We start from the raw sequence: 72,089 nt of genomic DNA, 5'->3' as shown, positions 1-72,089 counted from the left end.
TAAGAAATAGCTCGACAGATTGTTTTATTGTCGTGGTTTTGTTTCATGTTTCTTAGTCATTCAGTTTACTTACATTCGGAAAACTGAATGAGAAAAATTGGTCATAAAATTCTCCAGTTCTGCATAGCGTATGTATGTAAACATAATTTACAGCAGTTTAAAGACATCTTTGAGTAGTGAGAATTTAATCGGTGTAGGATGTGCAGCTCATATTTTACAAAATGCAGTTCAGCGTATAGCTGATAGTATTTCTTTTGATTTGAAGTGTACCACTGTTAAAATTCATAATTATTTTTCTATTTGCACTATTAGAACGAAACAGTTACACTCTTTCTGTGAATATGTTGAGGTAAGTTATAAACATATCCTATATCGTGTGAGAACTGGGTGGTTGTCTCTTTTCCCAGTCATGGAAAGAGTAGTGGTGATTTTATCGTGCTCTGAAATCTTACTTTCTGTCTGAATGCTAGCCAGCAAAGGTTTTGTGTCAGTTTTTTGAGAATAGGCTTAGTGAATCTTGCTTATGGAATTTGCATTCATTGATGTCTATGTTCAATTGAAATATTCTGTAGTTAGAAATCGAGGACAGTTCTGAGATTGAAATTTTACATTGTGTATGTAAGGTTCTTGAGGACCGATTAAATGTAAAATTCATCCGCTTAAAGGTTAAACAGAAACTGAAATTTACAACAGACGATGTCTGCGATAAAGAAGTTTTGTGGAGGACGCTATGTTTCTGCGTCAATCGTGCCTTGAATATTTAAAACAGTGGCTCTGTGTGTTTGACGACTTTTCCTGTTCCAGAGGGATGCTTCTTAAAAAATATGTTAACTATAGTGATGCTGAAGAAAACCTTTTGTATCTGCAAGATACATGTGAAATTTTCGAAACTGAAGATGTAAAATGTTTTGACCAATTTTGTTCTTTTAGGCAATTTCAGAAACAGTACAGTAATGCTCTTGAATTTAGTGAGTTATATTGTAGTAAAAAATGGGCCAAGTATATTTGGGAAAGTAAGTCTGTTGTTGCTATTGAGAATTGTTAAAACTTACCGAATACTTTTTCAGTATTTCGGGTAAAATGGAAAAGCAGAAAGAGTATTTTCGCTCATTACAACACAGTGGACTGATGATAAAAATAGGTTGAACGTGGAATCTGTTGACGGTATGTTGGTGGTCCAGTATAATTAAAAAGGTGTTTCCTGTGTATCTTTTTGCAACTATCTGCTACGCAAGCCTACACTTCAACATAAAATTCGATCTTCAGAAGAGTACCAGTAAAAGTTAAGGAATTTATGTTAAGTCTATTAATTAAGTGGTAGTAGTAGCTTTATTCATCCGTAGATCTCTTTTTACAAGGGTTTAAGACATGTATTTGTAATTTATTAAAACTGGAAGGAGGATTCCGTGTGCCCTCCTTGTTATAGCATTGTCTCTGTTTTTGAAGCTGTTTGTCCTCTTTTTTATACGTCTGCATCTGGTCACCATAATATTCCACACACTGAAGCTCCATGGAATACGTTTTGGGAGTCCCTTTCGTGAAGTCCTATTATAAAACTAGAAATGAGCAATAGGCCTGAGGAAGCGGTTGCTCAGTAGTCGCCTAGCGTTCATTAATATTGTTTACACAACAGCTATTCACCTGTTTTCGTAGTGCAATAACCCGTAATGCGAGTCGGTAGGTGGCGGCTTTTGTGCCGGGCAGGGGGAAAGCGCACGCACAGTTTGTAAACGTCAGACCACCTGCGGCTGTGGCTGCCGCAGTGGAATTACTGGCTGGCCCCACAAAGCCGGCCGCACGGCCTACAAAGCGATTTCTGGGCGCCCGCGACCGGAGATAAGATTCCTGGGCGCTGTTAACAGTCGCCTTTACCGCCGAGTCTTCACCCTCACAGGTAGCGGCAAAATAAAAATAAAAAAGGGAGCTGGCGTGGGCGCGTTTGTTGGCACCGCGCAGGCCTGCCTGAGGTGTCGTCCCGGGCTGCGCACGAACAAAAAACGACGTGGCCGCCTGTTCAGGAGGCGTCGGCGGCGACAGAGACATCAGCACCAGATAACAATCTCCTCCCTACCTGCTCTCCACAGCACCGAGGGCTAGCTCTGTCCGACAAACGGAGACCGATGGCTGCCTATTGGAATGGAGGTTCGTTTAGGGGCGTTTACGAGGGACCGGCGAATGCTGCACGTAACTCTTCGGCAGGTAGGTGGGTCTGAGCGGAGTACACGTGCTGCGTGCTACTGGAGCTCCAACTCTATATGGTGTTAAAGGAAACTGTGCGGATCCAGTCTCCTTTTCATGTCTCCAACAGCTACGATGTAGATACGCCGACCGCAACGACGAATGAACATTTGTACCTAGACAGGGAGATCCGTGTTCGATTCCCGGCCTAGGTACAAATTCTCATTCATCGCTTCAGTGTGAGTATAGACGTCATAGGCGTTTGAGAGATGACAGTGTCCCTGGAACCATATACCGTAGTTTGGTTTGATTAAAGATTTCATGCGGGATCGCAAGTTTCGCTCGGTGCTGCACTACAGTTGGAGAGCTCTGTAATGCTCTCCGAGTTTAGTGGGAATACAAAGTGGGCTGAGGCACGAGTGGGAATTTGGACTGAGGAGGAAGGCGTGCAAGGATGGTCCGTTCAGCTGTGCACAGACGCTGTGCCAGGATGTCGCAGTGGTAGCGCATCTGCCTACTTAGCAAGACACTAGGTTCGAGTCCCAGCCTTGGCACAAATTTTCAGTTGTGGCTTCATTCTACATACATAAGTCTATACACGATGTCAATAAAAAAATACCCTGTATTTTGAGAGGTACGACTATGGTTATAACCAGAAAAAAACTTCCAGTGAACATGAGCTGTAAAATGCACGACTTAAGAGCTATGAGCAGTTGCTCTCCTTCGATACTGTGAAACACGTCTCTTCTATTGCAAGCTTCTTGGTTTTTAGAGAGGTGGTAAGATGGGCGAAAACAGGACAAAAATATCCGTAAAAATGGGCTCTAAAATACGTACCTTAAGAGCTGTGGTCTTCGCTACTGTGAAACACCTCTACTGAATAAGCGCCCATAACTCCTAAGGTACACATTTTAGAGCCGGTATCTACAGCGTTTTTTTTTTTTTCCTCGTTTTGCTCCCTGTTACGACCTCTCAAAATATTCGAAGGGAAGAGTTTGCAGTGGGTGAGTTGTGCTTTCCAGTAGCGAAGATGAATGAGTGCTCATAGCTCTCAGACTTTGGATTTCGCACCACACACTGCACAGTTTTTTTTATATTTTGGTCCATGCTAGCACCTCTCAGGATATATAAATACTGTTTTAAACATCCTAGATACCTATGTACCTAGCAAAATAAAGAAAACACCATTGGTATACAATCAACAGCACCAAGTTTGCTTGGTTTTTAAGCTGATCGGACGAAATGTTAAGATAGCCCTTAAAAGACCACACTAGTAACGTTGGAGTGCTATAGACGATGAAGAAATGGTACCGGACGGTCACGTGACACGCCACCGCTCACGTGAAACATGGCAGCGATGTGACAGCAGTTGGTTGTATGGAATCGGTCCAGTAAGATGGATACGTGACACAATGGCCGAAAGGAGCTATTTTTATTTATTTTATTTTTTTTTTTTTTATTTTTATTTTTTTGGACGTGCACCGAAAATAAAGCTGCTCGATTGGTCGGTGTATAAAGGCAGACCCTCCATTGTGCCTACAAGGAATGGTCTACCAGTCGTTGCCACGTAGCAACGCCTAAGAACAGTCCTACCAAGAGCACGCTAACTGACAGGGACCGAGACGACGGTCATGCCTTGTCAACGACAACCCGTTACAATTTGGAAAGGAACTGATGCCATTAGTGAATGCAGATCCATCTCAGACACTTCCCTAGCAAATATTGCAAAGACAGCTGCATTTAATGGACTTTTGAAATCATGTACCTTGTGAAAAATCATCACTCGCGGAGTCACATAGAGCTGCACTTCTTCAGTGGTCCAGATCAAAAGAGAAACTGGACAGTCAAAATGGCTCTGAGCACTATCGGACTTAACATATAAGGTCATCAGTCCCCTAGAACTTAGAACTACTTAAACCTAACTGACCTAAGCACATCACACACATCCATGCCCGAGGCAAGATTGGAACCTGCGACCGTAGCAGCAGCGCGGTTCCGGACTGAAGCGCCCAGAACCGCTCTACTGGGCAATCGCTGATTGGGGGCGCGTGTACTGTCTTCCGACGAGTCGCTATGAGGTCTCTTTTTCCAAATTATGCAGGGCGTCGCGTGAATCAACTGTTCAATGAGGTACAGTGTGTACATCGGTGTACTTCATGACGCAGGTTATTCTACGACGTGTCGCGACCACTTTTCGTTCAGTTTAGCGTGAACTTTAACCAGGATGTTTGTTTCAACATTGTCGTTGACCAAGTGTTGCCCTATCTTCTGGATCTTCTTGATGAGTCCACAGTGTACGAGATTTAATTTTGCCAGTAAGTGGTTTCACCAGGATACGGTATACCTGAAGGCTCTTGTGGACTGTGCTCTACGCCGACGTCAGGTCACTATAAGAGTTTGTTTTAAAAGGTACTAGCATGGTCTGCCTCAGACGTGACTAGTTTCTGGTCTGGTGTGAATATAAATCAACTTACTGCTAAATTCAATATGTTTTGCTCTTATCTCGTTATCCATCAGTCGAAAATGCAGACATTTTGAATGATTTTATTTCCAGCACATAGCAGTATTAAAATAAGGAAATTAGTACGAACTAATTTCCAGGCATCTTCATATTAGCAACAATGTCCTGACGAGGAGCAACAGTCTTTACCAAAAACTAACAACAGAAGAAAATTTCATTACGTTTGTTGTTGTTCTGGTCTTCAGTCCTGAGACTGGGTTGATGCAGCTCTCCATGCTACTCTATCCTGTGCAAGCTTCTTCATCTCCCAGTACCTACTGCAACCTACGTCCTTCTGAATCTGTTTGCTGTATTCATCTCTTAGTCTCCCTCTACGATTTTTACCCTCCACGTTGCCCTCAGAATATGTCCTACCAACCGATCCTTTCTTCTAGTCAAGTTGTGCCACAAACTTCTCCCCAATCCTATTCAGTACTTCCTCATTAGTTATGTGATCTACCCATCTAATCTTCAGCATTCTTCTGTAGCACCACATTTCGAAACCTTCTATTCTCTTCTAGTCCAAACTATTTATCGTCCATGTTTCACTTCCATACACTCCATAAAAATACTTTCTGAAACACTTCCTGACACTTAAATCTATACTCGATGTTAACAAATTTCTCTTCCTCAGAAATGCTTTCCTTGCCATTGGCAGTCTACATTTTATATCCTCTCTACTTCGACCAACATTAGTTATTTTGCTCCCCAAATAGCAAAACTCCTTTGTACTTTAAGTGCCTCATTTTCTAATCTAATTCCCTCAGCGTCACACGACGTAATTCGACCACATTCCATTATCCTAACCTATCCATTTCCCTTTTTAAATTTTCTAACCTACCTTTCCGATTAAGGGATCTGACATTCCACGCTCCGATCCGTAGAACGCGTTTTCTTTCTGCTGATAACGACATCCTCTTGAGTAGTCCCCGCCCGGAGATCCGAATTGGGGACTACTTTACCTCCGGAATATTTTACCCAAGAGGACGCCATCATCATTTAACCATACAGTAAAGCTGCATGCCCTCGGGAAAATTTACGGCTGTAGATTCCCCTTGCTTTCAGCCGTTCACAGCACCAGCACGGCAAGGCTGTTTTAGTTAGTGTTACAAGGCCAGATCAGTCAATCGTCCAGACTGTTGCCCCTGCAACTACTGAAAAGGCTGCTGCCCCTCTTCAGGAACTACACGTTAGTCTGGCCTCTCAACAGATACCCCTCCGTTGTGGTTGCACCTATGGTTCGGCTATATCGCTGAGGCACGCAAAAGCAAGATTCAGTTACAGAAGGCGTTATACACCTACGCAATTCCAATGAATTAACACATTTTTTCACATTCTATGACCTATCATCAAATCATCAGTTTCGCCAGAAGAAACATAATTTTAAAATTCTCTCTCTCTCTCTCTCTCTCTCTGCCTCTCTTTCTCGATCTCTCTCTGAGAAACGCACAAACGGACGTATTACTTTACTTACGTACTATACACACTTATACCAAACATTTAAAGACTGTAACAACAACAGCAATAAAAAGAATGTGGTTGACTATGACATGAATCCGATGGTGTCAGGCATGGTATGAACGTCTGATGAATTGTCGTCTAGTGGTCCACGAACGAGAAAACATTAATAACACTGCCTAACTCATTACGGTCTTTCAGCTCAGCTAAAGTTTATAGAGCGCGCATGAAGGACGACTGTCAGTGTCGATTTCTGTGTGGGGCAGAGAATACTTAATACACTATGTCTTACTTGTACGGATATATTTACGCAATATCATCATTTTTTGCAGTAAAGACATAAATACTGACCCTACGACATATCTTAGAAGAATGATTAAGGAAAGGCAAACCCACGTTTCTAGCATTTGTAGACTTAGAGAAAGCTTTTGACAATGTTGACTGGAAAACTCTCTTTCAAATTCTAAAGGTGGCAGGGGTAAAATACATGGAGCGAAAGCCTATTTACAATTTGTGCAAAAACCAGATGGCAGTTATAAGAATCGAGGGGCATGAAAGGGAAGCAGTGGTTGGGAAGGGAGTGAGACAGGGTTGTAGCCTCTCCCCGATGTTATTCAATCTGTATATTGAGCAAGCAGTAAAGGAAACAAAAGGAAAATTCGGAGTAGGTATTAAAATCCATGGAGAGGAAATAAAAACTTTGAAGTTCACCGATGAGATAGTTCTGTCAGAGACAGCAAAGGACTTGGAAGAGCAGTTGAACGGAATGAACAGTGTCTTGAAAGGAGGATATAAGATGAACATCAAAAAAAGCAAAACGAGGATAATGGAATGTAGTCGTATTAAGTCGGGTGATGCTGAGGGATTTAGATTAGGAAGTGAGACACTTAAAGTAGTAAAGGAGTTTTGCTATTTGGGTAGCAAAATAACTGATGATGGTCGAAGTAGAGAGGATATAAAATGTAGACTGGAAATGGCAAGGAAAGCGTTTCTGAAGAAGAAAAATTTGTTAACATCTAGTATAGATTTAAATGCCAGGAAGTCGTTTCTGAAAGTATTTGTATGGAGTGTAGTCATGTATAGAAGTGAAACGTGGACGATAAATAGTTTAGACAAGAAGAGAATAGAAGCTTTCGAAATGTGGTGCTACAGAAGAATGCTGAAGATTAGATGGGTAGATCACATAACTAATGAGGAGGTATTGAACAGAATTGGGGAGAAGAGGAGCATGTGGCACAACTTGACTAGAAGAAGGGATCGGTTGGTAGGACATGTTCTGAGACATCGAGGGATCACAAATTTAGTACTGGAGGGCAGCGTGGAGGGTAAAAATCGTAGAGGGAGACCAAGGGATGAATACACTAAGCAGATTCAGAAGGATGTAGGCTGCAGTAGGTACTGGGAGATGAAGAAGCTTGCACAGGATAGAGTAGCATGGAGAGCTGCATCAAACCAGTCTCAGGACTGAAGACCACAGCAACAACAACAACGTAAACGTGAATCAAAATTAATATTCTTTCATGCAAACGCGATATGTAGGCTTCAAATGTTTAAATGTGTGTGAAATCTTATGGGACTTAAGTGCTAAGGTCATCGGTCCGTAATCTTACACACTACGTAAACTAAATTATCCTAAGGACAAACACACACACACCCATGCCCGAAGGAGGACTTGAACCATCCGCCGGGACCAGCCGCACAGTACATGACTGCAGTGCCTTAGACCGTGTAGGCATCAGCAGAGGAACCAGGGATAATTATTTTCTGTCGAAAAGTAATTTTTATTGAGAATCCAAGAACTGAAAACAGCAAAGGAATAATTTACAGCTGTTTTTGTCCTTGTTGTAGTCCTGAGTATTTACTGCAGCTGAATTGTGAGCTAATACGATGCAGTTAATGGTTTAACCAACGGTGATATAGGAATAAGTGTCTCCAGAAAGAACCTGCATAGGAAACCTTCGGAGCTATTTAATGGGTACTTGTAATGAACGACACTAAAACAGTATTTCAAGTGAAAAGATTTATCAGTGAAAAATTATTACTACGAGTCTGTAATATACAAACGACAAAATATAGTACAATGCTCCTAGATTCAAAACAAAGAGCACTTGTACAGCTATCTATTAAGTAATTTTGTTCCTGTCCCTTTTAATCTGCAGACATCTCGTTAGATTTGCCAACACATCGACTACGAGTATTGCTTTTCCACTTAACAAGTAAACATAATAGAACTGCTATTGCCTTAACGGTAGGAGATTTCTCATAAGCAGATTTCTCGTGACGGTGACGTGTCGTGGAAGCTACTATCCAATCTCTTTTCGTGTTGTTATTAACACATCCAACGAATTTAGAGATACACTACTGGCCATTAAAATTGCTACACCACGAAGACGACGTGCCACAGACGCGAAATTTAACCGACTGGAAGAAGATGCTGTGATATGCAAATGATTAGCTTTTCAGAGCATCAACACAGGGTTGGCGCCGGTGGCGACACCTACAACGTGCTGACATGAGGAAAGTATCCAACAGATTTCTCATACACAAACAGCAATTGACTGACGTTGCCTGGTGAAACGTTGTTGTGATGCCTCGTGTAAGTAGGAGAAATGCGTATCGTATCGCGACATTGGTGCTCGCGTTGGTCGAGAACCAATGACTGTTAGCAGAATATGGAATCGGTGGATTCAGGAGGGTAATACGGAACGCCGTGCTGGATCCCAACGGCCTCGTATCACTAGCAGTCGAGATCACAGGCATCTTATCCGCATGGCTGTAACGGATCGTGCAGCCACATTTCGATCCCTGAGTCAACAGATGGGGACGTTTGCAAGGCAACAACCATCTGCACGAACAGTTCGACAACGTTTGCAACAGCTTGGACTATCAGCTCGTAGACCGTGTCTGCGGTTACCCTTGACGCTGCATCACAGACAGGAGCACCTGCGATGGTGTACTCAACGACGAACCTGGGTGCACCAATGGCAAAACGTCATTTTTTCGGATGAATCCAGGTTCTGTTTACGGCATCATGATGGTTGCATCCGTGTTTGGCGACATGGCGGTGAACGCACATTGGATGCGTGTATTCTTCATCGCCATACTGGCGTATCACCCGGCATGATGGTATGGGGTGCCATTGGTTACACGTCTCTGTCACCTCTTGTTCGCATTGACGGCACTTTGAACAGTGGACGTTACATTTTGGATATGTTACGACCCGTGGCTCTACCCTTCATTCGGTCCCTGAGAAACCCTACATTTCAACAGGATAATGCACGACCGCATGTTGTAGGTCCTGTACGGGCCTTTCTGCATACAGAAAATGTTCCACTGCTGCCCTGGCCAGCACATTCTCCAGATCTCTCACCAATTGAAAACGTCTGGTGAATGGTGGCCGAGCAACTGGCTCGTCACAATACGCCAGTCACTACTCTTGAGGAACTGTGGTATCGTGTTGAAGCTGCTTGGGCAGCTGTTGTACCTGTACACGCCATCCAAGCTCTGATTGACTCAATGCCCAGGTGTATCAAGGCCGTTATTACGGCCAGAGGTGGTTGTTCTGGGTACTGATTTCTCAGGATGTATGCGTGAAAATATAATCACATGTCAGTTCTAGTATAATATATTTGTCCAATGAATACCCGTTTATCATCTGCATTTCTTCTTGGTGTAGCAATTTTAATGGTCAGTAGTGTATACACACACACACACACACACACACACACACACACACACACACACACACACACACACACACACACACATACATGCATCATTATTAACAAACTCCTCTATGGAATAGAAGGAGTTACTAAGTTGTTACGACTTCAATTTGTTTCTAAAGTTAATTTTATTAATTATTAACTTCCTTACATCGCTGAGTAAGCAGTGAGAAATTTTTATGGCTGAATTCCTCCCTCCCTTCTGCGCCACATCTCAAATACTTTTATTGTCCTGTTTTCTGATACTCTCGCCCCTCATGAAGCACTTCCATACAATGCTGTACTCCAGACGTCCGTTCAAGGAATTTCTTTCTCTCGTTAAGGACTACATTGTATACTAACAGGTCTCTTGGAGATAAACACCCTCGTTGCCTGTCCTGTTCAGAATGTTTCCAAGGTAGCAGCGTTCCTTCATTTCGTCTTTGCTTCACCTATTACCATGGCCCAGGTGATATTTTATTTTTCGCTAATCTTATTTCTGCTACTCCTTAATACTTTCGTCTTGTTTGGTTTACTGTCAATCCAAGTTCTGTGCTCAGTAAAATGTTCATCTCATTCAACAACCCCTGCATTTCTCCCTTACTTTACGGTGGACAGCAATGTTATCAACGAATCTTACCATTGGTGTCTTTTCAATCTTTAATAACTCCCAAAAAGCAGTGTCTGAGAAAACAACAATATTTCATGGAGGTAACTTTCCGTTTCGGAGAGATCACAAGTTTTGCTTTTAAAGCCCTGTTTAATTCATCAGAAGCACTTATCGACTTTTTTTTATTCTTCCTTTTAATTGTTTTACTCTTCACCCAATCATCGTCTTAACACAATAAGTTATTTACTGACTCTATAGCAATATCTTCAATTTGTAGTATTTTTGTTTCGACGTTTTCATTACGTCTCATTTTAGTGTCATTAAAATTTTTTTTGAGAACGATCATTTAAAAAATGGTTCAAATGGCTCTGAGCGCTATGCGACTTAACTTCTGAGGTCATCAGTCACCTAGATCTTAGAACTAATTAAACCTAACTAACCCAAGGACATCACACACATCCATGCCCGAGGCAGGATTCGAACCTGCGACCGTAGCGGTCACGCGGTTACACACTGAAGCGCCTAGAACCACACGGCCACACCGGCCGGCGATCTTATAAACTTGCTTCCTTAAGTGTTTCCTTTTGTGGCGCTGGAGGCAAACAGAACAATGTCATCAGCAAAATTTAGGTCGTTCAAGTACGTTCCGTTAAACATGTTCCTTCTACTTAAAAAATAAGTTGACATAAAACTTATCTCATTATGACACCACTACATGTTATACAAAACTGTTACTTTTGTAACCAAACTTTCAGCCACGGTTACCAGTGGATGCAGAAAAAGGCCACTGTAAGCGTGGTCAAAATGTTGGTTTGACCAGCATTAGTTTTTTACCATATGATGCGGTACCATTCCCAGAAATCTTTATGTCCACCAACTCGGACGGTGGAATCCAACGGTATTATACAAATTTGCATGTTATTTAGTGTACTAAGAGAGAGTAAATCCAAGCCTTTTTCTCATAGGACCGGAGGTACGGATTTTGCCTAAATTGTGCCAAAACTTTCTGAGAGATTGTGAATACCATGTAGAACGGTAATTCATACTTAATGCTCCATCCTATGATTCAACTTATGACATGCAAATACACTCCTGGAAATGGAAAAAAGAACACATTGACACCGGTGTGCCAGACCCACCATACTTGCTCCGGACACTGCGAGAGGGCTGTACAAGCAATGACCACACGCACGGCACAGCGGACACACCAGGAACCGCGGTGTTGGCCGTCGAATGGCGCTAGCTGCGCAGCATTTGTGTACCGCCGCCGTCAGTGTCAGCCAGTTTGCCGTGGCATACGGAGCTCCATCGCAGTCTTTAACACTGGTAGCATGCCGCGACAGCGTGGACGTGAACCGTACGTGCAGTTGACGGACTTTGAGCGAGGGCGTATAGTGGGCATGCGGGAGGCCGGGTGGACGTACCACCGAATTGCTCAACACGTGGGGCGTGAGGTCTCCACAGTACATCGATGTTGTCGCCAGTGGTCGGCGGAAGGTGCACCTGCCCATCGACCTGGGACCGGACCGCAGCGACGCACGGATGCACGCCAAGACCGTAGGATCCTACGCAGTGCCGTAGGGGACCGCACCGCCACTTCCCAGCAAATTAGGGACACTGTTGCTCCTGGGGTATCGGCGAGGACCATTCGCAACCGTCTCCATGAAGCTGGGCTACGGTCCCGCACACCGTTAGGCCGTCTTCCGCTCACGCCCAAACATCGTGCAGCCCGCCTCCAGTGGTGCCGCGACAGGCGTGAATGGAGGGACGAATGGAGGCGTGTCGTCTTCAGCGATGAGAGTCGCTTCTGCCTTGGTGCCAATGATGGTCGTATGCGTGTTTGGCGCCGTGCAGGTGAGCGCCACAATCAGGACTGCATACGACCGAGGCACACAGGGCCAACACCCGGCATCATGGTGTGGGGAGCGATCTCCTACACTGGCCGTACACCACTGGTGATCGTCGAGGGGACACTGAATAGTGCACGGTACATCCAAACCGTCATCGAACCCATCGTTCTACCATTCCTAGACCGGCAAGGGAACTTGCTGTTCCAACAGGACAATGCACGTCCGCATGTATCCCGTGCCACCCAACGTGCTCTAGAAGGTGTAAGTCAACTACCCTGGCCAACAAGATCTCCGGATCTGTCCCCCATTGAGCATGTTTGGGACTGGATGAAGCGTCGTCTCACGCGGTCTGCACGTCCAGGACGAACGCTGGTCCAACTGAGGCGCTAGGTGGAAATGGCACGGCAAGCCATTCCACAGGACTACATCCAGCATCTCTACGATCGTCTCCATGGGAGAATAGCAGCCTGCATTGCTGCGAAAGGTGGATATACACTGTACTAGTGCCGACATTGTGCATGCTCTGTTGCCTGTGTCTATGTGCCTGTGGTTCTGTCAGTGTGATCATGTGATGTATCTGACCCCAGGAATGTGTCAATAAAGTTTCCCCTTCCTGGGACAATGAATTCACGGTGTTCTTATTTCAATTTCCAGGAGTGTAGCTATTCCTTTGTGCTTTAAATGCTGCCAGAGCTATTTTGTTCCTTTGTTTGATTAAAATCCAATGTTTTTGCAATGCAGTTGACATATTATACTGTTAAAAAATCGAATGACTTATAAGGGAACTACTTTTATTTATTTGTCTATTTATTTATTTTTTGGAACATTGGTGAACACTTCCCGATATTTACGAATAGCTATTGCAAGAAGTTGAGAAGATTTTCCCGATAAATTGTACATGTCTTGCCGATCAGACAGAAAAGGGAACTGAATGAGCCAGAATTTTTCGTTGTTGATGAGAACAATAACGAGGAAGAGAGGAGAAAATAGTGGAAGCAAAATCCCAAAAGTTAAAAACTTCATAAAGCTAGGTAGCTCAAAAGAAGCACTACACTGTTGGGCTTTGCAGACGATCTTCTTATAATAGATGGAACTTTAGAAAATGTCGAAGGAAAGTCTAGAACTTCTGAAGGAGGTAGCTGAAAAGCCAGGCCTACAGATTTCGCCAGAGAAGACAGACACGATATATAACGAATGAAAGAAACTCACCAACAGTTTTAAAAATCAGGTATAGCTACTTTAAGGAAACATACAACCTGCAGTATCTGGGCAAAAATATAAACATAATATGTGAAGGAAATCAGAACTGAAAAATGAAAAGAGGATACATGAAAGCGAGTTATCTGTTCAATAAAAAATGTTTTCCTAACGACATTAACATAAGGCATTATGATACAGCTGTAAAACTAGAGGCCGACCGGAGTGGCCGTTCGGTTCTAGGCGCTACAGTCTGGAGCTGGGCGACCGCTACGGTCGCAGGTTCGAATCGTGCCTCGGGCATGGATGTGTGTGATGTCCTTATGTTAGTTGGGTTTAACTAGTTCTAAGTTCTAGGCGATTAATGACCTCAGAAGTTAAGTCGCGTAGTGCTCAGAGCCATTTTTTTTTTTTTTTTTTTTTTTTTTTTGTAAAACTAGACGTTCTCTATGGGTCAGAAGCACTATTTTTATATGGGCGCAGAATCCCTTTATAAGATCTGCAAAAGAGAGGAAGAAGAACCTTGCGAAAAATATTAGGTCTAGTAATCAACAAATACAGCAATTTGGTTTTGAGACCAAATAAGGAAATGGACAGACAGACAGAGAGACTATGATAAACGACAAAAGAATTTCGTGGGACATAATTACAAATTAACCATATTCGGATTTTTTTCCTTTAGTTGTACTGTGAAACCTTGCTTCTTGCCGAATTTGATGATTATAGGTCAACGACAAGTACCCTAGAGATTTTGATGAGTGAGTTTGCGAAGATCAAAATATGTGTTATAAATGGCTGTATCTCTTGACGGTATTTACTTAGAAGCTTCACTTTTTAGACCGCCAAGGGACTTGACCTTAGTATGCGAAATAAGTTCCAATTTTATATGTCTGCCCCTTCCTGAGAAAAAGGATTCTGAACAGTCGGACAGAGAGAAAGACAGACAGATGGGCGGAAAACAGGGTGATCCTGTACGTCCGATGTGACAGAAGAAAAAGCAGGAGTCGATGTAGAAGATATAGGAGATCTAGTGTCAGAATCGGAATTAATAAGAGCTTTGGAGGACTTAAGATCGAGTAAGGCAGTAGGGATGGATAAAATTCCGTCAGAAGTTCTAAAAATTACTGGGGGAAGTGGCAACAAAACGAGTATTGACGTTGTGGTGTAGAATGTATGAGTCTAGGGACATACCATCTGACTTTCGGAAAAATATCATCCACACAATTCCAAAGACTGCAAGAATTATCGCACAGTCAGTTTAACAGCTCTTGCATTCAAGATGCTGACAATAATATTCAGAAGAGTGGAAAGGAAAATCGAAGTGTGCTAGTGACGATCAGTTTGGCTTTAGGAAAGGAAAAAGGCACTAGAGAGGCAGTTCTGACGTTGCGGTTGATAATGGAGGCAAGACTAAAGAAAAATCAAGACACGTTCATAGGATTTGTCGACCTGGAAAAAGCGTTCTACAATGTAAAATGGTGCAAGATGTTCGAAATTCTGAGAAAAATAGCTATAGGGAGAGGCGGGTAATATAAGTTACAGTATGCACAAAAACCAAGAGGGAATAATAAAGAGTGAACGACCAAGAACGAAGTGTTGGACTATAAAGGGTATACAGATGCAGCCTTTCGCCTCTATTGTGCGATCTGTACATCGGAGAAGCTGTGATGGAAATAAAAGAAAGGTTTAGTAGTGGGATTAAAATTCATGGTGGTAGGATATCAACGACATGATTCGCTGATGACATTGCTATCCTAAGTGAAGAACAATTACGTGATCTGCTAAATGGAATGAACAGTCTAATTGAGTACAGAATATGGATTGAGAGTAAATCGAAGAGAGACGAAACTAATGAGAAGTACCAGAAATGAGAACAGTGAGAAGCTAAACATCAGAATTTATGGTCACGAAGTTGATGAAGTTAAGGAATTCTACTTCCTAGGCAGCAAAATAAGCAATGACAGACGGAGCAAGGACATTAAAAGCAGACTAGCACTGGCGAATAGGACATTCCTGGCCAAGAAAAGTCTACTAGTATCAAACATAGGCCTTAATTTGAGGAAGAAATTTCTGAGAATTTATCTTTGGAGCACAGCATTTTGTGTTAGTAAAACACGAACTGTGGCAAAACCGAAACAGAAGAGAATCTAAGCATTTGAGATGTGGTGCTACAGATGAATGTTGAAAATTGGGTGGACGCTTAAGGTAAGGAATGAAGCGGTTCTGTGCAGAATCGTCGAGGAATGGAATACGTGGGAAAACCGACAAGGAGATGGAAAAGGATCATAGGATATCTGTTGAGGGAATGACTTCCATGGTACTAGAGAGATGCAGCGGGTTCGAGCTGTAGAGAAAGACAGAGACTGGAATACGTCCAACAAATAAATGAAGACGTAGGTTGCATGTGCTACTCTGAGGTGAGGAGGCTGGCACAGGAGACGAATTCGGGCGGGCCGCATCAAACCAGTAAGCAGAATGATGACTCAAAAAAAAAAAAGGGGGAACTGTTTTTACTGATTGAAATCCAGAACCCCATAAAAGCCTTAGAAGATGATTGCAGGCTGAACAGATGACCTTAATCAACAGAGAAGTAATCAGACTACAAGTCAAGACGTTCAGAGCTTTACATAGCTGTAAAACAAATACAAAAGTAACTCAGTGGTCAGGTGAGTGGAAAAGTGCTCATTCTGGGAAAATGGAACAGCTTTGGAAAAGGATCAAGGGAAAGGGAAATAAATAGTTATCCTGACGTGGTCCTTAGTTGGTCTGTGGTCTGAAAAAAAAAAGACCTTCGTAGGATGCTTAAGAACCGAAGTGACGGTGGCTAAGCTAAGCGCAGAACTACGGCGCAGGTGGGCCGAGAAATGAATATTCAGGCGGAATGTCCCCACCTCGCTAGTCACCCACGGGACCCTCGAATTACGGCCGGAGTTGTTTCTGGAATGTTAGACGCGTTCTGCAGGGTCATGAGTGGAATCAAATAAAGAAACAGCCCCGGGAAAATGCGACGTCCCAGCAGAACAGCAGCAGTAATTGCGTAGCGCGATGTTAAATTTACGCTAACCTCACACCTGTTTATGGAACATCTGAGACTGCCGTATCGCGGACGAAAAAACTAGAAGCGGGGAAAGGAGCCGCTGTAACTGCGAGCTATAATCGGATTAAAGGGCGACGGCAGAATGGAAGCGCGATGCAGAAAGCAGGCTGCCAGAGGGAAAAAGCAACACAATTCTGCGGGGGAGGCGGTAGGCGGTGGGAGTGTACAGTCTGTAGCGCAAGGCAGGCCTCCGGGAAACGGAATCACCTCAGTTACAGAACAACGAAATAAATGTTTTTATTACCTCTAGAAACCCACTTAACGAAACTGGCCCGGTCCCAACGAATTTTAAGACCTCGTCAACACATTTTAGTGCAACTTCATCTGTCTCATCCTCTCCTTCATTATCATCACCATAAAATTCTTTTCCTCTTAATCATCATTATCTTTCCTTCTTCTGCTTTTTCTCTTTCTTCTTCATCTTATTTTATACGATGATTACTGTGCATCGACTGTAACCATATGTAGCTCGATGTTCCATTTCTTTAAGAGACATTTCAATTGATTTTTAGTAGAACCTATGTGCTAAGTCTTTTCTTCCAGTAGTGCTAGCTGATTATTTCGTTCATTGTTGATGTTACATTGCCCAGCCAATGATATACACAGCAAAGAAAAACTTACTTGCCTTACGAACAATTACGAGGTATAACAGTCCAACAACAGCAAATTGTACACTGTATTCCAATTGAACCTTGAAAGCCTTGTTACATCATCTAGAGATAGCGTGTGAGATTTCTGTATGATCCGAAACACATTTCATCATTTCGCTTATCGTTCGACAAGCGGTTGCTTGCCGATCTTCTGCATACGAAAGAAACATACACTACCGGTCATTAAAATTGCTACACCAAGAAGAAATGCAAATGATAAACGGGTATTCATTGGACAAATATACTAGAACTGACATGTGATTACATTTTCACGCAGTTTGGGTGCATAGATCGTGAGAAATCAGTACCCAGAACAATCATCTCTGGCCGTAATACGAGTAGCGCCCCTGATATGCCTGGGAATTGAGTCAAACACAGCTTGGATGGCGTGTACACGTACAGCTGCCTATGCAGCTTCAACACGATACCACAGTTCATCAAGAGTAGTGAATGGCGTATTGTGACGAGCCAGTTGCTCGGCCACCATTCACCAGACGTTTTCAATTGGTGAGGGATCTGGAGAATGTGCTTGCCAGGGCAGCAGTCGAACATTTTCTGTATCCAGAAAGGCCCGTACAGGACCTACAACATGCGGTCGTGCATTATCCTGCTGAAATGTAGGTTTTCGCAGGGATCGAATGAAGGGTAGAGCCACGGGTCGTAATACAACTGATATGTAACGTCCACTGTTCAAAGTTCCGTCAATGCGAACAAGAGGTGACCAAGACGTGTAACCAATGGCACCCCATACCATCACGCCGGGTGATACGCCAGTATGGCGATGACGAATACACGCTTCCAATGTGCGTTCAACACGATGTCGCCAAAGACGGTTGCGATTATCATGATGCTGTAAACAGAACCTGGATTCATCCGAAAAAAATGACGTTTTGCCATTCGTGCACCCAGGTGCGTCGTTGAGTACACCATCGCAAGCAGCGTCAAGGGTAACCGCAGCCATGGTCTCCGAGCTGATAGTCCATGCTGCTGCAAACGTCGTCGAACTTCTCGTGCAGAAAGTTTTTATCTTGCAATCGTACCCATCTGTTAACTCGGTGATCGGAACGTGGCTGCACGATCCGTTACAGCCGTGTGGATAAGACGCCTGTCATCTCCACTGCTAGTGATACGATGCCGTTGGGATCCAGCAGGCGTTCCGTATTACCCTCCTGAATCCATCGATTCCATATTATGCTAACAGTCATTGGATCTCGACAAACGCGAGCACCAATGTCGCGATACTACACTACTGGCCATTAAAATTGCTACACCACGAAGATGACGTGCTACAGACGCGAAATTTAACTGACAGGAAGAAGATGCTGTGATCTGCAAATGATTAGCTTTTCAGAGCATTCACACAAGGTTCGCGCCGACGGCGACACCTACAACGTGCTGACATGAGGAAAATTTCCAACCGATTTCTCATACAGAAACAGCAGTTGACCGGCGTTGCCTGGTGAAACGTTGTTGTGATGCCTTGTGTAAGGAGGAGAAATGCGTACCATCACGTTTCCGACTTTGATAAAGGTCGGATTGTAGCCTATCGCGATTGCGGTGTATCGTATCGCGACATTGCTGCTCGCGTTGGTCGAGATCCAATGCCTGTTAACAGAATATGGAATCGGTGTGTTCAGGTGGGTACCCTGAGTCAACAGATGGGGACGTTTGCAAGACAACAACCATCTGCACCAACAGCTCGACGACGTTTGCAGCAGCACGGACTATCAGGTCGGAGACCATGGCTGCGGTTACCCTTGACGATGCATCACAGACAGGAGCGCCTGCGATGGTGTACTCAACGACGAACCTGGTTGCACGAATGGCAAAACGTCATTTTTTCCGATGAATCCTAGCTCTGTTAACAGCATCATGATGGTCGCAACCGTGTTTGGCGACATCGCGGTGAACGCACATTGGAAGCGTGTAGTGGTAATCGACATACTGGCTATCACCCGGCGTGCTAGTATGGGGTGCCATTGGTTACACGTCTCGGTCCCCTCTTGTTCGCATTGACGGCACTTTCAACAGTGGATATTACATTTCAGATGTGTTACGACCCGTGGGTCTACCCTTTATTCGATCCCTGTGAAACCCTACATTTCAGCAGGATAATGCACGACCGCATTTTGCAGGTCCTGTACGGGTCTTTCTGGGTACAGAAAATGTTCGACTGCTGCCCTGGCCAGCACATTCTCCAGATCTCTCACCAATTGAAAACGTCTGGTCAATGATGGCCGAGCAACTGGCTCGTCACAATACGCCAGTCACTACTCTTGATGAACTGTGGTATTGTGTTGAAGCTGCATGGGCAGCTGTACCTGGACACGCCATCCAAGCTCTGTTTGACTGAATGCCGAGGAGTACAAAGGCCGTTATTCGGACAGAGGTGGTTGTTGTGGGTACTGATTTCTCAGGATCTATGCACCCAAATTGTGTGAAAATGTAATTGTATGTCAGTTCTAGTATAATATGTTTGTGCAATGAATATCTGTTTATCATCTGCGTTTCTTCTTGGTGTAGCAATTTTAATGGCCAGTAGTGTATAAACCGCAATCGCGATAGGCTACAATCCGACCTTTATCAAAGTATGAAACGTGATGGTATGCATTTCTCCTCCTTACACGAGGCATCACAACCGGCGCCAACCTTGGGTCAATGCTCTGAAAAGCAAATCAGTTGCATAACACAGCATCTTCTTCCTGTCGGTTAAATTTCGTGTCTGTAGCACGTCATCTTCGTGGTGTAGCAACATTAAGGTCCAATAATGTATTAGCCAAGTCTCTGCTTCTGAGATCTACTGTCGTGGCAAAGGTCGCAGTATACCTGAAGTTTGCCAAATACTTTGCTCGGGGTGCGTGACGTCAGGGAACTTCGATCCGAGGAACAAAAACAGTCGAATAGATGATGTTTGCAAAACACTTGCTGGAGAGGTACCTGCATGTTTGGACGCGAAACACAGCGAGCATTCAGCTCACACAATTACATCAGACGCAATCATACTTCGAAATGTATCTTTACCCATTTAAAGAGGGGCATAGTGAATTCACTTGAATGCGATATGATTTACATTTATTTTCAAAATCGCACCGCTTCATGTCACACTTCCTTTTGTGTTCCTTCAATAATGCACGCTCCGGTGTACAGACGGGAGTTACCATGAGCCTTTCTGTGTGGAAGACGTATTTAGCACTATTCAGGTATTAGTTGCTTGCGGGTACAGTTCACGTGAGCATTGACTTAATCTAAATACAGAATCACACATTTCAGTGGTTACGTGTAGCTTTTATTATATCTACACAACAAAGTAAGTTATACTAATGGGAATGCCAATATTTTCTTTTATGCGACCTTGGTAAGCTTTCACGTGAAGATCGTTGGATTTCGTATACCGTCCACAACAGGGGGGCGCTTTCAAGCTGTCGTCTACACTTCGCACTGTGGCACTCGTCTTCGATTGAGTTGGACCTAAGCTGCCCCACGGGAAGCTGACGCAGTCGTTGGTACACTAAACCTGCGTTTGGGACGATCGGGGTTGAAAGCACAGTCCAAGTATCCAGATTACGTCTCTCCATAACTTCCTTACATCGGTTTAGGCGAATTTCGGTTCCTCTCAAAAGAATACTGCCGAATTCCTTCGCTGCCTTTGCTCCGTCCGCGTTAGTGCAGCCTTCTGTAACAACCATCCTGAAATTAGCTTCGACTGAATTCACTAAATTGTACCTTCTACATGAAATTGTAGATACGCAATGTAATCAACTTTCTATTAACACAAATTCCAACAATTTAGCGATTTTTAAAGGATCTGATCTTCATAAACGGCTATCCACTAAGTTCTGATACCTTGATGGCAAATTTTGTTTCCATCCTCCTCAAAGTATTGGTAATATTGTACTTGTTGAGCTATATCTGGCTGAATTGATGTGACATGCATCTGACACCCTATGTCATCCTAAAAGCTGTTTATAGAGTTCTGTTCGGACTTTTAAGCAGCCAGTACAGCAAATAGGCTCGATTTACCTCGGATCCAGTGGCTGTTGATTTGTGGACAAGTGATTTACTATGCAGACACAAAAGTCGATTTTACCATCGTCGAAAAGAGCACTTCCGAGGTAAATTAGAACGATAACTGCTCAACAGCGGGTTTTCTAGAAAATCACTACCAAATCATTAGCGTTAACGAACACTCTACTGCAACAACACAAAACAGTTACTTCCAGTACAGGTATTAGATTGAATCTGTCCTGGCTGAGCCCAAGTCCAATACACAGTATATAGAAGTAAACTCTGTCCGGAACTGAGCTGATTACGAGTGTTGCTGAACACGTGTGACTACGGCACTGTCTGAAGACTAAAGACTCTTCATGAAGACTGTAGACAGCGGATTTATAACAAGAAAAGGCGAGATAGGCACTAACTTGCTGGAGCACCGTTTAAATAGTCACGTAACCGATACTGGGAACCCACACCACTGACAGTGGCTGCTGAGCGATACCATGCGTCTGCTCGTTCGCTTGTCAGGCAGAATGTTATTAACCCCTGACTGACTGGTACATGTGACGGAGACAAGTAAAGCTGTGCAGCTGCCGCCTTTTGTCTCTGTGGAAGCCTTTCGAAGTATTCGCTGCTCTGGCTCCCCCTAGCTGTGAGCCAACCTCGTGCACCACCCATGACAGAAGGGTAGACTACATGTCAGGGGTTGTGGAGTGGTATACACCATGCCTCCCCTCCCCTCTTCCCCCTTAAGGGAGTGGGGCTGCTACTGCGGTTGATAGACAAGGTCCATGTTTGCCTCCACGCCGTCCCTACAGGCTCTGAGTCCATCAGTTCTGGTGGTGGAAGGGCGTCGGTGTTTATAGGCTGCTACAGTTTTGAGGCTTCCTCTCCCTAGCTAAATGTGTTGTCTTCACCTGAAACTCTAACAGGGCTATAATTCCTGGAAGGGTAAAAATTTTCAAATCATTATCGAAGTTGAACCACGTGTTTGCTTCGTGTAGTCCCTTCTGGAGTCAGTATGCGTACAACGCATTGCCCAGCTGATAGACCACAGTCCCAGGACACAATTTCTTCTTCCCTCTTGCTTCCAAACCCACATTCAATGGCGCTTCCCCAGCGGTTTGCAGTGAGGGACAGAAGCCTCATCTTCCATCCGTCCATTACAGCTTCTCCATGAGATATACGTCCTTATGGGGAGATCTTCTGCAAGGAGGAAGAAACATCAGCAAGGCATGCTCTAAAGTGTAGTCAGCATTGAATTCAGCACCGAATGTCGTAATGACTGCGGATGAAATGGCAAGTTGTGAAAGTACTGGATGCCATTAGGCGTCCAGAAGACTGAAATTCTCGAGCAATTAACTGGACCCCAGTATCAGTACGAATAGCTGTTGGGAGACCAACTACTACGAAGATCTGTTTCAGTGCATAGATCGTTTATGGTGCCCCCATGCCGACCATCCTGATCACAGAAGGATAGATGAAAATAATCCAGCTAGCGCCCATAAATGGTCCATCATTGTCTAGGTGTAGTCGAGTACAGAGTTACATTGCCTCGAGCAAAGGCAAATAAGATTTGAGCGGTGTGGCGTGGTGCAGTTGTTTAGGTTCTGCACTCATACCCGTGTCATGGACTTGTTTGGCTGAATCCTCAACTGTGAACCCAGGATGCTGAAAAAGATGAAATCCCATCACGTTGGCAGCTGTGTGAGAATGTGTCACACCTGTATCATGGATTTGTTTGGCTGAATCCTGAACTGTGAACCCAGGGTGCTGAAAAAGATGAAATCCCATCACGTTGGCAGCTGTGTGGGATTAAGTCACCAGCAGCTGTGCATGTACACGTTTGGTTTTATACCGGCGAGGCACTAGACAACGACCTTTGATTTGGATCTTCTGATCACCACAGCTCGTTAGAGTGCCTTAAAATTTGGTCAATTTGGCGAATAATGTCGTAAGTAGCAATATTTATGATAGTTTCAAAAGACCCTGCATCAACCTTAATTTGGACATTTCATCCAGCGAGCCCAACAGCTCGCAAAACCGCTTTACCGTGAGAGATAGTACTGTGAATACTGTTTCCGAAGTCATCCACCACACTTTCAGTGTCACACGTACAGGTAGAATACTCTACAATGGGACGTCGTATCTGCAGACAAAACTCTGCCTTGAGCCCACTTTTCGACAGCATGAACACTTGATGTTCTTGTAGTAACACGACCGTCTATCATGAGTAACGAAGCCTTGCTTCAAGACAGCGGATTTACAACAATTTCCCCCTTTGGTGGGGTGGAGCTCCCCCCTCCCCAGTAATTTGGCGGGTTTTACCATTCTGTCTATCCTTGCGATCGAAAGATTTATCGCCATTGTGAAAGTACGTCTTAAAAATCTCGATTGCTCCGTTGCTTGCTCTGTTCGCTTTGTTTGTTCAAAAGCGTAATAACACAAAACATTCTTCCAGTGTGGGGTTATTTAAGTGAATACGGTCGTTCCGTAATCTTGCATTTGGTAGCTGAACAATAAGTATGTCACAGACTGCTGAACCGACGTAGGAAATATTACACTCCTGATGTTGACTATTTAGTGTACAATCTCTCATCAGACCTTTGACATGGGTTCCTGTTCCTTGAATTAGTGTCTGTGTCTCTTATATGTCCTATAGAGCCTATGACGTGAAGCCGCCACTAGAATCTTACTTTCAAAATATTCAGTTCCAGAGTTCGTGTTTTCGTGTTATAACGGCATACAGGCTCACTACGACCACTGACTATTGTCATGTCCAAAACTCTTAGTAAGCAAAGTGTAAACTAATAAGTTGTGTCGTGTATCTCAAAGATACGAAATATCCAGTCAGTGCAATCCCTCGACGACTCTTGGTTCTGAGGAGGTTTAAAATTCCTTGTCGACTGCCACTGTCGTATGTCGTCTTCTGTCGTGACTGTCCTAGTCGCTTCAAACTATCTCGTAAACTGTGCGTGTCGCGTAGGTTCGAAATTCCTATTTGCCTGCACCACTTTTCAATGGCCTGCACTCTTCTGGTTCTTGCTCGTCCTACAGACTGCACCACTGTTCAATAGCAGGGTGGCTGTAATACCGCTTCCAAATAGTTAGTACACCGTTAATGAACACTCTTATTGTAACAACACAAAATCATAAGTTCCAGTTCAGGAACAACGCTGGTCTGTCCCGGTCGAGACTGACGAGGAACCCCTCGAATGCAAGGGCACACAAGGCCAATAATGTTTACGGCATTCGACGCCACACATATTTCCTGCCACGCAACCACAATATTGGCTGCTAATGGCAACAGGGGTGGGACTGGAGGTATCCAATGAAAAGCATAGCGTGAAGTGACGGAGCGCAGTTGAACTGCTTAGTCGACGAGTAACTCACAGTGCTAGTGGTGTTGATACAAAGCAGAGCAATGGGAACGATAAACAAAGCCAACATAATATTATACCTACAGCAACAATTGTCGAGGTTGACATTTCGTCAGAAAGGAACCCAAAGAATTTCGCAGAGTGAGAGAAAGAAGTGGCAGATGAAACGTTAGCGTCTCTGCGAAATGAGTCAGTGCAATGTGTAGTGTCGCTCGATTGTGTGGACGATATACGTGAGCAGTACAATGGTGACGATACGTGCTTCACAGGTGAAAGTGATACTGAAACAGGTGTAGAGCCGATTCGTTCAACGACTTTGTCGGACACGGCGCCACGAGTCCCGTCTTCAGTAAAACACAGTAAAGAACAATCGTTGTCCAAGGAGTGAGCACTAAACACAATTACGTAAATGGAAGATCATACATGGAAGGTGATCTGCAGCACAGCAAAAAAAAAAGGACAATTATGAACAGATTTCGAATAAGTCCTCAGCAGTACGGCCGTGTAGTGCGTAAGAAAAACTATGGATATTCAAGGGAGGACAAGGCGTAGTTGCTACAAAAACGGGTGTTTGAGCATCTTCATGTATGTTCGATACAATTTACAGGATCTGCATGATAGTGACCTGCGTTATGTACATCAAATTGTGCATGACATAGATCACAAGGATTTCAAGGAAAACAGTGGATTGCTGGGTAAGTTCAAACAGTGCTACGGAATTTTAAGACGTAAGATAACGAACTTTCAGACAAAGCGTTAACTTGACGACGCACAGCAAACTACGTAATCGACCAGAAAATTTGTAGGTGAGCCGGCCGGTGTGGCTGAGCGATTCTAGGCGCTACAGTCTGGAGCCGCGCGACCGCTACGGTCGCAAGTTGAATCCTGCCTCGGGCATGGTTGTGTGTGATGTCCTTAGGTTAGTTAGGTTTAAGTAGTTCTAAGTTCTAGGGGACTGATTACCTCAGAAGTTAAGTCCCACAGTGCTCAGAGTTACTCGATTTTTTTTTTTTTTTTAGGTGAGATAAACAAACTTATTCCTTCGTTCAGTAAAAAATCTGTTTTCAACTCCGATCAATCGGAATTTTAAGAGGAAATGTGTATGAAAAGAACCCTGGATATCAGAGATACCAAGAGAATCATATTAAGATCAACTAATAAAAATGCCTTAATGCATTCGTATACAATTATGTTGACTGTTAATCCGGATAGTAAATTGGCTTGGAACTTATTTACTGTGCTATGAGAAGTTAGAGCTGATCTGCCCCGTACGATTCTCCCTCGTGTGCGAGATTTTGCAAGGACAGTAGAGAAGCAAGCAATAGGGAGAAAATTGTGGAAAGTGAACTAAAACTATGGTATGAGAACTCCTTTTGGCCAATACCTGGTTAAAATAAGTCGCTTATGCTTGATTGCTCGACTGATAAAAATCATAATCATTTAGAGCAGACTATCCCTCCTTAAAAAAATATGTGACACTGCACTTCATACCACCTGGAACCAATGGGTAAATTCAGCGTCTGGATACTTTTTCTTTTTTCCGTCCGTACACAACATATTACCTCCCTATAGACAGCTGCACCTTAAAGGATAGCAATTTTCACGACAAACTTCACGAGAGCCTGTTTCGCATTCGGTTGAATGCCATCACATTCTATCAACTCTCAACACCCCTTTACACCAATATGATTCTGTATGTATTTGTTAAGAGTGGATACCTAGCTGAACGTTGTACACGGATTATAACTCTCAAGGAGTTCGCCTCAGATCTTAATGGTGCTAACCTCTGCGATCTCTATGGCTCGCCATTTTTCATTCGATGTTCATGATGCAAGTTTTCGCCATTTCTTGAATGTCGAAGATGCCCATTTTGTGAAGTTTAATTCATACATCCCACAGAAGGTTGATCTCTACACCTTCCGGATATTCATCTTCAGTCACCCTCTTTACGCACATGGAGGGTCATTAGCAGCTAATATTTTTCCTGTCACACTTGTTAACACAATACTTGAAAATGAGCCTTGCTAATGATTGAACATGCGACCTTGCTTTCGAGCGGTTCCTTGTATGTCCGCTGTACAATACAGTCACTTTCCAGAGACAAACACATAGTCCAGAACGGAAACTGTTAATAACGCCACTGTGTAGTCGTGGCTGCTGCAACCGCTATACCCATGGACTGAAACTCCTGGTGGAATTTGATCAATGCTAAAGAAGACGAGACTGCCAATAACTCTCTGGGGTGCAAGTTAAATGGTTGCGCAGATTGTCATTGGGGGTCCCCGCGATTGGCTGCGACACAAACTGATAACATGCAGCCACACATTGGCATCTCAGATGGAGTGACACTATCCCTTTGCCTGATTGGTGCACGTAATGGAAGTGCACAAAGTAGTGGGGCCGCTGTTAGTAGCCGGTATGGAAGACTAATTAAGTACTCGCTGCTGTGACTTCGCCTTGATGTAGGCCAAACCCACACACCATCCATGACAGCAGGGTAGACTACCCACCAGAGGTTGTGACATGTGCACAATACGAATATCCTAGAAAATCATGTCATCTTGTGTCCATTACCGCTGAAGCACATGTGCAACATCCTGTAACGTGACAAGATTCTTTAAAAAGTTGTTTGATTTCTCCAGAGATGTCCGGCATCCTTTGCAGCACAAAAGCTACGCTCATTCGTTCGTGCATGCATAGTCATGAAAAACTGTTATTCGTCTTATCTGAGCTTCAGTGAAAGCAGATTTTCTTATTATTGAAGATGAGGACTATCAGTTTGTAATAACTTCGACTTCCACAACCATCTCTTCACTAAGAGAATAATTTCTTTATGTTATCGTCTCTTTATACTTTTTCAATTTCCGGTTTTTACGTTAAGGGAAAACATGAGAGTCGATAGATAGCATCATCTGCTACCTGTAAGTATACTACTGGCCCTCAATATTGCAGCAGCAGGACGGTTAGAAAACTTAACTATTGCATAAATACAGTGTACTAGGATATGGGCTAGTAGGAATTTGTCACATACAGCTGCCATCTTTTACAACAACAATATACCTAACCCAGAGGGGCATCAAGTCCAACTGAACTTGCATGACAGACATGGGTACGTCATGCCACAGTGCTTCAAATCTGCGCCAGAGTTCATGAACCAGAGCTGATGGTCAGTCGAGGCATTCCGTTCTCTCGGCAACCTTAACCAGACGGTTTCTGTGGGTGAGAAACTTGGATGATGCGCTGGCCGGAGCAAAGGTGGAACACACTCTATATCGAGGTAGATCGGCACAGAAAAGGCAACATGCATCATCTTGTTGAATGATAACGCTTAACATATCAGTAATGTAACGGATGCTGTTTAAAATATTGGCTATGAAAACTAGAGATGCCCGTGTTGTGTACACTGTGGTAACTTACACCATCGCGACAGGTGATGGGGCCGTATAATGACAAATACGATGGACGTTCAACAAGTAATACAACACATTTTTTTTTTTCGGAAAGTAGGTTGGTTTTATTCAGGGTTCCAATCCAACATATAATTTCCCGCTCTTTTCACTACACAGCACTATTTTTCAAAGTAATATCCGTTCAATGCGACGGCAATAGGCCACCTTACTGCGCCTGTATGACAGCGTGGTACCACTCTACTGGTCGACGATGGAGCCAACGTCTTTCTGCATCAACAACCTCCCCGTCATCCACGTACTCCTTCCGTGGACTGTATCCTTCATTGGAAGTCGGAAGGTGCAAGATCTGGACTGTACGGTAGCTGAGGAAGAATATTCCATTGATGTTTTGTGAGATTCCATCGGGTGCATAGGCTTATGGGAGGTCTTGCTTTCTCTTGGACGGAAAGATTAATAGCATTTTTGTGGCAACGTCGTGCTTCGGCTTCCTGGTAGTAGCACAATACACTTCACAATTGATCGTTGCTCCATGAGGTGGGACGTCAAACACAATAACCCCCTCAGCGTCCCAGAACACCGTCACCATGATTGTACGAGCTGAGGATGTGCCTTTCAACTTTTTTTGGGGGGGGGGGGGGGGGGTGAGGTGGTGTGTTTCCACTCCATGGATTGCCGTTCTGCTTCTGGTTCGAAGTGATAACCTCTTGTTTCATTGCCTGTGATGATGTTCGACAGTCAGCATTTTGATGGCTACATATAATGCCGCCACTTACAGGAAGTTCTTGAAACTACAGGGGCTATGCAGGAATATTAACGATGTCCCACAACAAATTCCGAACTTTTTCAAGCGAGATAGGTAGAGAAAAAAATTTATTGCATTACTTTTTGAACTCCCCTCGTAGAATCTCGCAACCTTCGTTCTCCTCGGAGCCACCACACATGGGTATGTCCATTGCGATACTGTAACCAGAACCGGGATTTGTATGGAAAGACAATGTTTGCCACTCCTGTGTCCACTTTCAGTGTATCTCTGTCTGCTGTTGCATCAAGGGAAACCTATAAATGGTCAACCGCCCATTACGTATTGATAACAATATATCTTTGCCTCTCGCAGGTCGCAGTAGGTACTATTAATAGTCGAGCTCCCAGTGCGCCAGAGAGTAGTCAGCGTTCAGACTCCGAGCTAGTATGTTGTTAGCTGCTAAGCGAGCAGGGCGGATTTCGGCAGGACGGCCGACCGCTTTTACGCTTGTTTAACGGCTGTGTGTGTCACCCAAAGCTGTTGGCCTGACCTCAAGCAAATACGTAAAAGGCGTTAATTTAGTTATTTGTTTGACGTGTTTAAGTGTTCATTTGCGCACCGTGATTACGCGATAACCGCGCCGGACAGCCACGATTGTAATGAGGACTGTGTATTCAGTGCCACATGAAGAATATTGGCGCGTGGCTCCATTAACAGGCGACCTGTGATGAGTTAATCGTTATTACTTTGTCAGACGAAGGGAGTACTGCATTATTCATGCTGATTAGATAAAAGGTATAGACCATTAACAACAAATTATGTACCGATTATTGCTTCCTGACATCCTAATTAGCCTTGCTGGATTTGATACGAAACAACTCCCGTGTAAATACTAACCGATGTGCCTTTATCAGCCGGCCGGTGGGGCCGAGCGGTTCTATGCGCTTCAGTCTGGAACAGCGCGACCACTACTGTCGCAGGATCGAATCTTGCTTTCGTCATGGACGTGTGTCATGTCGTTACTTAGGTTTAAGTAGTTCTAAAGTTCTAGGGGACTGATGACCTCAGATGTTAAGTCCCATAGTGCTCAGAGCGATTTCAACCATTTGAACCAGCAAGTCAATAACGGTGGGTTTAATAGGGACCGCTACAGATCTCTGTATTAGTGACTGTGATTACTGTCCAGTATGCTCTGGACGTCATCTCATTGTCCATGTGAATACCTGTCTTGGTACAAATTACCCAATTTCATGACTCAAGGTATATGGCGGTTCTGTATGGTCCTACAGGGTCAAGTGCACAATACGTCTGTGTCAGTGGGTGTTCATTGTGAGGGACCTTTGACATCGTGCATGTCATTGAGTATGGCACTCTTGAACCGATCGATTCCATTCTACCACGTGAGTTGTGGTATCCTGACCAACACGGGCAGCGACATTTGCAGAACGGTAAACTGCAGTCGTGACAGATCGAGATTCTGCTGCTGTCGAATTTCGACAATTCTGATAGATGTTTCTCCTTCACAAGTGCGGGTTCGTGGCACTTGACAGAAGATGGCATGATGAACTTGTCACAAACAGATAACATCCAAATTCCATTTCCCTCTGAGAAACCCGCCGCATAATGTTTCCTTAGGCGAAAGGCCTTACCGCAGTGGTTAGACGAGTTCCTGTCAGATCACCAAAGTTAACCACTGTCTGACTTTGTTAGCACATGGTTGTGAGACTATGTGGGTCTGCTAAGTCCTGTTGGCAAATGGAGTATGCTCAGTTATCAGGTAGCCAACTGAGCAGTTACTTGAATAAGAAGTAGCGGCTTCAGTCGCGAAGGCTGATAACAGCCAGGAGAGCAGTGTGCTGACCACGTGCCCCTCCATATGTGCATCCAGGCTGAGGATGGCTTGGAGATAGATCGGAACCGTTGGGCTTTCCGAGGACTGCTAGGCCGGAGTCCGAGTTTGAGAGTTTCCCTATATACCGAAAGCAGATTCCGTTAACCCTACGTTACATTATAATACTAATCATTTGCAAGCCCAACAGGTAATACACTTGGCCTCTTTGTTGGAACACTGCTTCAGTGTGGTTGTCATCCAAAAATACATTCGCACTCCAGTGTACGTTATCACAGCAGAAACGTGGCACACCTACAATTCCTCGCCGCAGCACTCACTATGATACTTACCGAAGTGAGTTTCAGAGTCTCCAAGTGCATCGCAGCACACGTCGAGGTACCCATCGACGTTAATAGGTCCACATTCGTTCACTGAGTCTTCTTAATTTTGTCTGCGACGCACGATCCCAAATAAAGAACATAAATAGTTTTGATTCCCCGAGTCCTACCTTGGTTTTCGAAAGGTTCACCTTAGCTGTAAGCAGTTGCCTGTATTGATAAACCATTCTCAAATATACCCAGTTGGAAACATTTCCTTCTCACTCTCAGTTCACTAGAATTCTGCTGAAAAGAACCGAATTCTACGCTGAGGAAGAACTAAAACAGTTCGCTCAAGCCACTGAGTTAGAGAAAAAACAAAAAGAAGCTAATCCCCAAAGGTCACTGCAGCACGTGCGCACTAAGTGACTGACGTCACTGTGTTACACTAACAGATACACTTAGGAGTATATGCACTAGGCTTTCTTATTTTTGTCTGGGAATAATAGGTCCCACCCTAAGTTTACGGAAGGTTTTCCTCTGTTCTAAGGCAAAGGTCAGGACCGGCCCAAACAATCCCAACTGGCTACCCTTCCATGCCCCCCCTCCCCACCACCACCCTTCCACCACTCCCAGCTTGCTGAGATTTGTCTGAAAAGAGTAGAGCTTAACAATGATTTGCATCTCAAGTAGGAAATTAAATGAAAAAAATTAGAAAAGTCTCGTAACAGGGAAGATCGTGGATCGCTTACTCACTATCATGATGTCTTCTTTTGTTTAGCTACTTGTCGGTCTTTTGGTACAGTAAGTTAATTAGTTCCCTATCATAGGTGCTTTGAAACCATGACATGAAAAATTTTTGCTGTGCACCTGATACAGTAAAACGATATTTTTGTCTTACGTTCTGCTTATTGCTGTCGTCTGGGACGGATGAGTGCACACTTATCGTGAGTTTGGCTTATACTTGTGTGGTTCGATATCTCGACTGCGGCTGCACTCCTGTGTAGCAGAGGACGACAAATACTTTTGTATTCACGCACCACTGGAGGTAGCCGGCTTGGTCTCTCGTGAAGAAGCAAATACACTTCTGGAAATTGAAATAAGAACACCGTGAATTCATTGTCCCAGGAAGGGGAAACTTTATTGACACATTCCTGGGGTCAGATACATCACATGATCACACTGACAGAACCACAGGCACATAGACACAGGCAACAGAGCATGCACAATGTCGGCACTAGTACAGTGTATATCCACCTTTCGCAGCGATGCAGGCTGCTATTCTCCCATGGCGACGATCGTAGAGATGCTGGATGTAGTCCTGTGGAACGGCTTGCCATGCCATTTCCACCTGGCGCCTCAGTTGGACCAGCGTTCCTGCTGGACGTGCAGACCGCGTGAGACGACGCTTCATCCAGTCCCAAACATGCTCAATGGGGGACAGATCCGGAGATCTTGCTGGCCAGGGTAGTTGACTTACACCTTCTAGAGCACGTTGGGTGGCACGGGATACATGCGGACGTGCATTGTCCTGTTGGAACAGCAAGTTCCCTTGCCGGTCTAGGAATGGTAGAACGATGGGTTCGATGACGGTTTGGATGTACCGTGCACTATTCAGTGTCCCCTCGACGATCACCAGTGGTGTACGGCCAGTGTAGGAGATCGCTCCCCACACCATGATGCCGGGTGTTGGCCCTGTGTGCCTCGGTCGTATGCAGTCCTGATTGTGGCGCTCACCTGCACGGCGCCAAACACGCATACGACCATCATTGGCACCAAGGCAGAAGCGACTCTCATCGCTGAAGACGACACGTCTCCATTCGTCCCTCCATTCACGCCTGTCGCGACACCACTGGAGGCGGGCTGCACGATGTTGGGGCGTGAGCGGAAGACGGCCTAACGGTGTGCGGGACCGTAGCCCAGCTTCATGGAGACGGTTGCGAATGGTCCTCGCCGATACCCCAGGAGCAACAGTGTCCCTAATTTGCTGGGAAGTGGCGGTGCGGTCCCCTACGGCACTGCGTAGGATCCTACGGTCTTGGCGTGCATCCGTGCGTCGCTGCGGTCCGGTCCCAGGTCGACGGGCACGTGCACCTTCCGCCGACCACTGGCGACAACATCGATGTACTGTGGAGACCTCACGCCCCACGTGTTGAGCAATTCGGCGGTACGTCCACCCGGCCTCCCGCATGCCCACTATACGCCCTCGCTCAAAGTCCGTCAACTGCACATACGGTTCACGTCCACGCTGTCGCGGCATGCTACCAGTGTTAAAGACTGCGATGGAGCTCCGTATGCCACGGCAAACTGGCTGACACTGACGGCGGCGGTGCACAAATGCTACGCAGGTAGCGCCATTCGACGGCCAACACCGCGGTTCCTCGTGTGTCCGCTGTGCCGTGCGTGTGATCATTGCTTGTACAGCCCTCTCGCAGTGTCCGGAGCAAGTATGGTGGGTCTGACATACCGGTGTCAATGTGTTCTTTTTTCCATTTCCAGGAGTGTATATTGTGAATAGCAATGGTCCTACGACACTCCCCTGTGGCACAAAATTAACCCGAGGAATGAGCTGCGTGACCCTATTTGCCTCCTTCAAGTAAGGCGAACCGGGTCATAAATCCGACGAGTAGGATCAGTACAAAAATGTATGCATTACAAGGTGCATTCAAGTTCTAAGGCCTCCGATTTTTTTTCTCCGGACTGGAAAGAGATAGAAACATGCGCATTGTTTTAAAATGAGGCCGCGTAAATTGTCAATATGTCCCAGAGATGGCAGCGCCGTACGGCAGATGGAATTTTACCGCCAGCGGCGAGAATGAGAACTGTTTTAAATACTTAAAATGGCGACGTTTTCCTTACTTGAACAGCGTGCAATCATTCGTTTTCTGAATTTGCGTGATGTGAAACCAATTGAAATTCATCGACAGTTGAAGGAGATATGTGGTGATGGAGTTCTGGATGTGTCGAAAGTGCGTTCGTGGGTGCGACACTTTAATGAAGGCAGAACATCGTGTGACAACAAACTGAAACAATCTCGGGCTCGCAAAAGCCGGTCTGATGACATGATCGAGAAAGTGGAGAGAATTGTTTTGGGGGATCACTGAATGACTGTTGAACAGATCGCCTCCAGAGTTGGCATTTCTGTGGGTTCTGTGCACACAATCCTGCATGACGACCTGAAAATGCGAAAAGTGTCATCCAGGTGGGTGCCACGAATGCTGATGGACGACCACATGGCTGCCCGTGTGGCATGTTGCCAAGCAATGTTGACGCGTAACGACAGCATGAATGGGACTTTCTTTTCGTCGGTTGTGACAATGGACGATACGTGGATGCCATTTTTCAATCCAGAAACAAAGCGCCAGTCAGCTCAATGGAAGCACACAGATTCACTGCCACCAAAAAAATTTCGGGTAACCGCCAGCGCTGAATAAATGATAGTGTCCATGTTCTGGGACAGCGAGGGCGTAATCCTTACCCATTGCGTTCCAAAGGGCACTACGGTAACAGGTACATCCTACGAAAATGTTTTGAAGAACAAATTCCTTCCTACACTGCAACAAAAACGTCCGGGAAGGGTTGCGCGTGTGCTGTTTCACCAAGACAACGCACCCGCACATCGAACTAACGTTACGCAGCAGTTTCTTCGTGATAACAACTTTGAAGTGATTCCTCATGCTCCCTACTCACCTGACCTGGCTCCTAGTGACTTTTGGCTTTTTCCAACAATGAAAGACACTCTCCGTGGCCGCACATTCACCAGCCGTGCTGCTATTGCCTCAGCGATTTTCCAGTGGTCAAAACAGACTCCTAAAGAAGCCTTCGCCGCTGCCATGGAATCATGGCGTCAGCGTTGTGAAAAATGTGTACGTCTGCAGGGCGATTATGTCGAGAAGTAACGCCAGTTTTATCGATTTCGGGTGAATAGTTAATTAGAAAAAAATCGGAGGCCTTAGAACTTGAATGCACCTCCTACATTAAAATAGCAACACATTCTCCACAATAAAACTCTACTTCTCCATTGCACCAACCCAGTTCCCATTGTGGCATTCCCTTGCCGTTGCCTTGACACTGAATCCAGTCACGAAGTTTCACTTATATTGGACGGCTGTATTTAATCTTGCAGAGTTCACAAGACGTGTCATTGTCGTCATCCGTTTCTTCCTGAGGATTCTGATGAACCTCACCCTGACGATTCACGATGTAGGTGTTGTCTGTTCTTAAACTGGTGTTTCTTCAAACTGTCATGCTTGGATGACATTTCCCCTTTCTTTTCCAATCCTTTTCTTTCTTTTTTTGTAGCATTTGTATTCTCTGGGGATGTAACAAGTAATGCCATCTGTTTTCTGGCAGAAGATTTTGTTGTAGTCTTTTTTGTTTTGGAGAAGGCAACACGTCGAGGAAGACAGAAGACTTTGGCGTGTCATTGTTTGGCCTGTCATGAACTGGACTAGCGGCAGGAGACACAGAATGAAGTTCTCAACGATATACTAGCCGGTAAGAACTCGTTTCATCCACTGCGTTTTCATTCAAAGGAAGAACGCCAGTAGAACGAAATCCATTTTGTGCAATCGCTGGTGCTGTCGTTCTCATCCGTGCAGCCTTGAAAATGTTTCCAAATGTGAGCTTGTTCATCTCCCTTTTTCCTCTTGTATTATGAATCAAGGTCATATTTTCACTGTCGTAGTATGGTTTTAGAGTCCCAAAACGTTATCTGCCTAATGGCTGCAGGCGGTGAGTTGTGTGGCTTGGTAGGCACGTCATACTTACGATATTTTCTTCGCAAAACTGGAGAGCTTCTAAAGTTTCGTAAGGTGCATGATCACCCACAAGTACAGTGCAGTGCCCAGGAACCAGGTGTGACTGAAAATGTTTCGGACATTCGAGGAATGCTTCTTGATTAATCCACGAGGAATCTGTAATTGTAATCAGGGACTCATTTGGAAAACCGTCACGAAATTCAGGTAAAAATCTTTTACCTTTAAATATGGCCACAGGAGGAACAAAGTTCGCCACTAGCGCAAGCTTAGATGATGACAAGCTTTGCTCTATCTACGGAAGTCTGCGCATAGACAGCTTTGCTTCTTTTCTCACCAAAAACTTTTCTTGTGGGCTTATTATTGATTTGGCAACCTGATTCATCTGCATTTTCCCAGAAAATCAAGATTCTCCATACCTTTTCTCAGCAAGGAAAAGAAGTCAGCCACATCCTCTTTATTCAAATCATTGCATTTGGCTAGCGAAAATCCTTCCGCTTTCCTCAAAGATAAATTTGGTTTAGTTCCTCGAACCCTTTTAGTCACTCTTTACCTGCTATTAATGGTGTCTGAAAATGTATGCTTTATTTTGTTGGATTCTCCGAACTCATAGGCAGCCCTCCTTACAGTAACTGAATCCAACGGGAAACCACTTGCACGTAACTTCAGCATACTTGAAACGAGTTCTCTTTCTTGCCCCTTATTTAATATTGTTGTAGCAACTTTCACGTTTGCTGGAGAAACTTCCACTTTTCAGTCGTCTTTGCAGACAGGAATGCGGCACCTCAAACAGTTCCGCTGCATGGCGCTGACTTCTACCCTCCCTTAGCTTTAACTGCATGTTGCATGTAATCCTCGGTCTACAAAGTAACGGTTGTTCTTTTATGTTTTCCCAACTACAATAAAAAACGAAAACAAAATAAAAAACGAAAAAATACAATAATTGTAATGAATCTAAATAAAATTTTTGACCCTTTTCAGCCAGATTGTATTGACCCGATTTGCCGAAAACGCAGAATATTTTTTTCCTGCATTGATAGTCCTGCGCAAGAATATTAACGTGCCAGTAACACCATAACCTCTTCTCCTGGGTATAAATTTACTGGGTAAAGAATACTTAAATTACTAAACGAATTAGCAGAGATATGTTAAGTTGAATCACAAGCTATTTTACAAAGAAGAATGCTTTCATAACTTACCACAAACACCACAGTTTTTTACACGACGAACACACCTGACAATGTTTCTCATCTTCCGACTCATACACCGAGTTCTAACAGTCACCACAATGTGGCAGCACTTCCTATAACACTGTAACACTTCTGACACTAAATGTAACTGAGTTTTCTCTTTTGATGCTCGTCAACTGTCAGGATGAGCATTACTGCAAAGTGCATTTGATTCTAAAGCATTAAGACAGAGTAAAAAACACTAAATAAATTACTTTTTCTCTCTGAACAACATGTGGGCAGGGTGGGTTCTTCCTTGGTTCGGGTATGAGGTAGAATGAAACAGCATTTTTACATTAGATAACTTTTATTGAAGATTTGTACAACTGTTCCCTTACTCGATTGTTCTGGCTCGGAGAGCGGCAGCTGTGTCGTTTGCGAAGCCTTCTGCTGCGGCAGCGGCGGCGTCTGATTACGCGTGGCGGTGTGTAGCTCGTGTCACCGTCTCGCCCAGTTGACTGGAGACGCGCAGCGTGAGGTGGCCCGTTTAATTATTGAGAACGAAGTCGTGAAACGGATGGCGATACCTTGAATGTGGCGTCCCAGTGTTTCTCTTCTCTAGGCGGCCGCGTGTGTCAGTGCTGTGCGTCGGCCAACAGAGTGGAGCGGCGGGGGAGGGCCAGTGTCCCGGACTCGAACAACGGACTCCAGCTTGCCAGTCCTCGGCTGTCTGACCTTCATCCCAGCTTACAGGTGACTGCTGATGTGAGGCCGTCTCCTTCCCGTCCTCACAAGTCACCCGGGTACGTAAAAATCAGTCTTCAAATACATTTTAACTTCTGTCTTCTGGCGCCGAGGCTGCTGCTTGCTATTCCATTACAGCGGCGGACTTGGTGCTTCTGTGTAAGATGTAGTCTCTTCCTGCATGACGGTCTTCAGCACCGAAACTGACTGAAAACTACTGCTGCTCTCTTCTTGTCGGCCCACTGCGTCTCGCGTACTTATTCACTTCAGTTCACTGGAGGTGAACGACTTCACGGTCATTGCCTCTTCTGTCACGTTGAAAAGCTTCTCGAAGAATCTTCTTATCGTCGTTCATTGGCTCTTGGAATGTAGGCAAGGGCCTTTGATCGCATGTGACAACTGAGAAGCACTTGAGCCGGTCATTGCCTCTCCTGTCACGTTGAAAAGTTTCTCGAAGAGTCTTCTTAACGTCGGTCATTGGCTCTTGGAATGTAGGCGAGGGCCTTTGCTCACATGTGACAACTGAGAAACACGTGAGCCGGTCGGGCGATGCCCTGACGGCTGAATCGACAGCGCCCGCTTATGTGGAACTTGCTGACTTCACGGTCATTGTCTCTTCTGCTCTGCCCGCTGTTTGCCAGTATGTAACTCTCTAAACTATACCAAGTTTTTCATTTATTTTCTAATTTCTACTTCACTTTGATTTCACTAATTTATTTACTACTTATCTTAAGTACCACTCAACAACATTTTGTGTGTGATGATCAGGCGGGACTTTGTGAAATTGACTGGATTCATCTCCCGCCCCGATTCAACCGACTTCACGGCAGTAGCCGCAGCACTTTAAACACTTAAATATTTAAAGAACAACGACAGCAACGCTAACTATAGTTTAACAAATGTCGAAAAAATACCTCTCAAGGAAAAGCGTGTAAGCACAACACGTTATCACCAAGAGTGATAAATTCATAGTGCATGCTCGTATTTCGGTAACAACAGCTAACACCAGAAAGAAAATACTTTCCAGAACAGAACTCTCAAAGAGGACAACGCGTCGACGGCCCACAGCACACACCAGGCTACGTCAGACAGTGCTCGCTCGCCGGCCCGCCGACGGCTGTCACCTGACTCACGCTAGATGGCATTGCCCGCTTACCCAGTACGCACCAGTGTGAAACAGTGGGTCGTACAGATTATCACTGTAACTCACCATGGCCGAAGGCGAAAGAGGAACGTGTGGGAAGTGCCATAAGGCACAACTGAGAACGGTAAAAAGTACAGAAAGGGATTTGCTTTGGTCCTGAAACATCCAGGTATGATTCTACAGGTAAAGTAGGGTGAAAAACGGATGGTAGTAATGGTGGAAGGTGAACCGTGCCGGCTCGTATCGATTGATCGATCGGGTCTGCATGGTGTGATCTTTGGGCTCGGCCATTTGACGTGACTTTTGGCCGCGACGGGCGCGGGGCGATAGAGAGGGACAGCCGGAGAGCCGCGCGGCGCTGCGGAATCAGGAGTAGCGTGGATGAGCAGACTAGGGCACGACGCAGAGGTTGTGGTGTGTCTGACACGTTTGCAAGACCGAACCTGGCTTGTAGTGTGGGAACTGGACTCGGCCACATTACCCGAATCGAGTCGTGCGGCCCTGATTTGGATCTGTAAAGGATTTCATAAAATGTTACTTATAACCCCCTTGATTGCAAAATTTTTTTTATTCATATGACCGGTTTCGGTTCATTCAGAACCATCTTCAGATCAGATATTTCAGTTACAGGAGTAACCCGTCAAAATCTAGCAACTTTCACATGCTGCGTCACATAATACTAGTGAAAGTTGCTGGATTTGGACGGGTTACTCCTGTAACTGAAATATCAGATCTGAAGATGGTTCTGAATGAACCGAAACCGGTCATATGAATAAAAAGAATTTTGCAGTCATGAGGGATTATAAATAACATTATAGTCACTGATTGCTGCCATCCCATCAGACATTATGTCTTTTTTTTGCAAAGATCTCATAAAATATTTGGTGAGAATTGCTGGTCATGTTTTTGGTGCGAGTATTATACTGATCCTTGCTTCCCAAGTATCGGCACCATGACTGGAAGCTGTTATCTTGCCAACCAAAAGGTCTCCTGTGTTCAGTGCTGTTTAAGTAAACACGTGTTATTGTGAAACTTCCTGGCAGATTAAAACTGTGTGCCGGACCGAGACTCGAATTGTGTTTGGTTAAAGGTTTATCTGGATTTTGTGATGTGATACAGTCCGGGTAAGCGAGGTGTATTAATTGGTACTATTGCTGTTCGGAGTGACGGATGGCATAAGCCAGTATGGTGAAACTGTATGTTAACCTACTAGTGTAGTTTAAATTTCTAAACTGACTTGGTATTATGCTATTCGCCCTCGTCCTTTAAGGTTACGTCAAGGGCATTAGTTGTTGATGGACCCTTGACTATTTTATTTCAATGTTCGTGAAATAGGCTATTATTTTATACATCGTAGTTATTTTACGTCTGAGGAATTAATGTTTGCCGTCCCCCCCCCCCCTAAATTTTGTAGTAGCCCGGGCTCTAAGACCCTTTTTTCAGTGTGTTACAGTGTACTGTGTGCGGCACCCTGTCCAGCTCGCCTGCTTGCTGTGGGTTCTGGGTCTAGCCGCCTCTGGTGTGGGTCCAGCGAGCCCCCCTTCTGTTACTACTTGAATTTCTCAGTGCCTATGTGGCGTCACCTGTTTTGAAAATCTGTGACGAAGGGGTGTACCTGTTTGTATTTTATTTCAAAAAAAAATTTGTGAGATCCATGATTGGTTAAACTTTATATCATTATTGTAGTCTCATTTTGCGAGTTTTACTGTGTACAGAATTTAATTAACTTGCGAATCACTTAATGCATGTTTAAAGATTAATGTTGTCCGAATAGGGCGCTTGCCCGTGCTTGTAAGGATTCTTTGCTAACTTACCTTATCACAAAAATTTTAAAGATAAAATTTTATTTCCTGAAGAAAAGTTTAATAAAAGTGTTGTTGTTATAAAATGTGAATGTTGATTATGTGGCCCGGCCCTTCCGCTCAACAGCAATTCGCTGATTAGGGTGGATTGATCAGCACAGAAGGATTCGCAGTTGTAACGATCACACAAGGTGTATTGGACAGCACACGCTGAAAAGTCGAAACTGGTGGCAATCAATGACAAAATTAAATTAACGATCGTTGTAGCAAATAGTGACACAGATGGTCGCTGCGGCATAATGGACGGCGTCAGCAAATATTAGAGGGGAGGAACGATATCGATGGTTCAGAACGCTTATTACTCAATCTGTCAACACACAGATTAGCCTCCGTACGGTGCGGAGATATGAGGTGATGGGATCCACAATGGACTGAGGAGCATAACGAACAGCGTTAGAAACACTACATGATGCAGAGTCATTGACAGATGTAGAAGTAACATCAGGGAAGAGTGACTGGTACCATTACCGTTCATGTTGTACATCAGTGACTGTCAGGCGATATAAAATGTAGCTACATATCTTTTGGAGGTCATACAGTTATCTGTAATGAAGTACTCTGAAAATACTCAAGTATTCAGTCAGACCTGGATGAGATTTGAAAGTGATAAGTTTGACAACTTGCTTTAAATGCTCAGAATTGGAAAATGGTGCACTTAACACAACACAGAAAAACATTATCCTCTTCTACAAAATCGTTGCGTTACAACTGGAGCCAGTGCCTACTCGTATATTTTGTATGGATGTAAAACGTAACGATCGTATAGGCTTAATCATATGAAAATCAGAAACACTGTTTCACTTATAGCGCACTGGGAAGCATACAAAAATGAGACTGATTGCAAGACCCTCATTTGACCCATCTTACAATATTGCTCAAGTGCGTCAGGCCCGTTCCAAATGGGAGTAACCGAGTGGACTTACATGGAGATGCTGAAAGAACTGAACTCTCATACACTTCAAGAGAGACGCACCCATTCTGCTTAGACGATAAATACTACTGACTTAAGAATCTAATAACAATTTACAATACCCTACAAGATTAAGCAGAATGCCGTGCATACAGAAGCATTTAAGCATCCATTTTTCCTTCGCTCCACAATATGAGTTAAGCGTATTCTACATCTAGATCTACATCCATACTCCGCAACCCACCTGACGGTGTGTGGCGGAGGGTACCTTGAGTACCTCTATCGCTTCTCCCTTCTATTCCAGTCTCGTATTGTTCGTGGAAAGAAGGATTGTCGGTATGCCTCTGTGTGGGCTCTAATCTCTCTGATTTTATTCTCATGGTCTCCTCGCGAACTATACATAGGAGGGAGCAATATACTGCTTGACTCCTCGGTGAAGGTATGTTCTCGAAACTTCAACAAAAGCCCGTACCGAGCTACTGAGCGTCTCTCCTGCAGAGTCTTCCACTGGAATTTATCATCTCCGTAACGCTTTCGCGATTACTAAATGATCCTGTAACGAAGCGCGTTGCTCTCCGTTGGATCTTCTCTATCTCTTCTATCAACCCCATCTGGTACGGATCCCACACTGCTGAGCAGTATTGAAGCAGTGGGCGAACAAGCGTACAGTAACCTACTTCCTTTTTTTTTCGGATTGCGTTTCCTTAGGATTATTCCAATGAATCTCAGTCTGGCATCTGCTTTACCGACGATCAACTTTATATGATCATTCCATTTTAAATCACTCCTAATGCGTACTCCCAGATAATTTATGGAATTAACTGCTTCCAGTTGCTGACCTGCTATATTGTAGCTAAATGATAAGGGATCTTTCTTTCTATGTATTCGCAGCACATTACACTTGTCTACATTGAGATTCAATTGCCATTCCCTGCACCATGCATCAATTCGCTGCAGATCCTCCTGCATTTCAGTACAATTTTCCGTTGTTACAAACTCTCTATATACCCCAGCATCATCCGCAAAAAGCCTCAGTGAACTTCCGATGTCATCCACAAGGTCATTTATGTATATTGTGAATAGCAACGGTCCTACGACACTCCCCTGCGGCACGCCTGAAATTTTATTTCGGAAGACTTCTCTCCATTGAGAATGACATGTTGCGTTCTGTTATCTAGGAACTCTTCAATCCAATCACACAATTGGTATGATACTCCATATGCTCTTACTTTGTTCATTAAACGACTGTGGGGAACTGTATCGAACGCCTTGCGGAAGTCAAGAAACACGGCATCTACCTGGGAACCTGTGTCTATGGCCCTCTGAGTCTCGTGGACGAACAGCGCGAGCTGGGTTTCACATGATCGTCTTTTTCGAAACCCATGCTGATTCCTACAGAGTAGATTTCTAGTCTCCAGAAAAGTCATTATACTAGAACTTAATACGTGTTCCAAAATTCTACAACTGATCGACGTACCCGCTGCCGTGCACTTGACAGTCGTTGGTAGAGTGTAGTTGTAGAGATACAGGTAGGAATAGACCCCTAAGTGAATTACGACTGTAATTTCAGCAGAAGCACACATTGTTCCGGTAGATTAGCCGAATTAGCTGGACAGCGAGCTAATTCGCTGTACCAGGGAAAGTAGTCGGCCGGTCCAGCAGTCAGACGGCGGGAGACCAGAGACTAGAGAGAAGTCGAAGCGCACTGTAGCTGCGGCGCCATTAGACGCCTCATTACGCCACGCGCAACGCCGCGTCCCTAATTTCCTCGGGGACCGCGGCGCGGCGCTGAGCTCGCCTCCTTGCAGGCGGCATGCTTTATTCACGGCCGGCGCCTGTCTCCAATTGGTTTTTAATGTTGCACACGGGGGCGCCGCGACCCTTATCTAATAAAGCGGCGCGCCGTTTGCAAAAGGGCGCGCAATGACATCTCGGCGGCCTCCCTCAAAGACAGCAGCCTGCGCCGGTCTGAAATATTTAAATTTAATCGCGCCGCTCCCGCCGTCTTAATTACGTTACGCGGCCGCTGCTGCGACGCCTTGGCCACCGGCCCTAACGTCAGTCACAGAGGATGCCGCACTGAGCAGTTGGTTAACGAGGTCGCACGCCCCGAGTTGACTTTAGGAAGGCCGCTACTGCAAAATGTTTTTCTACGTAGAAAGTTACTCATCACCTGCTTCGACTGAATTCGCGGAATTCTGCACGTTGTTCTTTATCCACATCAGAGAGGGCTTTTAGCACATGTGTTCCGGCTTAACGTCAAGCGCCGGCGCGTCGGCCTGGAACATTACAGCAGAAGCCTGTGAGACGACGTCAGCCAATAGTACGCTTACGGACCCCTCTCCAAAATGGTTCAAGTGGCTCTGAGCACTATGGGAATTAACATCTGAGGTCATCAGTCCCCTAGAACTTTACATAAACGTAACTAACCTAAGGACATCACACACATCCATGCCCGAGGCAGAATTCGAACCTGCCATCGTAGCAGCAGCGCGGTTCCGGACTGAAGAGCCTAGAACCGCTCGGTCACAACAGCTGGCTGGGCCCCTCTCTAGGAGGATACCGAGACAGGAGAGAATAAAAGCGCCGCGTCCTACGAACACTACAACAGTACCTTATGAACTGCATTGTTTTGCTTGTATTGGAATTGTATATACCGAAGGACATTGATTATTTGCAGCCGGCCGGAGTGGCCGTGCGGTTCTAGGCGCTACAGTCTGGAACCGAGCGATCGCTACGGCCGCAGGTTCGAATCCTGCCTCGGGCATGGATGTGTGTGATGTCCTTAGGTTAGCTAGGTTTAATTAGTTCTAAGTTCTAGACGACTGATGACCTCAGAAGTTAAGTCGCATAGTGCTCAGAGCCACTTTTGATTATTTACATGTCACCATTTGCTTGCAGCACACCTTGGTGCATACACAAAGTATTGACATTTATCTCACTGTAACAAAAATCTATTAGTACAATTTGCTTGAATTGTTGTCTAGCGATCCGAGGAAGCAGGTTTCCAAGGCATCCTATATTAGACTCGTGGGCAAAACACAACACAATGAATGCTGAATCCTTAGCCTCGAAACACGACAGACAGACACGTAAGAAGTGGCTAATATCTTGTACGAACACACAGGGCCGACACGTGGATTTCTCCTTACATACACAGTGTCTGGCAGCTGCCGATGCTTTGCGCTGTACGAAGCGCCGTACCGTACTCTATCTACACGAAACTAGCGCCATACAATTGTTTTTTTTAATAAAATAAAAAAACGAATACATTCAAGTTCATACCAGAGAATGTAAACAGGAGCCTCGCACAAATTCGGACATTAAAAATTCATAGTACCTACGCTAAGCATATGGCTACAATACTGTTACGTAAATACAGATATTCTTCATACCTTCACTTCCACAACGTCACGATCTTACGTATAGCCAAAATCGCCAGCCGAAACTGAAAAAACTTGGTCAGAAGCCCGGCACAATCGCCTATCTTTATCGGGATCAATAGACAAATGAGCGTAAATAACTGCGCCAACCTACACTTCAGATACTACCATATGCGCCTCAAAACATGTGTATGTATATAACAAAGTATATGAAATACCGCTGTACATATAGCTAGAATTACTGAATGAGTCTGAGAGAAAATTTTGAAAATTTATTGCAAGAGATTACGGCAAACCAGCTGCTTATCAAACAATCATGTACGTGAAGAGGCATTTCGTTACGCCTCTAGAAGCATTCCTGTCATCATATCGCACCAAAATCCATACAGCAATTTAAAGGAATCTCATGAGTCTAACTGAAATTTTCAAGCCAAAAGACCAGAAATTGTGGAAAGTAGCGTGGTGCAAACTGAAACACAGGCAGTCAAACTAACAACTGCATACCGAGTCATCCCAGATGCCTCTCTAAAGCTCGAAATGAGGTAGTTCAGACGTATTTATACTTACAATTGAGTTGAAAGTGAACGGGAGCGCTTTAAACATTTAAAAATAATTTTGGCCACGATTTCTGTACAAATACTCCGCTGTGCGGCGTGGCTATGGGAAGTCCGCTTGCTGCATCGATAGGCAACCTTTCTATAGAAAAACCTGAAGATATTACCTCAGACGCCGCTGCGGGTAAGCCAACTTCTTTTATCGTTACGACCACACATTCACCGTCTGGCGCCATGGACGTGGAGAATTGGAAGAAATCTTAGAACCTGAACGACATTCAGTACCACATTAGGTTGACGACGGAAGTAAAGACAGATGTTGCATCGCCCTTCCTTGACATCCTCTTTCGCCGAAAAACCAATTAAACCATAGTTTCTAAAGGGAACTTATGCACACGAATCGGTATCTGCACGCTCTCAGCCAACAGTGTCCGGCACAAAAAGGGCGTTCTGAATACCCTTGCCCGTAGTCTTAAAATCTTCTCAGACACCGATAAACCACCATTGTAACTGAGCCAACCCCAAATAGTCTTCTGGGAAAACGGCTGCGACCGCCGCCAGGTATCGCAGGCATTTCCGGATTTCAGGTGGGATGCGAGCTAGATACACCACCAGCCTTGCGCTTCAGCCTTACTTTGATACAGTGTCAGGAAAGGTCAGCCGGGTCCAAAAGAGACACATTTCATCAGTGTACAGGTCCCCAACAAAAAGAACGACACCTCATGAGGCATGTAAAGTACGATCTAGGACTGAGAAAGCCTGGAGTGTACGAGACACCTTGCTAGTTCGGCCGAACAGTACGCTCTCTGAAGCAACGCCGGACGGAACTGGAAATGCGTTTACGCCAACACTACACTGAAAAATCGGCCGTGGCAGAACACGCTTTAAAAAATCGATACTGAATTATGTTAGACGAAACATCTGTCATTTGTGGACGAACGGATTTTAGGATACCGTTATACAAAAAAGGTCTAGAAACACCACGAATGAGGACGGTGGCTTGCAGCTCAGCACAACCTGGCACCCAGCTATCGCGAGTTTGAAGTGGGCGCGATTGACGTGGGATGAAAACATTACCATATTTGGCGACGAAGCGAGCACCAGCAGCGTGGCTACACAGGGTGATTGATCTGTCCCTACCACTGAGTGTTAAGGAACTTGCAACGCCTACAAATATCATGCACAAGATTTTCATACTCTCTGCTTCGCTATGCCCAAACTATTAGTCCTACAGGAAAAATGAACAGGACCTTTTCGTAGAATTTTCATTTAGTTACATTGTATACTGGGTTACGTTTTCGCTAGATGCCGTAGTATCCCAATTAGTCAAGAAAAATGTACAAAAGTGACCTTCAACACGTTCTTCTTGAATGACTCGAAAACCTTGACGTCCAGCGAAAAAGTATCCAAGCACAAAATTTGCTTACATTAAATTTCCTACAGAACGGCCTTGTTCATTTTTTCTGTAGGACATACAGGGTGGTCCATTGATAGTGACCGGGCGAAATATCTCACGAAATAAGCATCAAACGAAAAAACTACGAAGAACGAAACTCGTCTAGCGTGAAGGGGGAAACCAGATGGCGCTATGGCTGGCCCGCTAGGTGGCACTGCCATCGGTCAAACGGATATCAACTGCGTTCTTTCAAATAGGAACCCCCAATTTTTATTACATATTCCTGTAGTACGTAAAGAATATGAATGTTTTAGTTGGACCACTTTTTTAGCTTTGTGATAGATGGCGCTGTAATAGTCACAAACGTATAAGTACGTGATATCATGTAACATTCCGCCAGTGCGGACGGTATTTGCTTCGTGATACATTACCCGTGTTAAAATGGACCGTTTACCAATTGCGGAAAACGTCGATATCGTGTTGATATATGGCTATTGTGTTCAAAATTCCCAACGGGAGTGTGCTATGTATGCTGTTCCGTATCCTGGATGACATCATCCAAGTATACGGACCGTTCGCCGGATAGTAACGTTATTCAAGGAAACAGGAAGTGTTCAGCCACATGTGAAACGTCAGCCACGAACTGCAACAAATTATGATGCCCCAGTAGGTGTTTTAGCTGCTGTCGCGGATAATCCACACATCAGTAGCAGACAAATTGCGCGATAATCGGGAATCTTAAAAACGTCGGCGTTGAGAATGCTACATCAACATCGACTGACCCGTACCATATTTCTATGCACCAGGAACTGCATGGCGACGACTTTGAACGTCGTGTACAGTTCTGCCACTGGGCACAAGAGAAATTACGGGACCATGACAGATTTTTTGCACGCGTTCTATTTAGCGACGAAGCGTCATTCACCAACAGCGGTAACGTAAACCAGCATAATATGCACTATTGGGCAACGGAAAATCCACGATGGCTGCGACGAGTGGAACATCAGCGACCTTGGCGGGTTAATGTATGGTGCAGGATTATGGGAGGAAAAATAATTGGCCCCCATTTTATCGATATCAATCTAAATGGTGCAATGTATGCTGATTTCCTACGTAATGTTCTACCGACGTCACTAGAAGATGTTTCACTGCATGACAGAATGGCGATGTACTTCCAACATGATGGATGTCCGGCACATAGCTCGCGTGCGGTTGACACGGTATTGAACAGCATATTTCATGACAGGTGGGGATGGGTCGTCCGCACGTTCACCAGATCTGACGTCCGTGGATTTCTGTCTGTGGGGAAAGTTGAAGGATATTTGCTATCGTGATCCACCGACAACGCCTGACAACGTGCGTCATTATGGAAGGCGAACTACTCGCTGTTGAGAGGAATGTCGTTACACGTATTGTCAAATGCATTGAGGTTGACGGACATCATTTTGAGCATTTATTGCAATAATGTGGTATTTACAGGTAATCACGCTGTAAGAGTATGCGTTCTCAGAAATGATAAGTTCACAAAGGTACATGTATCACATTGGAACTACCAAAATAAAATGTTCAAACGTACCTACGTTCTGTATTTTAATTTAGAAAACCTACCTGTTACCAACTGTTCGTCTAAACTTGTGAGCCATATGTTTGTGATTATTACAGCGCCATCTATCACAAAACGAAAAAAGTGGTCCAACTAAAATATTCATATTTCTTTACGTACTACACGAATATGTAATAAAAATGGGGGTTCCTATTCAAAAAACGCAGTTTATATCCGTTTGACCGATGGCAGCGCCATCTAGCGGGCCAACCATAGCGCCTTCTGGTTTCCCCCTTCAAGCTAGACAAGTTTCGTTCTTTGTAGTTTTTTTCGTTTGACGCTTATTTCGTGAGATATTTGGCCCGGTCACGATCAATGGACCACCCTGTATACATTGAAGATGAACCTTTCAGTTCGAAACCGGTAACTGCGCTATTTAAATAAATAAATAGCACGTTGAAACGGGGTGGTTGCTGTTGTCTTCTCTGTCAACCGATATTGTTAGATGCATGGGCAGAACACAACACAATGAATGCTGTATGCTTAGCCTCGAAACACGACAGACAGACACGTAAGAAATGGCTGATATCTTGGACGAACAGAACACACAGGGTCGATATGTGGATTTCTCCTTACATACACAGTGTCTGGGAAATGCCGATGCCATCATCGATGCTTTGCGCTGTACGAAGCTCCGTACACGAAATTCGCGCCGTACAATTGGTTTTCTTTTAAGTAAGATAAAAAACTAATACTTTTAAGTTCATACCAGTGAATGTAAACAGGAGCCTCACACAAATTCGGACATTAAAAATTTATAGTACCTACGCTAAGCGTATGGCTACAATACTGTTACGTAAATACAGATATTCTATATTCTTCATAACTTCACTTCCACAATGTCACGATCTTACGTATAGCCAAAATCGCTAGCCGAAATTAAAAAAACTTGGACATAACCCTGGCACAATCGCCCAGCTTTATCGGGATCATTAGACAAATGAACGTAATAACTGCGCCAACCTACACTTCAGATACTACCATATACGCCTCAAAACATGTACCATGTATATGACAAAGTATATGAAATACCATTGTACATATAGCTAGAATTACTGAATTAGTCTGAGAGAAAATTTTAAAAAATTATTGCGAGAGATTACGGCAAACCAACTGCTTATGAAACAGTCATGCACGTGACGAGGCATTTGGTTACGCCAATAGAGGCATTCCTGTCATCATATCGCAACCAAAATCTGTACAGCAATTTAAAGGAATCTCAAGAGTGTAACTGAAATTTTCAAGCCAAAAGGCCAGAAATTGTGGAAAGCAGCGTGGTGCAAACTGAAAGACAGGCAGGCAAACTAACAACTGCATACCGAGTCACCCCAGATGCCTCTCTAAACCTCGAAATGAGGTAGTTCAGACGTATTTATACTTACAATTGAGTTGAAAGTGAACGGGAGCGCTTTAAACATTTAAAAATAATTTTGGCCACGATTTCTGTACAAATACTCCGCTGTGCGGCGTGGCTATGGGAAGTCCGCTTGCTCCATCGATAGGCAACCTTTCTATAGAAAAACCTGAAGATATTACCTCAGACGCCGCTGCGGGTAAGCCAACTTCTTTTATCGTTACGACCACACATTCACCGTCTGGCGGCATGGACGTGGAAAATTGGAAGAATTCTTAGAACACGTGAACAGTGGAAGATCGCACTGCAGTTCCTTCTCTAAATCCTCGCACAAGCGAAAAATGACTGACATCGAAATAAGTGTCCAAGGAATACAAAAGCAACTGGAATCACTCAACAGAGGAAAGTCCACTGGACCTGACGGGATACCCATTCGATTCTAAACAGAGTACGCGATAAACCATAGCATTGTGACTACTGCCCACCGCTACGTTGGACGCCGCCTGATAGCGTTGCGGACACGTGACCCAGTAACAAAAGTATGTAAGCGGAGCAGACGCAGGCGGAGGATCGTCCTAGCGGAGATATGGGATGCAAATGGGGAAATTCACTGAGATAAGCGACTTTGACAAAGGGCAGATTATTGTAACGCAGAGCCTGTAAAAGAGTATCTTGAAAATGGCGAAACGGGTCTAAGGTTCATGTGCTACTGTCGTGAGCATCTACGGGAAGAAGTCGAAGGACCGTGAAGCTACCACTAGGCACTAAATGGCTGAACTTTCAGGGCTCTTTAGAGAAAGTGGGGTTCGGAGGCTTATCTATTCTGTAGAGTAGGATAGATGGTGATCTGTGGCATCTCTGCCGATAGAGCACAGTGCTGGTGCACGCACAAGTTTCTCGGAGTACACCATTCATCGTACATTGTTGATCATGGAGATCTGCAGTAAACCACCAATTAGTGTTCTCATATTGAGTCAACGACATAGTCAGTTACCATTGCAGTGGGCACGGGACCATCGTGATACGACCGTCGATCAAGGGAAACATGTCAGCTCTTCGGGTAAGTCACATTTATGCTCCTCTAGGTCGCTGGTCGTCTCCACAAACTCCATCATCGAGGTGAACGGCGGCTCGAAACGTGCAGCGCGCCACGAACGCAGGCTGGAGGGTGGGAGCTGTACTGTGCTACGGGAGGCGTTCTCCTGTGCTTGCGTGGGACGTGTGGTAGTCATCGAAGACACTCTGGTAGCTGCGAACCACCTGCATGCTTGATGTCTTCCCCGACGGCGATGTCATCTTTCAGCAGTGTAATTGTCCGGTTCTCGGAGCCAGAACCGTACTACAGTGGAGCGCTACAGTGAACTCACGTTGACGTCTCGGTGACCAAATTCGCGTGAAGTAAATTCTATCTATCACGGACCATCACCGCGTACGCATAACAGCGGCCCTTATTTATGCGAATTGCGCTGCAGTCGTGAACTGTGCGGCTGGTCCCGGCGGAGGTTCGAGTCCTGCCTCGGGCATCGGTGTGTGTGTTTGTCCTTAGGATAATTTAGGTTAAGTAGTGTGTAAGCTTAGGGACTGATGACCTTAGCAGTTAAGTCCCATAAGATTTCACACACATTTACGCGAATTACATAACCTATGCGCAAACATCTAATACCATATAGGAGGGTTATCTAGAAAGTAATGCTTCGCGTTTTATTCCCAACAACTCTTTATTGAGCATAGTGTGAATTACAAGCACGAATGAGTGGTGTTTTATTCACACACCCTATTTCCCACTTGTTCTCCATCCCGTTGTATGGCCTTCCTCGAGCTCGGAACAAGGGCGTTATGCCCTGTCGGTACCAATCCTTGTCCTGGTGGCGCAGCCAGTGCTTCACTCTGTGAATCACTTCCTCATCGTCCTCAAAATGTCTTCCACGAGTGGCATCCTTCAATGGCCAATGACAACATCAGCTCGCTGTCACATGTCATCGGTGACAGCCGTGAGTGGTCTTCCCGACCGCTGCAAATCGTGGAGCTCCCACTAACCGCCTTCTGATGACCTCACCCTCCGTGCCCAGCGACTAACGGTGCTTCTGTCAATAGCACATGCTCCATACACTTCACACAAGCGTTTGTGAATATTCCCGACAATTTCTTTCTCTGCCAAGAGAAATTCAATGAGAGCACGTTGCTTGGGACGTACATCACCTACAGACGCCATTTTGAAACTGTCCTGCAGCTACGCTATCTGTCGGAAGTGACGGAAGCTTGGCGCGCCCACTCAGGAGGCTTCAAACACCAAATACCTACTGTTTCGCGTTCATGGCATTGTTTTCGGCTGAGAAAAAAAATGCGATGCATTACTTTATGGGCAACCCTCGACCTCTACAGACCTACCAAGAAACTGCCTGATTCCTGATACGCAGTATCAGTGATGTATTTCGCTCCAAAGGCGGACAAACAAGCTGTCAAGAAGGTGGTCATGATGTTTTGGCTCATGAGTGTAGTTTGCACATACGAGGGCAGTTCAATAAGTAATGCAACACATTTTTTCCTGAAACAGGGGTTTTTTTATTCAGCATTGAAATACACCAAGTTATTCCCCAATCTTTTAGCTACACAACACTATTTTTCAACGTAATCTCCATTCAATGCTACGGCCTTACGCCACCTTGAAATGAGGGCCTGTATGCCTGCACGGTACCATTCCACTGGTCGATGTCGGAGCCAACGTCGTACTGCATCAATAACTTCTTCATCATCCGCGTAGTGCCTCCCACAGATTGCGTCCTTCATTGGGCCAAACATATGGAAATCCGACGGTGCGAGATCGGGGCTATAGGGTGCATGAGGAAGAACAGTCCACTGAAGTTTTGTGAGCTCCTCTCGGGTGCGAAGACTTGTGTGAGGTCTTGCGTTGTCATGAAGAGGGAGAAGTTCGTTCAGATTTTTGTGCCTACGAACACACTGAAGTCGTTTCTTCAATTTCTGAAGAGTAGCACAATACACTTCAGAGTTGATCGTTTGACCATGGGGAAGGACATCGAACAGAATAACCCCTTCAGCGTCCCAGAAGACTGTAACCATGACTTTACCGGCTGAGGGTATAGCTTTAAACTTTTTCTTCGTAGGGGAGTGGGTGTGGCGCCACTCCATTGATTGCCGTTTTGTTTCAGGTTCGAAGTGATGAACCCATGTTTCATCGCCTGTAACAATCTTTGACAAGAAATTGTCACCCTCAGCCACATGACGAGAAAGCAATTCCGCACAGATGGTTCTCCTTTGCTCTTTATGGTGTTCGGTTAGACAACGAGGGACCCAGCGGGAACAAACCTTTGAATATCCCAACTGGTGAACAATTGTGACGGCACTACCAACAGAGATGTCAAGTTGAGCACTGAGTTGTTTGATGGTGATCCGTCGATCATCTCGAACGAGTGTGTTCGCACGCTCCGCCATTGCAGGAGTCACAGCTGTGCACGGCCGGCCCGCACGGGGGAGATCAGACAGTCTTGCTTGACCTTGCGGCGATGGTGACACACGCTTTGCCCAACGACTCACCGTGCTTTTGTCCACTGCCAGATCCCCGTAGACATTCTGCAAGCGCCTATGAATATCTGAGATGCCCTGGTTTTCCGCCAAAAGAAACTCGATCACTGCCCGTTGTTTGCAACGCACATCCGTTACAGACGCCATTTTAACAGCTCCGTACAGCGCTGCCACCTGTCGGAAGTCAATGAAACTATACGAGACGAAGCGGGAATGTTTGAAAATATTCCACAAGAAATTTCCGGTTTTTTCAACCAAAATTGGCCGAGAAAAAAAATGTGTTGCATTACTTATTGAACTGCCCTCGTAGCAAACGAGAGACTACACAAATTTCGCACACTGTTTTTGAAAGTACTGTGGGTTGCATAAAACCGATAGGTAGAGCAAGCTGAATCACCTCATATAATAACGAGGCCACGGTGACACGAAAGTCATTTACTACCTGACAATAGGCAATGGAAGTTCTTTTCAAAGCTTGTAGGAGGTTGTGGGATTTTAACCACTTGATGCTGCTGGAATCCCGAGAAGATTTTTATTAATTTATTTCGCCGCGAGAGCATACATTCGTACAGACACCTTTCAAATCCACAAACTATAGTAGTAGTAGTAGGAGTAGAAGCAGTAGTAGTGTAAGGTGGCAACGGCCTTGCACCTTACGTGAGTGCATTTAACGCGACACTTTAGGTTTTGTTGGAGTAATACTCTAAATTACGGTGTAGGAAATCTATGTGGAAACGCATCGGCACGCGAGATTTCCACGATTTTGTAATTATAAGATTTTTCGGAAAGGCAGTACGTGAGACAGAGCTCGGCTACCTCCCCACCTAGCCGCCGAAGGCCACACCCTAACGGTATGAATGGTGAACTGGGGGATTTCTGTAGTCCGTTTAGAGAGGCCACAGTGGTCACCAACCTCTGAGGGACGTGCGGCTGCAGGTGTTTAAGTGTTTACCAAAACAGAGCAGTGGATAGCTGGACGGGATTTCCTGTGCGTGCTCTCGCCTATGTCCCACTAATTTTACGCCTTCGAGCAACTCAAGTGGGGCAGGCCAGGAGTTCCGAATAACATGTAACACCCCACCCGTCACTTAGCTGGATTTGGCATGTGTTCACCCCAAGTAACTGACTAACAGACCAACAGAGAGTGCAAAACTGCCGCAATATCGGATAACGGAATAAAGTTCAAAAAATGGTTCAAATGGCTCTGAGCACTATGGGACTTAACATCTATGGTCATCAGTCCCCTAGAACTAAGAACTACTTAAACCTAACTAACCTAAGGACAGCACACAATACCCAGCCATCACGAGGCAGAGAAAATCCCTGACCCCGCCGGGAATCGAACCCGGGAACCCGGGCGTGGGAAGCGAGAACGCTACCGCACGACCCGCAAAAAAGTAATACGGCCCTGTGACTCCTGATTGAACTGCGGTGGACGTGTTGACATTAATTTATTCAGAATTGATCACTTTTAATTAAAAAGGGGTGCACATTCATGCAATATTCAGCTGTTGAACACCAGATGCAAATGTTGAACATAAAATTAATTAATAAAGTGACTTGGGATTTCAACTACTTGATTGAAAACAGATGCAGTCGATTAACACAAATTTATTTTAACTCTCGACCTTCAATCATCACATTACAAGACTCTCCCATCAGGCAGTGTGTAACACTCCGGTTTGATCTTACTGACTTATCCCGCTCGATCGAGATCTGATAGCAGCCCAAAACAGGTATTAATTAATGTGACCGTGTACCTAATGGGGCTGGCAATCGGATTGGACTGCTACGGAGTTGTTACATTCCATTTTGTCCTTCTCAAATGCTGTAATAATGATATGTCTGGTTCCAAGAAGAACAACAACACAGCTTCATTAATCAGCGACCTATATTCATTACAAAAACACAGAGTAAGGAGACAGCCACTGCCTTCGTCGTACAGAATTAATAACGGCTAATCTCAGCACAGGTCCTTTCGTTATTCCTTATCGTCACACGCAATTTCAATCATTGTATCTAACACTGCAATCCAAATAATGCCGGCGCGGTAGACACAAAAATACAAATATCGGCACTGAAATATCACTGAATCACACTAGTAATTGTACTTGTTCACTTTCCCGTATATTTCTAACACAAAAGGGGTTAAACCGCGGCGATGGCCACCCCCTTTGTCGGTACGGCCTTGCATTACGGCCACCGGCCGCCCCACGGCCCGGCCCGCAGCCTGGGTCCCACTCTACTGTCTCAACACTCGCTCTCGCTCTCGCAACCCGACACACACTATCGATTGTTTGTCCTGTCGACCTGTGCTGTCGCAAAACTTATAGTAAGGGCCTACGGACCCCTTACATCCCCGCCCTCGAAAACTTCTTTGAAGCCACAGGCGTAAAAGAATCGGCTAGGGAATTAGACATCACTACATATGAACAAAACACACAGTGCAAATAAGTAATGAAATTACAATCACCAAGAAAATCCTTGACTCCGGTAGTGGGCTGCCTCTACTATAATATTCTACAAAAAGTTATTACATCTCAAAAATATGGCATTGTCCAAATAACACACAACATCAATCCTACTTACTTAACATAGCATGGTAAATATTTTTTATAAACTTATCTTACCAAAAACTTCCAAAAACTTTCCACTTTCAAAGGTTTGTACGAGTCATTAACTACATATCTGTTATAACTTGCTATAGCAAAGACAAGAAAAGAAACTAGTTGAATGCCAGCTACCCCTTTGGTATGCCGTCCTTTCAGCGGGGTTCGTGCCGTCCATAGCACTATCACTCTAATTCATAATTCACTCGGCCAACACTTATAAAAGTTAAGGAAGAAATTCACAACTTATTGCTACAGCAAAGGCAAGAAAACAACTAGGTGAATGCCAGCTACCCCTTTGGTATGCCGTCCTTTCAGCGGGGTTCGTGCCGTCCATACCACTACCACACTAACTTATAACTCCCATCCCACCGCATATAAAAGTTAAGGAAGAAAAAATCACAACTTATTTAAATCTTTAACACAAGCAAATTGAAATTGAGACAAAATATGACATTTATACATTGAATGCCAGCTACCCCTTTGGTATGCCGTCCTTTCAGCGGGGTTTGTGCCGTCCACACTACTATCACTCTAATTTATAACTCACTTGGCCAACACTTATAAAAGTTAAGGAAGAAATTCACAACTTGTTCATTATAGATTCCATGAATTTAAATGCTACATTGTACCGCTAAGCATGTCTTACATAATTATTTGCCACTACAACTACTGTGGTCACCCAATGAAAAATTTTAAACTACTGACCATTTCATTTTGCCAAGCATTACTGCCATATGTGAATTGTTATCAAGAAAGCTTAGATGAGAGGTACAATATTTCCTGTTATATTCACATTAACTCAAATCCACCATATGGATATTTGTTATTCATTACTCAGTGCCAGAATTCGGCTTCTAAAGCTTGATCTACGTATAACCATAATTGACTCTGATAGCTAATTGGATACATGAATTACTAATTATTCATTAGTTACACCTTGTTTTATCAGCATACTTCAGATAAACATGTATACCTACAAATAACTTGCAAACAGATGTTGCTCATGTGCGAAATGACATACTTCAATATTTCAACATCTCATACTCCATACTCTTCATTACACATAACTTAACACCAACTTCAACTGCAAATACATATATATCTTCAACCTATACCAATCCTCCATATACTTCAACACTTCAAACCTCTCATACTCAATATACATCATTACACATAACTCCCTCAACTTAACAGCAACTTCAACTGCATATATATCTTCAACCTACATCAACTCTCCATATTCGCTGCAATAACCACATAAAAATACTACTTCAGGCTCCTTAGCCTCTCCATTCATCATATTTCACATCATTTATCCGAACAACTACCTCCTTGTGTATTTGTTTCTTTATATGTTCATCTACTTACAAGCTGATACATTACTTCAATTTTCTTACAACAGTTTGACCTTTTCATGCCTCATAAAACAGCTCTATAAGATTACCCAAATTCTTGTTTAACCAATTAGCTTACCACGACATTATGTAAACATTCGCTTTCTGATATGGTTATCATTTTATTTCTTCTGGCATTATTAATTTTGGTTATTTACTCACAGTAAACTGAGCTTTTTTTTAAGTTATTGATTCTCTGACATCTCACACTCTACATCAACAGCAACTACTACAAATTTACTACATGGTTCCTGACTGAATTACTTGGATGACCACTACCAATCCTAACTACTACACTGATTTTCTTAACCTAAGGATAGAGAAAGATGGTAGAGGAGTGACACTTGAAATTAGAAATAAAGTCTCACCCATCTGGGAGTGTTCCAGTCTCCACTTGGTATACCAGCAAAAGAGTTGCTAGCTCCCTACACCGTAACTACTTCTCCATATATGAGTGAACTATAAATTTGCTACAAGATTCCTAACTATCATTTGTACAACCACTACCTATTCTAACTACTACACACTAACTTATGAAACGTCCCCTTTGAACAATTTATACACGACTGTGCTTAAACTGACACACAATATTTTGTTAGCGCAACGCAATCTGACTTTCAAAATTCCCTACAAAAGAATGGCCCTGACTAACATTAAACTATACCTTTCACAAATCACTTACCTCACAAAAATCTTCGCTGCTCAAGCTACTGCAATACAGCGAGTGCCACTACTGCCAGCTAAATGAAAGATTCAAACTACTGAAGGTACTAACTACTGATAGGGATAGTTAGCAAATGAAAGATATTAATAGAGAACAAACAATGTATTTACCTTGATATCATCATATATAAATATAGCAGTTCATGACAAATTTCAAAACTCCGCCATCTCTCTCTCCACATCCACCACTGCTGGCGGCTCACCTCCAACTGCGCAACGCTACACGCTGTTCACAGCCAGCTGCCTAACACTACAATGGCGAGTATTACAACAATGCAAAGCAGACACAGACTGCACACAGCACAGCCAGTGATTTTCATATTGAGGTGGCGTTACCAATAAAAAACCTAAACAGCCTACTTACATAGCCCCCATGCTCCCCACAAAAATTTTTACAAATTGGATTGGGCAGTGGCCAATACAGATTTGAAAAAAAAATTTTCATAATTACAATAACAAAGAAATCAAATGCACACACTTATTGATACAATGTTGGTCAAAAGCTAAAATTGTCTCACAGTCCATAAAGACAGTCCTAATCGTACATAACAGGAGAATAGCAGTGTTTTTCTCAAAGTCTGAGCAGTAAAAGAAAATGCACACGGAAGTAGTGGATGTCCATGCAGTCTTGAAGAAGTAGTGTTGTCCTTCCAACGGAAAGACAGTGCTGACTCTCGACATGCTGACAGGTCAATGGGCCACAACAGAGCAAACCCACTGCAGAGTCAGTCGAAGTTTTGATGAATATTGGTAGGTAGGTCATCACAGAGTAGACCCACTGTAGTCCTGGTAGAGAGTATGGTATTGGTGGGCCACCAGAGGTGCAGACCCACTGTAGTCCTTGTAGAAATAATGGTAACGATGGGCCATCAAAGATGCAGACCCACTGCAATTCTTGTAGAGACGGACAGCAGCCATCTGTTGCAACTGTGCAGGTACACAATCACCATTGAAGAGTCTTGCGGATAATGTAGCAAGTCCATAACCCACCACTTGTGCACTCACAAAGTTTTTGAAATTGTCCTTAGAACCAGCAATGCTGTTATCCAGTCCCTTGCTGAATCATTAACACACGTGCAAACACTATCAGTCCCAACTTCTCACATATTGTCCATATACTATGACCAACAGAAACGTGTGCAGTGAAATGTAACTAACAAGTTAATAATATCATGAACTGGTGACAATTATAATTTTATAACATAAGAATACAATAACAAAGGTACAAAACACATCATTAAAAACATAATAATACAGATAACATTTGTAGTAATAGGGGCTTTACAAAAGAATAGAAATAAACATATACATCAGTGTTACAGGAATTATGACATAAGTAAATACATAAAAGATCAGAATAACTTTTGAAACATCAACTTTACACATGAGCATTGAACAGAACAGAATTAATAATGTCTAACATCTTTACAAAGTAAATAACATATTATTAATGCCAATTATATTCGAGGATAACAGTATTCCTCATCATAGTGAATGTAGCTTAATATTAAAAGAAGAAAAAATTCTATGAAACTACACAGAGACAGGAAGAAAACAAATACACAAGGGTACACAAACACATAGTGGGATAACACCAATAGGAAAGGACAGGGTTCGTTTTCAGTGTAACATTTGGTACTGCAGTCCAACCCAAAACTTCATATATCTTTCCTCTTATTTCATCCTTTGTTTCCACCAAAAAAATTCTATCTAAGCATGCTTTCTGTATTTATATGTTCACACATTTCTTACCTCAACATTTATTTCCAAGAAAATCCTACCTAAACCTGTTTTCTCAATGCATTTCTTCCAATTCATCGCAACTCATTCTCTTAGAGGCTACCCCCTCTTAAGCTAACTTAAATCTACTGAGCTCAGATGCTAAACTAAGGGACGAGGCAATGCAGCATCACATAACAAATTATCACAAACAGCAATGACAAAAAAATGCCAATTTGCAAAGCAAGCAGCAGCAAATCTAAATTAACAGATAAAATGCAAAATTACAACTATGAGCCAATGTGCAGCAACATGAAAAATAAATAAGTAGTAAAATTGGCTTAGCAGAGTAACACAAAGTCAAATTCAGTAACACTACAGCTGGCAAACAGCAGTAACTTATACCTAAACATGACATAGCTCAAGCAGAAAAAATATTACAGTAAAAACAACAATGCAGATAAGGGAAATGTATAATCACATCTTAATGTCTAAGTAATTAAAGTGGTGCACAAGAAGTTATTCTACCAAAAAGTTACCAATTACTTGAAAAGAAAATTATGAATGCAGTTCCTGTGAAGGTAAATGTCATTTTGTGCTCCCTCATTTTTTAAAAAAAATTATTATTTACTCGATCTGTAGACAGAAAATATTTATATTAGTACATCTATAAAATTTTATTTTAACCAATGCTGCAGTGCAGCTAGAAACTAGATATCAAATGAAATAAGCAACTATGTACAAAGCAAAGCATAAGAACATCGTTCAATAGTCATGTGGCATTTCATAAGTAGTAAAAAAATCTCTCATCTAGAAAGACAGTAGTCATAGTCAGGTGTGTAGACAAACTATTTCTTGTCATTTCATTAGGCATTTCAGTAAATATCAGAAAGTATGATATGTTTCCAAGTAATCAGCGTGTCGGATTTGCGATGCTTTCTCTAAAGGAATGACAATGGCCAGGATAATGGCCTCCCTTTTTTTTTCCTGTGCTCTGAAAGGCACACCCTAATGGCTTGTTCTCCAGGTGTTTGACACAGCTGCGTGCCCACAACGCATTACGTGCAGGTGGTCACTTAACTTTCTTACGGAAATATTTACGACACCAGTTTCCGCTACAGTGACAGTCTCACATAAAAATATTTCACAGGTCAAGAATTAGCGTTGCAAATCTGTAGAAAGAAAATCCTATAAATATAAGTGTCCAAATAAAATATTCGTCAGTATTGTGATACAGTCACGCATTTACGCACATTTCATAACTCTTAAAGTACGATTCTTGGTTTCCAACAACTTTTTCCACAAATCAGAGTCCCTAATCACTACTCATTACTCCTTACCTTATTACACATATACGTATCCATCGACACTCGTCAATATTTCGTCATTATAAATATGAAGCATAATCAAATAACTCATATAGCCTCAGCCTATTAATCATAAACATACCTCAGCAGCATAATACACATCGTCGTCGTAAAAATAACATCATAACACCTCAGTCAAATCTCAAAATCGTCGTAGCTTCCTCCAATAATTAAAAAAATTCTCTGCTCATGTCAAAAGTGTCATCTGCCTCAAACGTACTTTAAAAATCATGAATCCATGCCAAATACATCATTCAAAGCTCTCATAGTATCACAATGGTTCCGAAAATATATGAACAGTTCACAAAGTACAAACAACATACAATTTTGTAAGTGTGAAGTTATCCAACGGTGTAATTACGTAAACGTCTGTCACTGATGTAGTAAAATAAATGCTTGTCTCTCTCAGGTAAATAATCAGACAGCTGTGTAATTTGTGTGTTAGAGAAATATGGTACCGATGTGTAAATTTGTATAAGCAAATACCATATTAGCTAGGGTTCCTTGTGGTTGCCACACACATGGTACACAAAGTAGGCGTATACCCCCCTGAGGATTAATGTAATTATACCCTCAGGTGTTACAGATTACAGCAATGGAATGAAATGCATTACGGAAAACCTTTGTATTATTGTACTTCAAATATCTTTAAAAATAAATGTTTTAAGTACAAAATTAATCACTCAAATATGTGTACTGTAGCGCTAAATGTGCGTCTTGTTGCAACATAATCTGTGTGGAAGTGTCGTAGTTATCGTCCTCCGAAAGCTAAGTTCTGCAGAAGTCAATGTACTTACCTCATAATACACAAAAGTGAAATGCTTTGCGTATAAATGTCTTAGTTATTACGCTTATTGTTGTGGTGAAGAACGTACTGTGCTGTAACGTATTGTTGTGCTACGGAAAACCCTGTCTCATTGTAGCTATACTACAAAAGTTACTACTAAAACATGTTTTACTTTCCAGAATAAAACAGAAAAACTGTGCAGATATAAAACAGAAACACCGCAAAAGCAACATTGTATATTGTCACTCATTAGTAGCGTCGTGATAAAATCGTGTAGCTGTCACATAAACTAACCTCTGTGTCATCTGGTATCTCTCAGAAAGCACTTTAAATTCAGAATGTATTTTCAAATAAACCAAAATGTTGCATTAAAATCTCATTAGCAGTATCGGTACATGTTCGAAGTATGTAAGCCTGATAGTCGTTACGTAATCGTGCAGCTAACAAGCTAGAATGTAGAAATAACAACACTGTGTCGTCTGTTCACTATAACAATGCATTCGTAATTTCTGTTTAAATCAGTTCTCTTGGTTCTTGACTGGATATTTAACTTCAAAACATTGTTGCATGTTAACAGTTTCTCAGTGTGACAAAGCGTACTACTAGCGTCAATAGAAAAGTTTTATGGCAAAGACAAAGTTAAAAAGCAGATTATCTCTCAATAAATGGTTTTACATGTGAAATGTGGTGTAAACCTTTACTCTTCGTAGTACGCAGAGTTTCAACTTCAAAGCAATTATCATGTTGTATACATCGGTAAAGAATGCTAAAATTCTTCTCAAGGCTAGCGTCTTATGTTATTTTTCTCGGAGCCAGCGGACGCACGCGGCTGCCTGCTGTGCGAGTCATTGTCTGTCTCTTTGTTGGCGCGCCGTTATTCGGGTTCGGAGACCTAACTTCTACAAATTCACCGTGACGAGAGGGCCCTGCCCTGTTTAAATCCCGCCAGTTCTGATTCAGTTCAGGTCTGTCGTTACGATCACATCGTCTGTCGTCATGTTGGTAGTTCCTGTAGTTTCTTTCTTGTCGGTTAAGTGGTGGAGAATTTCTCCCTGAATCGTAACTCTGCGCCGAACTGTTGCGTCTGAAGTTATTCTGCCTCCCTTGATAATAATTATTTTGGTTCCCATACTGTCTGTTTCTCTGATTGTCTCTGTGATAGTCATTACTACGGAAATGCGATCTTTCTCTGTAACTATTATTACTCTGCCAGCGGTTGTCATATAGGTGGTGTCTGTTTTGGTCACGATTTGCGTTGTAAGAATAGACCAGTCGTGTCCGGTTATTGTTTCTGTCGTCACGGAATTGTGACGGATGTGACCTGTAATTGTTGTGTCCTTGTTTTCGCGTTCCGCGATTGTCAGTGTCACTTTCCAGTTCTTGTAACAGTCCCTGAAAAGCTTCAATGTCGTCTTTGCAACGTCCTGCCAAAATAATATGTCGTAAATGTTCAGGTAATTTGATTAAGCAAATGCGGATGAGTTCTGAGGGGCTGTATGGGTTTGAAAGATACTGATTCTTATGCAACATGTCTTCAAAATATTTCACAAGACTGGAAAATTCAGATTGTTCGAAACGTTTCATCATTATGATGTTATGTTTTACTCGATCTTGTGTGGCTTAAGACCAATATGCTGAGAGGAAGGCATGGTAAAACTCTCCTTCACTGTGGCAATCGTGAATTACCGATCGCATTCTTACAGCTGGTTCATTCTCCAAGTAGCCACACATAAATTCTAATCTGTGTTCTAACGACCAGTTGGGAGGAAAACAATGCGAGAATTGATGAAGCCATGCTTCTGGATGAATGTCGTTGCCAGAATTCTTAAATGTTTTGAATTTACGTGTAGTAATGAACAGCTTATAGTCAAAATCATCATGTCGGCGAGTCGCATATCGGTCACTGTTAGGTCGTGTCGGCCGTTCCATCTCAAAATTCGGTGCACATTCCCAATTTCTTTCATAACTTCCGAAATGCCCTGTGTTATTATTTTGTGGCTGTTCCGTATTTCTGTGTCCCTCTTCCCGTATTGGGGCGCGAGTATCCTCTGAAATACGTAATTCTTGTATTACCTGTCTCAGCTGATCTTGTACTTCTCGGATTTCTCTTTTGTACTGTGTATTGATTTGATTTTGATTCTGTTTGAATTTTCTAATTTGTTCATACTCTTCTGTGTCAGTGAAGGCTACAGGTCTTGTGTCATTCAGATCATCATCTACCTTTGTAGATAAGTTAGTGACCTTATCCGAAAGTTCGGCTACTTTCTCCGATAGTGAACACATTTCCTCAGCGTGTTTTTCTGAACCAAGTTTCAGGGTGTCCATTTGTGTTGAAATCGTATCTACTGTGTCCTTTAAGTTTTCTTGAGTTTTTGCAAGTTGCGTAACCGAATCGGTAGATGCAACTGAGTCAATTTTAGCTTGCAAAGTGTTGTGATTTTCATGAACAATGGTTTGCAGTTCTTTTATGGCTGCTTCGTGATTCTGTAATACATTTTCATGCCGCGAAAAAATGGGTTGAAAATGCTCACAAATTTGTGTTTTTATGTCATTACAGACTTTTTGGCATTTCGATTCAATGTTATGTAACTCACTAGTTAAATCTTCACGTGTTTGTTCAAGTGTGGTGTCTAACTTTTGAAGATTTTGTCCCATTGCGTCTAACTGTTGCTGTGTTTGTCTCTGGTGTTGTTCCATTGTGTCTAACTTTTGAAGATTTTGTTCCACTGTGTCTAACTTTTTGAGATTTTGTTCCACTGTGTCTATCTGTTGCTGTGTTTGTCTCTGGTGTTGTTCCATTGTGTCTAACTTTTCAAGCTTTTGTCCCATTTGTTGCATTAATTGTAATAACAATGCACTGGTGTCTGAAACATGTTCCTCAGTGCTTTTCGGCAGTGAAGTTGCACCGGCAACATTCACATTTTGACAAGCGGAAAATGTGTCTTGACTCATTTGAGAAAACGGTGAGAACCCAAAACCTGAGTCTGCAGTATTTGCAATATTGTGTTCTGTCATTCCCGATTCCTGAGGCGAGCTGTTGCCGACCAATCGATCGATAACGCTTCCCTGTTCACTACCTGTTTCACTGTCTACACCATTGTTTGCCGCCCGCTCCATTTCCCTATGCGCAATTACCAAATTACTACTTTGAACACTAGTTAATTCATTACTCTGCGGCGCTAACACACTGCTTTCGTCTTCACTGTCATTTCTCAGATTACTTTGGAGCCTAGTATTACGTTTTTCACACGCCATAATTGTCACAATATTTCACACGATAACACAGAAAAGCACAATTTGAAGGGCAAAATAAAATAACATAGCAATGGAAATAATGTCTACTTAATTGCCAGCGCAGCTGCGAAATACTTGGTGCAAATCTACATGCATGCCAGAACTGTTTTACTGTACAACAATGAAAAACTACAACTACAAAGGAAATTCTCTCTATGATTACGCGCTACCAATAAACAAAATCTACACTAATTACACAAACTACAAGAAAAAAAATCAGAAGATTCCAGTGAGGTATCCTCGGCTAAGGGTCGACATATGAAACGTCCCCTTTGAACAATTTATACACGACTGTGCTTAAACTGACACACAATATTTTGTTAGCGCAACGCAATCTGACTTTCAAAATTCCCTACAAAAGAATGGCCCTGACTAACATTAAACTATACCTTTCACAAATCACTTACCTCACAAAAATCTTCGCTGCTCAAGCTACTGCAATACAGCGAGCGCCACTACTGCCAGCTAAATGAAAGATTCAAACTACTGAAGGTACTAACTACTGATAGGGATAGTTAGCAAATGAAAGATATTAATAGAGAACAAACAATGTATTTACCTTGATATCATCATATATAAATATAGCAGTTCATGACAAATTTCAAAACTCCGCCATCTCTCTCCCCACATCCACCACTGCTGGCAGCTCACCTCCAACTGCGCAACGCTACGCGCTGTTCACAGCCAGCTGCCTAACACTACAATGGCGAGTATTACAACAATGCAAATCAGACACAGACTGCACACAGCACAGCCAGTGATTTTCATATTGAGGTGGCGTTACCAATAAAAAACCTAAACAGCCTACTTACACTTTCTTAACCTAAGGATAGAGAAAGATGGTAGAGGAGTGAAACTTGAAATTAGAAGTGAAGTCTCACCCAGCTGGGAGTGTACCAGTCGCCACTTGGTATACCAGCAAAAGAGTTGCTAGCTCCCTACACCTTAACTACTTCTCCATATATGAGTGAACTATAAATTTGTCACAAGATTCCTGGCTATGATTTGTACAACCCCTACCTATTCTAAGTATCATACACTAACTTCTTAACTTAAGGATAGAGAAAGATGGTAGAGGAGTGACACTTGAAATTAGAAATAAAGTCTCACCCAGCTGGGAGTGTACCAGTCGCCACTTGGTATACCAGCAAAAGAGTTGCTAGCTCCCTACACCTTAACTACTTAATCACTTCACATATTAATTTTCACCTACACAGTTTATGTAAAATGTTTTAAATAAGATAAATCATACCACTCATAAAATCTATAAATGTACAATCCCTCAAAACAATAAGCATATCTGTATAAATACCATTTAGACAGCGCAGTATGCATAAATAAGTATGTTCAATTCAGAGTATTTTTCGCAAACTTTTCGGAAATTACTGCAATTGGGCACTTTTCCTAACACACAATTCAGTTTACAAACGTTTATTTACCGCGAAAACTGCACATTGCAATTTAATGTTACGTCAACCAGTCGTCTCCACTCACCAACCGACGTTACCACGAGTCGCGATGTTTTGACGTTTGAAGTGGGCGTGGCGCTGTATTGCCGCCGGAACACATGAAGGTCTCGCGGCTCACTGTGGTGGGGCATCGTAGTTCTCAGCCGGCCGCTCCGTGGCGCTGCAGGCGGGCATAGTTTGTAGTTCGGCTGCTAGATGTCGGGACGGCGCTCGGTGTCTCGAAGTCGCGCGGCTTCCTGTGGTGGGCGTGTGAAATCACCTCGCAGATTGAAGCTCTTTGGCGCAACTGCTACAAGGGTCTGTGTGACGTCACTCAACAATTGCGTCGCCACATGAATTGTCGTCCACATAACAGTTTATGGGTCCACAAGAAGCTGTCCGATTTTCACTATTCAAAGAGCAATTTCAGTCACAATATTACCACTAAACACTTCTTTAAAAGTTTTCGTGACGAATTCTTGGCCCGTTTGTCGTGATAATGTTCACACGTATCTTTCTTTAATGTTCACTTTTCACAGTTATCGGTGCGGATTTACGCATTTGCACATTACAACACAGTTTATCGACACTGTTATTCTCATCTAATATGGCAGGAAAAAAAACAGTTTATTCACAATCGTAAGGTGCTATTACTTCGTATTGTTCACAATGCACTGTTTCTTGTCGCGATTATAAAGTATATGCTCTGTCCCGATCCAACATTGGAAAATATTTTCTTCGCGTTAAATAAGATAAAATTACCTATTGTTCTTTGCGATTCGTCCGAAAATTGCACTTGTCCTTTCACGGTAAGCCAAGGGTGTAACACTCCGGTTTGATCTTACTGACTTATCCCGCTCGATCGAGATCTGATAGCAGCCCAAAACAGGTATTAATTAATGTGACCGTGTACCTAATGGGGCTGGCAATCGGATTGGACTGCTACGGAGTTGTTACATTCCATTTTGTCCTTCTCAAATGCTGTAATAATGATATGTCTAGTGCCAAGAAGAACAACAACACAGCTTCATTAATCAGCGACCTATATTCATCACAAAAACACAGAGTAAGGAGACAGCCAATGCCTTCGTCGTACAGAATTAATAACGGCTAATCTCAGCACAGGCCCTTTCATTATTCCTTATCGTCACACGTAATTTCAATCATTATATCCAACACTGCAATCCAAATAATGCCGGCGCGGTAGACACAAATATCGGCACTGAAATATCACTGAATCACACTAGTAATTGTACTTGTTCACTTTCCCATATATTTGTAACACAAAAGGGGTTAAACCGCGGCGATGGCCACCCCCTTTGTCGGTACGGCCTTGCATTACGGCCACCGGCCACCCCACGGCCCGGCCCGCAGCCTGGGTCCCACTCTACTGTCTCAACACTCGCTCTCGCTCTCGCAACCCGACACACACTATCGATTGTTTGTCCTGTCGACCTGTGCTGTCGCAAAACTTATAGTAAGGGCCTACGGACCCCTTACAAGTGGTAATACATTGCGTTTGCGTGGAGTAAAGCGCGATAACTCAAAAGTAATTCCTATCAACTGACCGAGGCGTAATGCGAAGTGCGAGAAGAATTCTACAATACACGGCCCATGAAACCCTCGTGGAAACTTTGCCGACATGATCCAACAAATTAATCAGTGGCCGGAGCGGGCGCAATATCACCGAATACAGCGTGGTGGAGCGTCGTCGTTGTGTGGACGTCCGCCAACCTCGTGGTACTGCAAGGCTGCGCTCATCTATTCACTCCTAGCTATCTTGCTCAGTACACAGCTGAACAAAAACTTCCTATCTCCAAGCAATCGTTCCCTTTGCTAAGTCCTAAACTGCAGAGATGCTCACATTTTCTCAGGCAAGCTGAGTAAAGAATTCCACGTCAGCACTCTAGGCAAGCTGAGAACAGAAGACCTCTATGAAGATTTCTCACAGTCCGCTCTTTGCCTCGGTTTCCCCTCCAGCAAAATCACTTACGCCAATTGCAGCGCAAGTCGCGTTAATTATGCGTCGCTTCCCAGCGCTGACCAATGCATGCTCTGGGAAGTGAACTATTTCCCACAAAATTTCCCTTCCTCTCAACTTCTGTTATTTAGCTCCTCCCAGGCCACCCATCAAGGGTAGCGTCTGCACAACACCCAGTTTTCCGGAATTCTGACTCCCAGGAGAGTACTTCAAATTCCTTGGTCTTTCCTTCCATCGGAGGCCGGCGTATTTCATTCTGTCGCTCTTCACCTGATTTGCTTCAGACTCTGCAGACCGTGAATTCAGCATGAAGTTGCTATAGTCACGAACACACATATTTTGACCTCTGTTGACCGCTCCACCATAGCTTTGCACGGCTTTCTCGCATGTTGCACAGAAAACAGGAAGACGGACATTTATCAACAGGCGTATAAGTTCTCTGTCTGTTTTCCGGTACACCAGCATGGAGTCGAGGTCAACCACCCACTCACTGTCACTCATCTTAAGGCGGCTGGAGGCCGTGCCCCGTTACCACTTTCTCAGAGCTTGAGCCACCCTAAGCTGCCTATTGTCGCTTCCCTTAGCCGCTCGGTCGGTGGCCACGGTTAATTATTCTGAGTACTTCCCTGAGGTAAAGTAGCCTCCAGTAAATCGACGCATTTCCACAAAGTTTTCATGTCGTGTGAATTACTTTAAAAGCATCACTCGACATTAATTATTTCAATACATCCATACTATACCCTATACAAGATGCATTGTGCCTTGTCAGTCATTTTTTGTTCAGCCCTACTGTTCGCTCAACGTGAGTTAGGTGATCTTTAATGACTTCATGTAAGGGGCATGGTTCTTGCCATCTTACAAACAAACTTTCAGTGCAAGAATCTGTGTTTGCTATGACGGGGAAACTTGCTGGGAAAATCTCGAGTGGTCTCTTGGTAGAAAACTTCCAGTAAACGTGTTATTGCCCACAGCTGTGGTTCTTCCCAGCCGGTGATGGCGGAGTTTACTTGCGAAATTTTGTAGAAATAAAAGAATGGTGGAAACGAGTTCTGTTCCCAGGTCGTAGATTGGTCGGCACTGGCAAACTGGGTATTTTGAGAGCTTCTAGTGATGTGATTCGCTCGGTAAAAGTTGAGGGGAGAAAACAAAGGTGAAGAGCGATCTTGCTGTACTCTCGGTAATGGTCTTCCGTTTTGGGCTCTCATACTGAGAGGTCATTACCCAAGTCGTCTCCCGTCTTGGTTTCTTCGTTCTGAGTGGACGTTAGCCGCGCCAGCTCTTTGCTACTGGGAAGACTGTTGCAAATAGAGAAGTTTATGGACAGCGGTCTGTCGTCCGAGTAGTGTAGGAGTGTATTTTCCGAGACGCCACAAGCCAACCGCACAGCCGCGCCGTCGCCGTCGGAGACCGCCGCTGCAACAGGAACATTACGGTGAGATCGCTCCCGCTTAGTAGTAACGTTAAATAGTTGGATCACGTGCAATTACTGTTTGCACAGGGGTTTAACGGTACTTTGTGGTCTAGTGCTTCTTCGTATTTTACGTTTTGTGTCGATGTCAGTCGGTCAGCCAAGTTATAAGGGATCACGTTTTGGACCAATTTTACCACAGTTCACTGCCAATGCCAGTCAGGAGGATAGTTTGTAAATCGTTCATTGTGTTTTATTCAGCACTGATCTGAATGTTACAATAAAATTATTGTGATTCAGTAGAGCCTTTACTTTCAGAAGTTGATCCTGAAGACACCCTTTTGCGTTATTTTTTTTTTTTTGTGTATGTGTTTGATGTCATTGAACACTTTAAGTGCTCGTGATCATTCATGTTTGGAAAACAGGTGTGATTCATCGTCAACGCTACCACCGCAGATTAATTAGGGATGACAGGGCCACATTTAAATCTAGCGTTATCCATTTTTGCTTACAGTTCTGTGGTGTGCGTACTGTAAGACCTTCGGTACACACACCATCAGATTATTTGACTCGTCGCTCTAACGAAGTAGGCGAGTGTCAGCAATATGTCTCGTGGTCTTATCGTGGTGTGTTTCTCTTCTGCCGTCAGGTCAGACGGTAGAAATGCCACTTGCACACTTAGAGTAGCAGATTGACAGTGACCAACTTTAAACAGAACTTGATTAATTTTGACACACATTTATTAAAATAATAACAAGCATAAACATTACTTAACTTGTTTCTGGATGCTATTTACAATTGACAATCTGAAGCTCCTTTGGTCTTGGTACGTTAGTCTTATTCTCACATATATCTCTGATACTTGACATAAGTGTCTATACATTTATCTTCATGGCTATGTACTGGAATATGATAATCTTATTAGGGGCAGACTGAAACTTGACTATAGACTGGTACAAACTAATGCAGACTGCTACAGACTGGTGCAGACAAATGCAGACTAATGCAGACTGACTAATTGGAGGTCTGTACACTTGTTATAATACCTCGCGCGTTCAGGTATCACTGCGCGAGTGTGATCCGCGAGGAGAAAAGGTTCTACGTTGGCAGCAATCTCATTGGCTGCATTACATATTAACACGCGGATCGGCGGAAGCAGAATTTGGTCCGTCTCTAAGGAAGCGCCATCTCGTAGTGCGGAGACAGACGGGCGCTGCGCCTGCGCTGTTGTGCTCAGTGGGGCGCGCTCTAGTAGGAAAGCTGTGTACGTGCTGACTGCGCGGAACTATGTACACAACAAGTTCCACTCCCAATTTCTGTGTAAGTTGCTTGTCAGGGGCGAACACACGCAAAAATCGGACAAGCAACGGGTGGGGTGTTACAGTAGTAGCAGCACGAGAGTGCCGTTTCCGAGGGGGGCGACGGCAGCCTAGGTATGAGGTCGTGGGCCTACGGGACGGCGGCGTCCGCGGCGCCATTGTCCGGTCTAGGCGCGCTACGAACAATACAGGCGTAACAACAGTTGTGCTGCTATCCGGGCGGACTGCCGGGATAGCATCTCCGAAGCGCTTTTCCCCGTCACGGCGGCTCGCGGCGCACAATGCGGCCGGCGGCCAATCTTGGCGGAATATCTAATTCGTCCGCGGAGCGGCGCGGCGCGGCGCGGCGCGGCGCGTCTCCGCACTCGCCGACGCCGCCTGACAAATGGCCAGCTGGCGGTCGCGCCAGGGACACGGCCGCGCAGCCCGCCGCCCTAATTGCGTTATCTCGGCCCAGCCGCTTCCTGCTCCTCTGCGGGACGGGCTCTCGTTCCTCTTTCTTAATTTTTTTCTTTTTTTGTTCCACCGCTCCTTACGCCGCTCTCGTTCCCGACGTCGGCCCCGGGCGCGTCTCATTGCCGGAGAAACGCCAGCGCGCAGACTTGTCAGCGTCGCCGCAGATCCGATCTGGGAGCCCCGAGCGGCGCTCCGTAACGCGGCGTCGTTAAGATAGGACACTCACACGCGCAACCGCACCGGTTCCG

Source organism: Schistocerca piceifrons, chromosome 7 (assembly GCF_021461385.2).
Source record: "Schistocerca piceifrons isolate TAMUIC-IGC-003096 chromosome 7, iqSchPice1.1, whole genome shotgun sequence".
In the NCBI taxonomy this organism is placed as follows: Eukaryota; Metazoa; Arthropoda; class Insecta; order Orthoptera; family Acrididae; genus Schistocerca; species Schistocerca piceifrons.
The sequence above is the reverse complement of the archived record's forward strand: the minus strand, read 5'-3'. Positions refer to the sequence as shown.